Here is a 72,089-nt window from a genome sequence, read left to right as displayed (position 1 = left end):
ATTACAATTACGGGCACAACATAACACTAAATGGAACTAAACAATAATAAAGTCATATATTAATATATGTACAACAATAAAATCTAAATAATATTAATTATTCATAAAATAATAATTTATCTATTTTTGTAATCTTTTAGCACATAAATAATCTAATCCGGATAAAAAATATCAAGTTAATTTAATCACAAAACAATCACGAAACTACATATACCACAGTAAAAATAACTAATAAATATTTTTCATAACAACTAATAACATTAATTATTCATAAAATAATAATTTATCTATTTTACTAATTTTTTACCACAACAATAATCTAATCCGGATAAAAAATAATAAATTAATTAAATCACAAAACAATCACGAAAAAACATAGATCACAGTAAAAAATAACTAATACGCATTTTTTATACATGAGTTTTAACAAAAAGTAAGTCGGAATACCTCGATTTAAAAGTTTTTGAAAGGTGAAGATTTGATGATTTGGGGGCCGAAACGAGCAATCCACTACACGATAACGCCTTAGATCCGGTGTTAGCTTGCTACAATACCGAGAAGATACACTTTTTGTGGGACGGATAGGCTCTACTGAAGTTTTTGTTTCTTATAAATGGAGGGGGGACTGCTGGAATGGGGAAAGGGGGAGGGCACTGGTTTTCTGGTCAGGGAAGATAGAGACCCGTGTTTTTATGTATGTATAGCGCATGTATTCACTACGCTATACTATAGCGCATCCTATATATGCGTTATACAACCCGCCTTTTTTTTAGTTCAAATATAGCGCGGTGAATAATCGCACTATACCTTAACGGAAAAACGTGATGTTAAGGTATAGCGCGGTGAATAACCGCTCTATATATAAAAAGGCACCCAATTTTTTTTTTTTACCTATTTGTATCGTTTGAGTCCAAAAGAACCACATTTTGGTTCCGGACTCCATTTAATTAAGTATAAGATCCCACATAATTGGCTGTTGTCGCCTTTCATGTTCTAGCTAACGCATATGCAACCTCCTCAGAGCTCAATGTCTTTTAGATTCAAATTATAAACTAGCCACGTTGTAATTTAATAGCTAATATTGGCAGGGTTGCTGTTAAACATTTTTAGTGATTATGTTTCCTAACTTCTTTTTTTAACAATTACGAAAGCTTTCTGATACCTTTTAATTTATTTTATATGATGACATTTTGACGTACTTTATAGTTCTCTCGAAAATCATCCTAAAGATTAAACAGTTAAACTCTTACATTTCGTCGAATAGCATTTCTAGTTTATTTTCCATTAGCATCATTTTTGGAACCTCATATCCAATCCTTTTTTCATATTTTTATTGTAAATAACAGGTCATTCCATAGTGTATTGATTAGCACAACTTGAATATATTGTATTATCCAAAAACAAAAAGCAAGTTGTAGACACCTTGGTTCGATCAGAAGAATCTTTTTGGACATGGAGGAGACAGTACTGGCTTAATAATCGGCCCCCACGGTGCATATACATTAATTAACTCACTAATTAGTAAGTGAAAAAATATAAATAATCTGGCGTTCTAATTAAAGATTTTGATCTTGAAAATCCAATACTAGCTGAGTAGCTGTAGTAGTATATGATATATTCTCAACAGTGACTTGTATCAAATAACGAACTACGTGGTCCATGTCGGGCAAAAAAAATACTACTATGCGAGAGCAACGAGTGCATTTTTAATAATTCTCTACACCATAAGCTAATGAATTTAAATGAGTCACATTAAAATATTTTAGGAAATGACCCTACATTAAAATGGATAACATTTGGTGGACTACGTTTGACCTATGAATATCCTGCTCAGAGCTAAGCATAAGCCCATTTGAAACTCAAGACTAGCCCATTGAGGTCAAAACATGGAGGATTTGCATCGCGATTTTTACCTTCATATGTTATATATGAAACTTTATTATCTTCTCTAATCAAGTTTTAATTTAATTATATGGGCATATACAATTTACTAATTATATACAAAATAATTTTAAATGGGTATCCCTTTATATTAGAAATTGAATAGGGAATACCCATCCCTACTTTCTCTCTCTCCGTCTCTCTTTCTTTCTCTCCTTCTCATTTCTTTCCCCAATTTTCTTCCTTCGTTTTTCTCTGCTTTTCATGCTCTCTTTTTTCCAGAAAATTCATCAATGAATTTTAATTATTACAATATAGAGTTTTAACTTAACAATTTCCTTTTTATGTTGCACAATTGGTGTTCGAATTAAAATTGTCAATCAATAAATTTTCAAGGTATTTGATTCACCACCATTGACATCCATTAAAAAACTCAGAAGCTTTGAATTAGATTTTGGATTTTCAAAAACTATTATTTGTTTGGATTGGGTGTTGTTGCAAATAATTAAAAATATTCTTTGGAGTTTATATCTCAATTTTGAGGGTGTTTGGTGAAGATTAGACTTGATTTTGGCTGAATTTCAGATTGAAACTCGAACAAGAAGAAGAAGACATGACATACAATATACTTACGAAATTGTATTAAAGTTGTATTATAGTTGTATGTAAATTATATTTAAATTATATTTTATTGTAATTATCTATTTTTTATTTGAATATTGTATGAAAGTTGAAAAATAGTTGTATAATGTATGAATCATTGTATGAAATTTGTATTTAAGTTATAAATACTATCTTTTTATATAAAGTTGTTGATATGTATCAAAATTGTATTAAGAAAGGAATTTTTGATTGAAATTTTCGAGAGGAAGAAGAACACACCACATACAAAATATATATAAATCATATACAAAATACATACAAAGGACATATTGTATAAAATGTGTATGAAGATTGTATTTAACTTGTATGATGTTGTAGTTATATTTAATCAGGTAAAAATGATGTATGAAAGTTGTTGATAAGTTATAAAAAAGTAGTATACTATATAATTAGTCGTATGAAATCTGTTTTTAATTTATATATTGTTATAGATGTATCAAATTTGTATCAAAATTAAATATTCCGGCATTCAAAATTTCTTTTGATAATTAAACTAAAGAATTTAATTAGTCAAATAAATTAAATTATTAGTCCAAATAAAATATTATTATATTCTTTGTTAGCACAAATGATATAATTAATATTGTGAACAAATTGAAGTTTTTTATTTGGAATAGAAAATTAAATTATATCTCTTGGTTGAAGTATATATGTGAAATATATTTAGCACTCACAATTAATATTTATATATATATATATATAATAGTTGTATATAAAATATTAGTAAATACTTAATCCAATTTGAAATTGGATAGTTGTAAAGTAAAGGACGAGTAAGTCAATCCAATTTTGAATTGAATTGTCGTGAAAATCTGTCCATAAGGACGTTCGGCATTCGGCAGAATCTTTCTATTAAGAATGGGATTCAATGTTTCCGACTTTTCTTTAGAGAGGAATGATTCTTAAATAATATTTTCCTCATTTTCATTTTACATAAATACTAGTTAAGGCATTATGGGAAAGATGAGAGGAGAAAAAAAGAAAAGAAAAAGGGTGTAATTGAGAGTCCCAAATTGAAAATATTCGAGTATGAAGTTGCAAACTTAAGATGCACTTAAGACTGTTTTAGTCTAAAGTGCGGCTAATTTTATATGCACTTAAGACTTTTTTACTCTAATGTGATGACCCAATAGGTCATTTATAGTTTTACCCTTCATTTCTGTATTCTGAAACCTTGAATAGCTTCGTTTATCCTTCCTCGATTTGTGTGCGCAGTCCGTGTCCTTTTTCCGAAAGGTTTTATGAGAAAATTGATGAAAATGTGAAATCGTGCCTTAAAACTCATTTGAATTAACTACGGTCAACGTTTTGTGTAAACGAACCCGGATCAGTATTTTGACGGTCCTAGTTGGTCTGTATCGTGATTTGGGACTTGGGCGTAGGCCCGAAATCGAATTCGGAAGTCCCTAACTTGAATTAACGCAATTTGTTAAAAACTAGCTATTTAAAGGTTTAAAGGATTCATAAGTTTGATCGTAGGTTTACTTTGTTGCTACCAGGTTCGGATTTCAGTTCTGGAACTTGGTATAAATTCATTACAATATTTATGACCTGTCTCCAAATTTTGATTCAAAAAGGAGTTGATTTGACGTGATACGGACGTCCCGTTGAAAAATTGCATGTGCTTAAGTTTCTTTGAAAATTTTATTTGTTTTGGTGTTCGATTCGTGGTTCTATGTATTATTTTGATGCTTGGATCACACGAGCGAGTTCATATGATGTTATTACACTTGTGTGCGTGTTTGGTTTGAAGCCCGGGGGGCTCGAGTGAGTATCGGATAGGCTACAGATGAGTTTGAACTTAGGGAAAATGCTGGTTTTAGTTTCTGTTGGTTTCTATGAATGCTTCTTCGTGATCGCGAAGAGTAGTTTGGGACTGGGGTGGAGTTTCTCTTCGCGAACGCGAGGTACTAGACGCGAACGCAAAGTGGAGGGGGGCTTGCCCTTCGCGAACGGGTCTGTTCCTATGTGAACGCGACGTATTATGGGATTTGGGGGAGCTAGGCTTGTGTTCTACGCGAACGCGATCAGTGGGTCGCGAACGCAATGGTCAGGCGAGAAGAACCATTGCGAACGCGAAGGTTATTTGGGCCAGTGCTTCATTGTTACACCCCATGTTTTTGTACGTGAAAGTACGTCGTAAGCCAATTGATGTAAGCTTGAAAATGAGATCCTCTTTGAAAGTATATAAAGTGATTTAATGATGTTACGTCCCATTTTCGCAAGCCTTTAAGAGTTATCATTCGGTGGCAAATATTTCTAAGGGGACATGTTGTTACACCCCGTACTTCAGACGTTACTGTCATTATAGAATTATCTTATGTAAGCTCAAAAAGGACGAAATCTTTCTACAAGGATAAGAAAGGTTTACCGAAGTCTTAAGTAAGTTGAGATGAATATGAGACTTATTAATCATAATTTAAATGAGTTTAAAGTCATGATATGACTATATATGATATTTGGATATGATATATAAAGTTTGGGAAAAGTTGTATTTAAGTTACGGAAAAATTGAGCTAAGATTTGCTTTGTAACTAGTCGTTTTGAGAAATTAATTCATAAGATTTATGATGTCATTTTGAGACATATATTATACCAAAATGAAGGTATTTGATCCTAGTTTTCAACTCTCTAAACCATTTATTCATACGATATCGGGGTATATAAATATGAATTTTTAAAGTAGGGTCGCCAAGTCACATCGTCGCACTTCGGAGAAACCATCAGGTTTATAGGTCAGGTTGCGATGCAGTTTTCTCCCAATATATTGAGAGTTACAGGTAGATATTTATATTGAATTAAAGCTCCATGTGTCTAGTTTCTAATGCTGCAAACCGTTTATCAATACGACATCGGTGTAGATAGATATTTGCGTTTTCGCGAGACTGCATAGGAGGCCCCTATGGGACCCACTTGGTCGGGGCCAGGGGCGAATTTATGTGGAGGGGGTGGGGTACATGAACCCATGCTCCCCTCCCTAGGCTAGGTATAAACAGTACCAATTTTAAGATTATCTATATAAATATGTTTGTGATCACCCATGCTCAAATGACTACCTTGGTACACTGGTAAGTTGGTGCCCCTATATACCCCAGGTCAAGGGATCCATTCCTTGTCACTTTATGTTTTTTTAATTTAGTTATTTTTTTTAATATTTAAAAGTCCATTTTGGAAACAACCGAGGGTCTTGGAGGGGGAGCCCCAAGAGTAAGGTGGGGAGCTCTTGGAGGAAGAGAACCGAGGATCTATCGGAAACAGCCTCTCTACCCTATGGTAGGGGTAAGGTCTGCATACACACTACCCTCCCCAGACCCCACTAGTGGGATTATACTGGGTTGTTGTTGTTGTTTGATAAGTCCATTTTGGCTAAAAACAAATTCCATGTTTTTAGGGGAAATTTGGGTATAATCAATCAATATCAAATCCCTAAAAATAAAATATGTTGTCTCCCTCTCAACTCTCTCTCTCTCTCTCTCTCTCTCTCTCTCTCTCTCTCTCTCTCTCTCTCTCTCTCTCTCTCTCTCTCTCTCTATTGGCTCTATGCGACTGTGGAATGTGGATTCTTCAAGAAAGCAATAATTTCTCCTTCACATTCCTTTAAAATTTTCATGTATGTAACTACACTCTCTTTCTCTCCTGCTATGTATTTCAATTCACTCGCTGCTATTTCTGGCTCTCTCTTTTATCGTTTTGCTCAATGTTTGAATCTCTTGCCGAGATTTTATCTTGTTGATAATGTATGATTGTTTATTTGTGCATATATTGTGTTTGAGAAAATATTTAGAATAATGAGTTATTGAGAAAGTGAGGCATTGGTAGGCTTTTGGCTTCTGTTACTTGGGACCTTTGTTTAAGTTTCAGTTTTATTTTTTAGTTGTACATATCAAACAATATAGTTATTAGTTATTGAAAAACTTGCTCCAGCAAACACAATTAAAGTATGCAAGTTCAAACATACAAGTACAGATGCCTAATTTTTGTGCCATAACTTCTTCATCTGTTGACTGATATGCTTTAAATAGAAGTGTGAATATTTAATTTTGTAGGAATGATCCATAAGATTAAAATGGATAGATTTCTCACCAAGTCGAAAAATGGTGAACCAAGTTCTAGTGCTAGTTGACCATTCATGAGTTCATACATGAGTTTATAACTTGCTCCGGAAGTTCAAAGGAAGAAAAATCTTTCTCTACTTTCAAATGTGGATAAAGTGCTTGATTTGAAATCTTTTGAACTGAATCCCAAAGAAAGAATGCCAATCTCGGATTATGGTCCTAATATTCGAGATGAAGTGAGGAGATATTATATAAACAAAGGGTCTTGTCAACCTATTGGTCATGCCTTTCCTAAAACTAAGATTGGGAGTAAAATACGTCAATTTAGTCCCACTTGGTTTAGGGGATCATATTCTCAATGGTTGGAGTATAGCATAAAAGGAGATGCGGCATATTATTTTGTGTTGTTATTTGTTCAAGAATGAACTTGAAAGCCGTGGAAATGCAGGGGATGCATTTACAAAAGATGGTTTTAGGGGATGGAACAAGGGTGTGGAAAGATTCAAATCACATGTTGGTGAAGTGAATAGTATCCATCACAAATGCTTCAATAGGATGCGAGATTTGAAAAATCAACGTCAATCGATTCAATCTTCTTTTCATAAGCAAAGTAAAAAAGTGAAAAGTGATTACCGGATGCGTTTAAATGCCTCAATTGATATGGCAAGGTTTCTTTTAAGATCGGGATTTCCATTTCGTGGACATGATGAAAGTGAAGAATATGAATATAAAGGTGGCTTTCTTGAACTTTTGGAATGGCATGGAGATCGGCATTCGGATGTGGGAAGAGTAATATTACGTCATGCTCCACAAAATGATATGATGATTTGTCCAACAATTCAAAAAGAGATTGTGGATGCTTGTGCTAAAGAAACAACTAAAGCTATCATTGAAGATTTGGATGGTTATTATTTTACAATATTGGTTGATGAATCAAAGAATATCTCACATAAGGAGCAAATGGCCTTAATTTTGTGATATGTTAACAAAAGTGGAATGGTAATAGAGCGATTCTTGGGTATTGTCCACGTGAGTGATACTTCTTCCTCATCATTACAAAAAGCAATTTATTCTTTGCTTTTGGATCATTCTTTAAGTAAATCCAAGATACGTGGACAGGGTTATGATGGAGCTAGTAAAGATTGCAAATGATGAGAGAAACTGAATTGAACTCTTTGTTGGATGAGGTGTGCTCATTTTGTAGTAAATATAATATTCTAATTCTCAAAATGGATGAAGACTATACTCTAGTAAAATCGAAGTGTAAGAGGTCCGAAGTTTGATATTTACATCACTTTCGTGTGGAAGTGTTTACTACGGTTATTGATTTGGAATTTCAAGAGTTTAATGATCATTTTGATGTTGTGACTACTGACTTACTACTTGTTATGGCTAGTTTGAATCTGGTTGATTCATTTGCTAATTTTGATAAGGACAGGATAATAAAGTTGACAGAGTATTATCCAAGTGAGTTTGGTGATAACAAGCTTCGAGTTGTAAGATAAGGGAAGCTTTGGTTCGAGTTTTTCCAGATTGTTTAAGGTGTGTATAACACTCTATTTCTTGGGATTAATATTAATTATGTGTTGGTTAAGTTATTGGATGAATATTACAAGATAACACTTGAAAGGGGAAGAGTTGTTGTTATCTTTTGTTGGGTTGTTTTAAGGCTATATATATATATGTTGCTATGGCTAAAATTTTAAGTCGTATCTACTGCCTAACGTGTGTAAATCATGTTCTTGGTTGTGCTTAAGGTTAATCATGTGTTGTTTGAGTTGTTTGAGTTAAAATCTTCAAGATAATAATTGACATGGCATAAGGAATCGTTATCCTTTTTTTTGTGGGTTGTGTTGAGGCTATATATATGGTTGGTTGTGGCTGAAAATTATTATAAATAGTTTGATTATATTGTGGCTGTTGTTTTTAAGATTATCTATGTGCTAATTCAGTGGATTGAAGATGATAATGAAAAATAAGAGGTTAACGATAAAGGTTAAAGTGCTAGGTATGTGGACTATTTTTGAAGATTATTCTTATGATGTTTTGGTATGAAAATAATATGGTAAGCATAAGTATGATGTTATACAAGTTGTAGACAGATTCATGGAAAATGAATTAAATTATATTATATTTTTTGTTAATTGTAAATCGAGCTTGCCGCTAAAAATGATTGTTGAAGTAATCATAGAGCTTATTGTGAATTATATTGTTGTTGTTTGGGCTGTTTGGTAACTTTTAGTAACTTATGGGATGTAGTAAAAATAGGGGAGGCACTGTCCGTTTTCTTGTAGAATATTGCTTTTGAAATATGAGAGTTGCAATGCTTATATGATGACGACGAAGTCGGGTTACTCATTGTAGAGGTAAGAAGATCATATTGAGCTTGGTTGACGATTGGAGAGAAGATTGCAAAGGTATGTTAAGGCTATCCCTTCTTTCCTTTTGGCATGATCCATATGATGCAATGAAACGAGAAAACACGCAACTTTCACAAATAATTCTATTCTTAGAAGTACTAGGGGTGTTTATGTTCTTGATTCCCCATGTGTCCTATTATTCTATTGTATGGGTCTCATAAAATACGTGAGTTGATAAAGTTTATTTCATGATATTAACCGAAGGCATATTGATCTTATGACATTCCGAGCAATCTTACTGATTTACTTCATTATGCATTTTATTCATTTATACATGTACATTGACCCATGACCAGATGGCGTTATATATGCGTATATTATATGTATATGGGATATGAAAAAAGGTTATGGCATTATATACGCACCACCACCTGATCAGCTGGTATACATTGATGATTTCGCCCACAGTGGCTGAGATGATATAATAGGATTCCCTCAAAGGCTTGATGATATTATGTACGCATATACCTATGCATGGTATGATATTTATACGCACATGCATGACATTATAAATTTTTATGATTCATAGAGCTATTCAGAATTACAGGTTGAGTTCTTTACTCCATGTTTCTTTCGTGTCTTTTATATATTACTATTATGCCTTACATACTCGGTACTTTATTTGTACTGACGTCTCTTTTGCCTGGGAACGATGTGTTTCATGCCCGCAGGTCCCGATAGACAGGTTGAGAGTTCTCCTAATAGGCTATTAGCTCAATGGAAGGTGTTTGTGCACTCCACTTGCTCCGGAGTTGCCCATTTGGTCAGTATGATTTAGACATGTATTGATTAGTATGGTGGGGCTAGGCCTGGCAAGTGGGCCGGTCCAGGCCCGGGACCGGCCCAGGACCGCGGGCCAGACGGGCCAAACGGCTAAACGGGTCAGGACCGTTTGGTCCGGTTTTAGCGGGCCTGGTCCAGTCTCGTGGGCCGGTCCTATGATTGAGCCCATCAGGCCCGAGACCGTTTGGCCCGCCAGGGCCCGGGACCGGCCCGGTCCCCTTAGCAGGCCCAACGGCTATTTTTTTTTATTTTTTATTTTTATTTTTTTTAAAAAAAAATGTTGGACTGTCAAAAATAGGCGTTGGGCTGTCAAATACATCTTAAGATATACTATATATACATAGTATACTAGATATATATAGTAGATATACATGTATATATAGTATATCTTAAGATGTATATATAGTATACAAATCGAATATAGCTTATATATAGTAAGATGTATATATATTATAGTATAGTATAGTATACATATAAGCTTATATTTATACTATACTATAGTCTATACTATATATACATCTCAGTCCAAGGGCTTTTATAATTCTTTTTTAACCTATCATATAAGGGGGCTAAATCACGTGACAGATCTTTATAAAAAGGTGAAATATAATTTAAACTTCCTTGTTTAACATTTAACAGGATCAAGTGGCGGGCGGTAATCCGCCATGCCTTCTCAATTAAATTAAAACAGAAATCACCGTTTGACCGGGAACTGGACTTGTTTCACACCTCACATCTGGCTTTTATATGCCTGGAAGGTTTCCACCAGTTAAAGATTTCTATTTTAACATATTTGAGAATTCTTAATCTAGCTAATTCAGTACCCTTATATTTAAAGACTGGCGGTAATCCGCACAATCAGTAAGGATAAGAATTGAAATATACTTGAATTTTATATATAGTTTAATGACTGTATGGAAGGTTAAAAACCTTTACTCAAGCAAAGGGTCTGTCATAATATAATACATACTTTTATTGAGCCCATGTGTCTAGCAGTTCTAACCGTGAAAGAAGATGCCCTTTTAACTCCTTTATCGGGCTGAGGTTCACGGCTGGCTAGACGGAGCCACTAAGGCAAAGCCAATAAGAGTAGTGTTATATCAGACTGTACCAACCATCTTGACACCAAGTCAAAACTCTATATATAAAACTCATTTATATTTTAATAGATGCCGTCGCTTTCATAGTGTATATAGGAGAGAAGTTAGATACTCAACATAGATATGAAGTCTCTTAGCCGGACATCGTCACGGCCAGAGAGGAGAGACTAGAAGAAAATCTAAACTAAGAAAGACAGAAGTATGTACCTTGTGGCCAAGAAGCAAGGCCCTGAAGATGAAGAACTGAAAACTTTTATTTATTTGTTCTTCTATTACAATCTACAAACTTCAAACTAACTCTTTACTTACACTTAGAGAGAGAGAGAGAGAGTTCTAGAGAGAGGGAGTCTTGACGTCTGCCTCTTAAGAATGAACGAATGACTTCTATAAATAGAAAAAGAAAAGGAATCTATGAACAGTAAAAGTGGGTCCCCGTGGGTCCCTGTAACAGTGTTTCTACTGTAGAAACAGTGTATTTACTGTTGATGAACAGTGTATCTACTGTTCGAGTGGGTCCGGCGGCTTCACTATGCTGTAGGTCCGGCGGCTTCACTGTTTGAGTGGGGTCCAGCTGTTTCACTGTGCTGGTTTCTTTTCCGCTTTTTTCAATTTGCGGATGAATTCTTCTGTATCATGTAAGTCTTCTTCAGATAATATCCTTTCTGCTTCAATGGGCTGAGAATCTTCAGCAATATCATCGTTGCTTGTTTCACTTTGCATTGACGTATCTGACTTTTCATATTGATTAATGGAAGACAGTAAATTTCTTTTAACCTCTTCCAAGTAACTGTTAATCATCTCTGTTTTATCTCCTTCTTGAAAGGAGATCCTTCTGGCAATATGCCTCACTGAACTGTCATCAATTACCTCTTTCTGAGGTTTACTGGAATATTCTTGGATCTTCATCTCGATTGAATCCAAGAGCTCTTGACCATATAAGGTCTTTGTTTTGGGATCCTTCTTCATTAACTTGTCCCAAAAATTGTTGTAAAAAGTCCTATATAAGCAGGGGACTTGTTCTTCAGTGAATCCGACTTCTGGATTCCATTTGTGTATCCAAGGGATAGAAAATTCCAGAAAGAAATATATTTGGTTAATTTTTTCTGGGTAGCAGATATGATCTGCGTGGTATAAATCGTTAATAAAAGGAGAAATTTTTATCCATTCTTTGTATAACATGAGAAATGGATCTGGTAAAATCTTTATTGTTGGACCGTGGTATGACCACCAGTTTAGAAACCAATTAGGAACAGTTGTTGCAAATATCTTTGCACATACTTTTATAAACCAAGTATGTTTGTGTCTATCATTATTGTAGTATAATACTTTATCAAAAGCTTGGATATAATCCCAATAAGTAAAATTCATTTTATTTTTGTTAAGGCTTATCTGCCTTTCCTTCATTGTGGATATACCCCAGTCTTCAACAGATATAATCTGTTTAATTATAATCTTCGAGAAGTTATAAACGTTCTCGTCTGTGCTATACCCAGAAAAGTGCTGAAAATCTGCACTTCCAGTACTGGTCAGTATCATTTCATAGTAGGAACGGGTTTTGTATGACTCACCCGGATAATATAACCCATTTATCAAATACCTTTGGAATATCTTCCATGGTTCTTCTTTTCTCTGAATGTCAGAATTTTCTAAGAGAAATATCATTTCTCTTTTTGGCACTTTCTCGTATGACTTGATATCATCATTGTCATCTTTAGTAATGGAAGCAAAAGTATTACTTTGCTTAACAGAAGTATCTTTCTGTTTTTGAGCAGTCAAATATGCCTGCAAATGTGCGTATAACGGACTATCTTCTGGAATATCTTCTAGATGGACGGATGGTCCAATCGATGATTCTTCTCTGAGAGATATCCTCTCATTGACTAAACTCCTTCTTCCCATTTGTATAACTGGGGAGTTTGATGAGGATCCGTATGACGATCCCGAAGGTGATGACCTTCCTTTGGACTGTGGGGATGATCTTCCCCAACCTCTACCTCTTCCCCTACCCCAGGGGGTTCCATCCTGTAAATATTCACGAGATAAGAAATCTGGCAGAGAATTATCAATTCCCTTTTTATATTGTATTTCAAAATCAAAAGGGGCTAATTGAGCTTGCCATCTTGCAAATATCATTTTTGAGGCATCATGTTTAAAATCTTTATTAAACATATATTTAACAGATTGTGCGTCAGTTTTTATCAAAAACTTTTGATTGTATAAGTCGTCCTGAAATTTTAAAACACATTTTACTATGGTTAACATTTCATGTGCCACAGTAGCGTATTTTTTCTGGGCTTCAGACCATTTACCAGAATAAAATCTAATCAGATATTCATGTTTATCATTGGGATTTATCTGTTTTAATATCCCTCCATAACCAATATTAGACGCATCAGTCTCTATAATTTTTTGCCATGTAGGATTAGCAAGGGTTAAGCAAGGTAAAGATTTAACACGTTGTTTAATATTTTTTACCAAAGTAGTGTGACTATCAGTCCAAGGGCTTTTATAATTCTTTTTTAACCTATCATATAAGGGGGCTAAATCACGTGACAGATCTTTATAAAAAGGTGAAATATAATTTAAACTTCCCAAAAATCTTTGTAACTGAGTTCTATCAGTAATAACATCGGGAAATTTTGAGGCAAAATCAATCGATCGTTGAATAGGAGTAATCTTCCCCTGACAAATATAATATCCTAGGAATCTAATGTTAGTTTGAAATAAGCTCATTTTTTGTTTTGAGATTACCAAACCATTTTGTATAACAATTCTTTTGAAAATATCTAAATGCTTAATATGCATTTCAAGTGTTTTGGAAAATACCAAAATGTCATCGATATATACAATGACGAAGTCTAGATAAGGGTTGAAAATATCATTCATAATTTTTTGGAATTCTGAAGGGGCATTTTTTAAACCAAAAGGCATAACATTCCATTCATATTGCCCAAATGGAACATTAAAAGCAGTTCTATAAGTATGCTCTTTAAATATTTGAATCTGCCAATAACCAGATTTTAAATCAAATTTTGAAAATATATTGGCGTCATATAATCTAGACAATAAATCTCTTTTATTAGGAATAGGATACCTAACCCATTTCAAATATTTATTCAAGGGCTTATAATTAATGACTAATCTAGGAACACCACGTTCCTTTTCAGCTGCGTTATTAACATAAAAAGGTGTACAAGACCAAGGAGATTTTGAGGGTTTTATCAAACCCTTTGATAGCAGACTATCAATCTCTTTTTTGTAAAATTCCACCAATTCTGCACTCATCTGACAAGGTCGAGATTTAGTAGGAATATCATCCTCAGTGAAATTATCTTCATATGGAAGAGTAACAATATGCTTTTTTCGATTCCAAAAAGCACTAGGATGCTCAGCACAAATATCAATAGCAATCTGCTCGGAAATCAATTTGATTTTTTCCTGTACTTTAGTAGAATTCAGAGTATCAAATATATTCATACTAAACATTTCTAATTGTAAAGAATCAACATGTTTTTGCTTCATATCAATTAAAGCATTAATATCTCTAGTTACTGGATCTGTAACAAAAGTATAACTTATCTCTTTATCCTTATAAGTAGCAGTAAAACCTTTCGAGTCTATGCTAGTAAAAGGATAAACGGCGTTAATAAACGGTGTTCCAAGTATAATTGGAGGGTATAACTGGTTTTTTACCAAGAAAAAGAAGTGAGGAATACAGACTTTATTCTGACAAATACCCGTATTAGGAAGTTTATACTTTATATCTAAAGCATGTCCGGATGCAGATCTAACCATATGAGTAGTTTTTTGAAAATATTTCGTAGGTACTAAACCTTCTTGAATGCAGCTAACATCTGCTCCACTATCAATCATGGCAATGTTTGTAATTGAGAAACTATTATCAATGAGAATAGTACATTTGATGTACCATTTATGAGCAGTAATAATTTGCATCATTCCTAGAAACATATCATGTTTAGGATTAAAATTAATAGGTTTTTCTTCAATATCATTTTCAAAAATACCTTTGTTTTTATCATTAGATTTCTCAGCTGGAGAATTGATTTTCTCAATCTGAGTAATCCTATGATCACAAATCATTTGATTTTGTTTAAGAGATTTGATCTCTCGTTTTAAGTTTTCAACTTCAATTTTTAAATCATCGAAAGAAGAATCTCTTGCTGGAGATGCATTTTTGTTTAACAAGCGGTTATTAACCTCTAGTAAGGAATAAGGCGGGGAATATTCAAATTCTTTTTCAAAAGGTTTTGCAAAACCAGAACTTGAATTAGAACTTGAACTAGCAGCCAAATTAATAATTTTTTCACGAAGTTTTTCATCATTAACTTCTTTTAAAAGTTCTATTACATTATCAGAAGTAATAGTTTTCATGTTTAGGTCTTGAAACTGTGATTGTAATTTATAAAATTCATCATCACAAGTACATGTATCACCTTTGCAAGTTGTACAAGTATTATCAATATTTTTATCACTATCAGATAAATCAAGCAAATCAATTTCAGCTTCGGATTCTGATTCAGAATAATAATCAGATTCCGATCCAGAAGTATATAACAAACTATAAACCTTATCACGTAGTTCATCTTCTAGTCCTAAGGTTTTCAGCTTTTGAAGCTTACAATTTGGAGCTATATGGCCAAATTTACCACACTTATAACACTTAATGTCAGCAAGATCTCGCTTAGACCTATTTTTGGTAAATCTAGTAGACTTGCGATGTGCTTTCTTGGCTTCTCGTTCTTCTTTGGATCTATATCTAGATCTCTTTTTCCTATAAGGACTGTCTTGGTTGGGGTATCTATGATACTTATGTTTCTTTTTCTTATGAGTAGAAGTTTCGGGTAAACCGAACTGGGCGCAAAAGTCCCCTAACTGGTTTCTTTCTTTAAGCTTATCCATCTTAAGTTGTCTGGACAATCTTAATTCATTGCACAGGTTTAATCCTTCCTGTGTGCAAATTCCTATTAATTTACCATAGGTATAGTCTGCATAAGGAATTTCTCCATAACTACCTCTTAAAACCTTTCTAACTCTTTCGGCAAATAAAGAGGGAAGGCCATCTATGAACTTAGCTTTCCAATGTTCAAACTTATTTTCTGGTAGTTCCATCACTCTACTCATAAAGGTGTCTTTATACCACCTAAACTCACTTAAAGTCTTACATCTAAGGCTATTAAGGAGAGTACGAACAGTTTCATTTTGGTTGGTAAATCTACCATTGAAGTGTTCTAATATAGTAAGAATAAGGGTATAAACGGCATCTTCTCTATTTGCCACTAGGGCCATGCCTAAGTTATCAAGTCCTTCGTCAACGGCTTTAGCGTTAATAACCATTGCCCTTTCATCGACAGACAAATAATTGTCCCACCAGCCACGAAGTTGGCCAGTAAAACCTGCAACAATCATTCTGCAAATATTCCTATCTGTATTTTTTACACTTTTACAGATAGTTGCATACATAAGCATTCTATGTACTAGAATAGTTAACTGCCTATCAGTCAAACCATCAAGATTCCATTCGTAAATTTCGGAACCACTGTAAGACGTATTAGTCTGATTCCAATCACGTTCCTCTATTAAAACATCTTGAGGAGTAGGACGATTGTAATAATAAGTCTGCATTCTAGGTTTATCAGCATATCTGCTATCTGCAAACTTACTATTCTTTTTGGGGTAACTTCTGAGTTTATTAAATTCTGACAAAACATCCTTTTTATAGTCAAAAGTAGAATCTAATTTATCAGCAAAATCATTTGATAAATCAATGGGTTTGATATTCAAACCGGATAACTTTTTATCAAGAAGTTCTTCTAAGTCTCCAAAAGATTTAAATTTAAAATCCTGAATATCAGGAGGTCTTTGAATATGAGTAACAACAATCTGAGGTTCTGATTTGCTTCCTGAAGAAGAGGCAATATCAGTCAAAGTCTTTTTCGTATTCATCTCCTTAATCAAGACTGTTAAATCATCAAGTTTTTTATTAAGAAAACTAACGTTTTCACCCAAAACTTTAACATATAAACTCAAATAATTATTTTGAGAAATTAATTTATTAATTTCTGTGATGCTGACTGCAGCAACATCTTCATCAATAAATTTTTGAAATGCAGTAAAAGTAATACCTGTATTATTAGGTAAAACAAAAGATGATTGAGGAGGGTAAATGGCTTTAGTAATATTGCCACTCCCGTCTTTATAAGATCTTTCCAAAACTTTTATAAAAAGTGGTAAATATGTGGTTATAAACCAAGGAACAAAATACATAATTTGATTATGTAAAGCACAAGTTTCATAAAACTCTTGTGAAATATTGTTTAAATCTTCCTTACTATAAGTATCAAAAAACCAAGTTTTAAACTGGTTCCATTTATCAGTAAAAAATTCTTTTTGAATATAACCTCTAGCTTGTGACCCTGGACTAAAATCAATTTGGTGTGGAATCATTAAGAATCATTGGGGTCAAAATCCATTTCGGACGCAGAAGGAATATCCTTATCAGAAATATTATCACTATCCTGAACAATATTTGTTTTGGGGTTAATCTTAACCCTTTCAACAGGTTTATCACCTACTTTAGTAGAAATTGTGTGTAAAGATGCAGCACGATTTCTAGCTGGTCCATAGACTGGTTCAACAGGAGAAATGTGTTGAATATCAGGCAACAGTCTACGACTAGTAAAGGAATGTCTGTTATAACTAGAATTAATAGTAGGCAACATTCTATTATTAGAAAATGACTGTCTACTATAAGTGGAACTATTATCGTCAAACTGAATGCAAATCCTACCATCCGGATTTTGAGTAATATGAGAATACTCAGTATTACTAACAGTATCAGTTATCTGACTGGGGGATATAACCGAATCCAAAGTCCATGTGGTTGGAAAATTAATTTCTTCCCACTTAATAGGTCTTCTCGTGGTGACCTTAGACTTTGCAAAATTCGTTTCTACTAGAATAGTCTGATCAGATGTATCATATAATTTACATCTGGGGTTTAACATAGATAGTAATTTAAAATATATTCTATACGATAAACATATCAGTTCAGAACCAGGCGCATAATTATAACCATGCGTTTTCACATTTAATGTTAATGCATCAAGTATATTAACATCAGATAAAGATAATTGCAAATTGGGTTGAGTATTAAAATATACTGGGCCATAGGCGACAGTAGATTCAATAGAACCCATCAGAGACTGTCTAAAATTCAAATTTCTGGCATCTCTGAGAGCAGCCAAAAATGTCTCTGGTAACCCTTTAAGGGTTAAAGGCTTAAAAGCAATTTGAACCATACCAATATGCAAATAATTATACTGGTGTTTATGAATATCTACATCATGTTTGTTTAACAAACGAATAGTCTGTTCAGACGAACTTAAAGCTAAAGATTGCTCAGTTGTTTTAATAAGTTGTTTAGAAGAGAGTTTATCAAACCATCCATAATCATAGATTGTTCTAATAGGGACTTTAGGAATAGTCCATTTGTTTAACAAATCAAGGTTTTGAGGTATATCTACCTCTTCCATGGTATATATAAGATACGCTATATATATAATATACTATGTATATATAGTATAGTGTGTATATAACTATATAACTATATATATAACTATATATATATATCTTAAAATATATATATACACTATAATATATATACATAGTTTATAAGTCATATTCGATAGTATACATCTTAAGATATACTATATATACATCTTACTATATATATATATATAGCTTATATATCTTAAGATGTATATATATATTAAGATCTACTATACTATACTATATATAAATATAGTATATCTTAAGATGTATATATAGTATATTTTAAGATGTATAATATGTATATATAATATAGTATATATATATTTTAAGATGTATATATAGTATATAAATCGAATATAGCTTATATATCTTTATTACTATTTTTTTCTCTAACTTCTATAAAAAAAAATTTAAAATAGGAAGTTTCTGTTGGGCCCGTTTAGGCCCGTTTGGGCCCGGAACCGGATCGGGACCGGCCCACTAAACCTGGGCCCGTTAGTTCGTGGTCCCGGTCCCGAGCCGGTTCCAGCAATAAGCCCGCGAGGCCCAGGACCGTTTAGGACCGGGCCCGCGAAGCCCACTTAGGACCGGGCCCGGCCCACTTGCCACCCCTAGGTGGGGCTCTATCCCAGCCTTTATGATATTTTTGTACTCTTAGAGGCTTGTAGTCAGATGTCATGTATATGGATACTTGTATCGCCTTGTCGGCCTATGTTTTGAGTATACAAACAATTATGTCTGCCGTATAGGCCCGTATGTCACGGGTATAAGTTTGTATTACATGTTGGGTCGTTCTATGTCGAGTATTTTCTTTTGTTTTATTCTCGTTATCTCATGATGTCCCTTCTCGCCCATTTACCCATAATTGTATGATAAGAAAGATATGTTACATTGGTACTCGGTTGAGTAAGGCATCGGGTGCCTGTCGCGGCCCTGCGGTCGCGTCAGGTCCTTCGTGAACGCGAAGAAGACTTGACGTTAGCGATTTAAAATGTCCCAAAGACAGGATTTCACCCATTTTTTATCATCTTTTCATTAGAGCTCGGCCTAGGGGCAATTTGGAGGAGCAATTTCATCATCGATTTATAGGTTAGTATACTTTAACTTGTTTTCTTCCATTTCAATTATCATCCATTAATTTCTAGCCTTAATCTATGTTCTTTCATGGTAGAAAATTAGGGATTTGGGAATAATTGGGAAATTTTGTAAATTTGGGATTTAGACCTTATATTGAGGCCGGAATTCGAAAGTAATTACATAATTGAGCTCGGGGGTTAAAGGGTAAATGGGTTTTGGTCCGAACCTCGGATTTTGACCAAGCCAGTCCGGGGTTGACTTTTGTTGTCTTTTTGGAAAAAGTGTAAAGATCTTAACTTTATGTATTGTAATTTATTTACATAGCATTATTTGATGTTATTGAGTCGATTTTGGTTATATTCGATTGGTTTGGAGGCGGATGTTAGAGGAAAGGCCCCGATTGAGATTTGATTTGCTTGCGGAGCGAGGTAAGTATTGGGTCTAACCTTGATTTGAAGGAATAGAAATCCTTGAGCTATGTGTTATGTGAATTACATGTGTGCCGGCGTATATGCGAGGTGAAGAGTGTATATACGCCGTCAAATTAATTGTTTCTATGCTTTCCCGTATTTCATTAATTATTTTATTCCATTTCCAAATTGTTGCATGCTTTAGTTGCTTCTTATGCCTTAACTTGCAATTTTTTATTTATTATTCTCGTATTTAAAATATTAGTTTCTTTCGTGCTTCCATGATTAATTGCTACTTGCTTTAATTATCTTACTTGTACACTTTAAATGTCATATATTTGGCTTGTCTTGTTGCTTAGTATTAATTGTAGCATTTCTTGATTTGGTACGAGATTCCTTTATGGTTTTGCTTTCATATTCGTTAATCGTAGAGATTCTTGTGATTGAGTTGCTGAGTTGATTACATTTATTGTTTTTGTTTATAGATCGGGTTGCACATCGCAACAAATGGAATAAGGGGGAGTGATATTGATATGGTGGGATCGGGTTGCACGCCGCAATAAATTTTATATGTGATTTTGATATTGTGAAATAAGGGAGAAACATGATATTGTTTCTAATTATATGGTGGGATATGGTTGAGCGCCGCAACGGATTTTACATGTTATTATTGATATTGACATGGTTAAATAAAGGAGGATTGTGTTTGTACGGTGGGATCGGGTTGCGCGCCGCAACAGATTGTGCGTTTTGTATTCATTGTTGTATTGTGCTAGCTTCCGATGCTTTCATACGAGATTTTGAGTACTGGTGTTTCTGGTTTTACCTATTCCAAGGATTGAGTTTAATTTCATAAGTTAATTGCCTTACTTTCCTTTCCTTCATGTCATTATTATTATATTGCGTACAGGTTATTGTAAGGGGCCCGCTTTATCCTCGTCACTACTTCGTCGACATTAGGCTCGGCACTTACAGAGTACATGGGGTCGGCTATTCATCCAGTTGATGCGGCACATGCCGGTGATAGGCTCGATATATCTTTTGAGGCTATGTTGAGGTTGGATAAGTTTACCAAGCTCTTTCTTGTTCATTTCAGTAGTGCATCTTTTGAGGACCCACAGGATTTCCTGGACCGCTGCCACGAGGTGTTGCGTAACATGAGTATAGTTGAGACCAATATGGTCGATTTTGCAGCATTTTAGATGACTGGTTCCGCCAGGAGATAGTGGAGAGATTATATATTGACTAGACCAGCTGGTTCGCCTGCATTTACCTAGGATCAGTTCTCACAATTATTTTTAGAGAAGTTCATTCTTGTCACTTTAAGAGGAGTACCGAAGGCAGTTTGAGCGTCTTCAGTAGGGTGGTATGACTGTTACCCAGTACGAGACTCGATTTGTGGACCTAACTCGCCATGCCACTATCTTGCTTCCTACTGAGAGGGAGAGAGTGAGGAGATTTATTGTTGGGATCACTTTCACTCTCAGGCTATATATGGCCAAGGAGACCGAGAGTGATATTTCTTTCCAGACGGCCGGTAGATATTGCTAGGCGAATCGAGATGGTTCAAGCTCAGGAGAGGGGGTCGATGTCTTATAAGAGGCCTTGTCATTCCGATAGTTTCAGTGGCGCCTCAACTGGAGGCAGGGGTACTTTTGGTAGAGGCCATCCTCCCAGGCCGTTTCATTCAGCGCTTCAGGCATCTCACAGTGCTTAAGGGAATCGTGGTCCTTATGTGCCTTACTCTAGGAAGACAGCCTACAGTGCACCATCAACTCCCATCAGTGCACCTCCGATTCAAAACTATCACCGTGGTTATTCAGCCCGTTCGGGTTAGCTTTAGCTTCAGCAGCCATAGAAGCAGGATGAGTGTTTTCAGTGTGGTGGCATTGGTCACAGCAGGAGGTTTTGTCCGAGATTATTGGGCGACATGCCACTTCAGAGTTCCTGTGCCATGGTTCCGGCATCGGTTGCTCCACTACTCACTCAGCCAGCTAGAGGCAGGGGTTAAGCAGCCAGAGGTGGAGGTCAAGCTATTAGAGGTGGAGGCCAGCCAGCTAGAGGCCGTCCCAGAGATGTAGTTCAGAGTAGTGGGGCCCAGCCCCGATGTTATGCTTTCCTAGCATGGCATGAGGCCGAGTCATCTAACGTCGTTATCACAAGTATTGTTCCAGTTTGCCATAGAGATGTGTCAGTTCTATTTGATCCGGGTCTACTTATTTCTATGTGTCATCCTATTTTGCTTCATGTCTGGTTGTACCTCGTGATTCTTTGAGTACCCTTATGTATGTGTCCACGCCTATGGGAGATTCTATTATTGTAGATCGTGTCTATCACTCGTGTGTGATTACTATTGGGAGTCTTGAGACTAGCGTAGATCTTCTACTTCTTGATATGGTAGATTTTGATGTTATCTTGGGTATGGATTAGTTGTTACCTTATCATGTTATATTGAACTGTCACACCAAGATAATGACCTTAGCCATGTTGAGGTTGCCTCGATTAGAGTGAAGGGGGACTCCTGGCCACTCTACCAAAAAGTTATTTCTTATATGAAGGTTCGAGTATGGTCGAGAATGAATGTCTAGCTTATTTGGCATATGCTCGTGATTCTAGTATGGGCCATGGATTTAGTACCTGTTGTGCGTGAGTTTTCAGAGCAGTTTCCTGCATATCTGCCGGGGATGCCACTCGACAGAGATATTGACTTCTATATTGATTTGGCTCCGAGCACTCATCCCATTTCTATTCCGCCATACCATATGGCCCCACCAGAGTTGAAGGAATTGAAGGAGCAGTTGCAAAATTTGCTAGATATGGGATTCTTTAGACCTAGTGTCTCGCCTGGGGTGCGCCCGTATTGTTCGTGAAGAAGAAAGATGGGTCGATGAGGATGTGTATAAACTATCGGCAGTTGAACAAAGTCACTATCAAGAACAAGAATCTATTATTGAGGATTGGTGACTTATTTTATCAGCTTCAGGATGCCAAGGTGTTTTTGAAGATTGATTTGAGGTCTGGCTACCATCAGTTGAAGACTAGGGCATCTGATATCCCTAAGACGACTTTTCGGACTCGGTATGGGCATTATGAGTTCCTAGTGATGTCATTTGGGTTGGCAAATGCTCCAACAACATTCATGGATTTGATGAACGGGGTGTTCAAGCCCTACTTGGATTTTTTTATAATTGCATCATTGATGATATCTTGATCTACTCCCACAGTCGAGAGGAGCATGGGAAGCATCTTCTGATTATACTTCAGACTCTGAGAGATAGCTAGTTATATGTCAAGTTTTCCAAGTGTGAGTTTTGGTTAGACTCAGTTGCCTTTTGGGAAATGTTGTATCGGCAGAGGGCATAAAGGTGGATCCTAAGAAGATTGAGGTGGTTCAAAACTAGCCTAGATATACTTCATCTACGGAGATCCGGAGTTTCTTGGGTTTGGCATGATATTATCGCTGATTCGTGGAAGGATTTTCATCCAAAGCAGCCCCATAGACTATATTGACCAAGAAGGGTGCCCCATTCAGATGGTCGGATGAGTGTGAGTTGAGCTTTCAGAAGCTCCAGACTGCTTTGACTACGGCTCCCGTGTTGGTGTATCCCACAGGTTCAGGATCCTATACGGTGTATTGTGATGCATCTCGTATTGGGCTCGGTGCAGTATTGATACAGGATAGAAGGGTGATTGCATACGCTTCACGACAGTTAAAGTTCATGAGAAGAATTACCCTGTTTATGACTTAGAGTTGGCAACCATTGTTCATGCGCTGAAGATTTGGAGGCGCTACCTTTACGGCGTGTCATGTGAGGTGTTCATGGATCATCGGAGTCTACAATATTTGTTCAAGCAAAATGATCTCAACTTGAGGTAGAAGAGGTGGTTGGAGCTGTTGAAAGATTATGATATTACTATTTTGTATCATCCCGGGAAGGCCAATGTGGTGGCCAATACCTTGAGTAGAAAGGCCGTGAGTATGAGTAGCCTTGCGTATATTCTAGTTGGTGAGAGGTCGCTTACCGCAGATGTTCAGGCTTTGGCCAATCAATTCGTGAGGTTAGATGTTTCAGAGCCTAGTCGTGTTCTAGCTTGCACAGTCGCCCGGTCTTCCTTGTATGAGCGCATCAAAAAGCATCAGTATGATGATCCCCATTTGCTTGTCCTTAAGGACACGGTGCGACACAGTGGTGCCAAGCAAGTTACTGTTGTAGATGATGGGGTTTTGAAGATGCAAAGTCGTATTTGTATGCCCAATGTGGATGGGCTTCGTGAGTTGATTCTTGAAGAGGCCCACAGTTTTCGGTATTTTATTCATCCGGGTATCGCCAAGATGTATCAGGACTTGCAACAACATTATTGGTGTAGGAGAATGAAGAAGGATATAGTTGCATATGTAGCTCAGTGTCTAAATTGTCAGCAAGTAAAGTACGAGCATCAGAGGTATGATGGTTTGCTTTAGAGGCTAGAGATTCCTGAGTGGAAGTGATAGCGTATCACTATGGATTTTGTTGTTGGACTCCCACGAACTCATAAGAAGTTCGACGCGGTATCGGTCATTATGGACAGGTTGACTAAGTCGGCACATTTCATTCCAGTGGCAGTTACCTATTCTTCAGAGTGGTTAGCTGAGATATACATTCGCGAGATCGTCCGTCTTCACGGTGCGCCCGTGCATATCATTTTTGAACGAGGTACGTAGTTAACCTCGTACTTCTGAAGGGCCGTACAACGTGAGTTAGGCACGCGGGGGGAGTTGAGTACAGTATTTCATCCCCAGACGGACGGGCAGTCCGAGCGCACTATTCAGATATTGGAGGATATGCTTCGTGCTTGCGTCATGGATTTTAGGGGTTCTTGGGATCAGTTCTTGCCACTTGCAGAGTTTGCTTACAACAATAGCTATCAGTCGAGCATTCAGATGGCTCTCTATAAGGCATTATACGGGAGGCGGTACTATTCGCCAGTTGGATGGTTCGAGCCGGGGGAGGCTCGATTGTTGGGTATAGATTTGGTTCAGGATGCCTTGGCTAAGGTCAAGATTATTAGGGATCGAATTTGCACCGCTCAATCTAGGCAGAAGAGTTATGCCGATCGTAGAGTTCGTGATGTTGGATTCATGGTTGGAGAGAGGGTATTGCTCCGGGTTTCACCCATGAAGGGTTTGATGAGGTTTGGAAAGAAGGGCAAGTTGAGCCCTAGGTATATCAGACCCTTTGAGATTCTCGAAATAGTGGGTGAGGTGGCCTACAGGCTCACATTACCACCTAGTTTGTCAGCAGTCCATCCGATGTTCCATGTGTCCATGCTCCAGAAGTATCACGGTGATCCGTCCCATGTGTTAGATTTCAGGTCAGTCCAATTGGACAAGGATTTGACTTTTGAGGAGGAGCTGGTGGCTATTCTAGCCCGATAGTCCGACAGTTGAAGTCTAAGAGTTATCCTTCAGTTCAAGTGTAGTGGAGAGGTCAGCCGATCGAGGCAGCCACGTGGGAGTCCGAGTCAAACATGCGGAGTAGATATCCATACCTTTTCACCAGTCCAAGTACTTTTCTATGTCCGTTCGAGGACGAACATTTATTTTAGAGGTAGAGAATGTGATGACCCGATAGGTCATTTATAGTTTTACCCTTCATTTTTGTATTCCAATACCTCGAATAGCTTTATTTAACCTTTCTCGATTTACGTGTGCAGTCCATATCTCTTTTTCTGAAGGTTTTTATGAGAAAATTGATGCAAATATGAAATTATGTCTTAAAACTTATTTGAGTTGACTACGGTCAAAGTTTTGTATGAACGGACCCGCATCAGTATTTTGACAGTCCCGGTGGGTCCGTATTGTGATTTGGAACTTGGGTGTATGCCCGAAATTGAATTCGGAAATCCCTAACTTGAATTAACTCAATTTGTTGAAAACTAGCAATTTAAAGGTTTAAAGAATTCATAAGTTTGATTGTAGGTTGACTTTGTTGCTAACGAGTTCGGATTTCGTTTTGAAACTTGGCATAAGTTCATTACAGTATTTATGACTTGTGGGAAAAATTTGGTGCAAAACGGAGTTGATTTGACGTGATTCGGACGTCCGGTTGAAAAATTGCATGTCTTAAGGTTCTTTGAAAATTTCATTTGTTTTGGTGTCTGATTCGTGGTTCTAGGTGTTGTTTTGATGTTTTGATCATGCGAGCAAGTTCATATGGTGTTATAACACTTGTGTGCGTGTTTGGTTTGGAGTCCGAGGGGCTCGGATGAGTTTCAGATATGCTAGAGATGATTTTGAACTTAGGAAAAGTGTTGGTTTTATTTTCTGCTAGTTTCTAGTGAATGCTTCTTCGCGATCGCCAAGATACTCCCACGATCACAAAGAGTAGTTTAGGACTAGGGTGGAGTTGCTCTTCGCGAATGCTAGGTACTGGATGCGAACGTGAAATGGAGGGGGGCTTGCCCTTCGCGAACACGTTTGTTCCTCCGCGAACGCAAAGTATTGTGGGATTTGGGGGAGCTGGGCTTGTGTTCTACGTCAACGCGATCAGTGGGTCGCGAACACGATGGCCAGGGGGGGAAAACCATTGCGAATGCGAAGAAAACCTCGCGAATGCGAAGGTCATTTAGGCCAGTGCTTCGCGATCGTGTTAGGTCCTTTCGCGAACGCGAAGAAGACCTGATGCGAGTGATTTAAAATGTCCCAAAGGCGGGATTTCACCCATTTTCACCATCTTTTCATTAGAGCTCGGTCTAGAGGCGATTTGGAGGATAAATTTCATCACCCATTCATAGGTTAGTGTATTTTAACTTGTTTTCTTTATTTTCATCATCACCCATTAATTTCTAACCTTAATTTATGTTCTTTCATAATAGAAAATTAAGAATTTGGGAAGAATTGGGAGTATTTATAAATTTGGGATTTAGACCTCAAATTGAGATTGGATTTCGAAACTAATTACATAATCGGGCTCGAGGGTTAAAGGGTAAATGGGTTTTGGTCCGAACTTCGGATTTTGACCAAGCGGGCCCGGGGTTGACTTTTGTTGACTTTTCGGAAAAAGTGTAAAGATCTTAACTTTATGTATTGTAATTGATTTCCCTAGTATTATTTGATGTTATTGAGTCAATTTTGGTTAGATTCGATTGGTTTGGAGGCAAATTTTAGAGGAACGGCCCCGGTTGAGCTTTGATTTACTTGCGGAGCGAGGTAAGAATTGGGTCTAACTTTGATTTGAGGGAATAGGAATTCTTGAGCTATGTGTTATGTGAATTACATATGTAGCGGCGTATATGCGAGGTGACGAGTATATATACGCCGTCAAAGTAATTATTTCCATGATTTCCTGTATTCCATTAATTATTTTATTCCACGTCCTAATTGTTGCATGCTTTAATTGCTTCTTATGACTTAACTTGCTATTTGTCATTTATTATTCTCGTATTTAAAATGTTAGTTTCTTCCGTGCTTTCATGATTAATTGCTACTTGCCTTAATTGTCTTACTTGTTTACTTTAACTGCCATATATTTGGCTTGGCTTGTTGCTTAGTATTAATTGTAGTATTTCTTGATTTGGTACGAGATTGCTTTATGGTTTTGCTTTCATATTCGTTAATCGTAGAGATTCTTGTGATTGAGTTGCTGAGTTGATTATATTTATTATTTTTGTTTATGGATCGGGTTGCACGCCGCAGCGAGTGGAATAAGGGAGGAGTGATATTGATATGGTGGGATCGGGTTGCACGTCGCAATTGATTTTATATGTGATTTTGATATGGTGAAATAAGGGAGGAATATGATATTGATTCTGATTATATGGTGGGATAGGGTTGCGCACCGCAACGGTTTTACATGTTAGTATTGATATTGACATTGTGAAATAAGGGAGGATTGTGTTTGTATGGTGGGATCGGGTTGCGCGCCACAACGGATTGTGTGTTTTGTATTCATTGCCGTACTGTGCTAGCTTCTGATGCTTTCATAAGAGATTTAGAGTACTGGTGTTTCTGGTTTTACTGATTTCGAGGATTGAGTTTAATTTTATAAGTTAACTGCTTTATTTTCCTGCATTCCCTTCCTGTCATTATTATTATACTGCGTACAGGTTATTGTAAATGACCCGTCTTAGCCTCGTCACTACTTCGTCGAGGTTAGGCTCCGCACTTACAGAGTACATGGAGTCGGTTGTACTCATACTACACTTTGCTCTTCTTGTGTAAATTTTTGAGTCGGTCCTAGCGACGGTCAATAGATTGCTCGGATTGATTGTCGCTTGAGGTACAGCTGCTCGGCATTTGCAGCTCTGAAGTCCCCTTCTACCTTATCCTAGCTGTTTATTTCATTTCAGACAGTTTTACTTTCATTCAGACCATTATCTGTATTATTCTAGTCGCTCGTGCACTTGTGACATTAGTTCTAGGATTGTATCTAGATATTGCGATTATTTTGGCCTTTCTCACTTTATTTCATTCTATTTCAGTTATTATAGTTTAATTGGTATCAATTAATTTGTTTTGTTAAAAATAGCTAAAAACTATTCTATCGTTGGCTTGCCTAACAAGTGAAATGTTAGGCTCCATCACGGTCCCGAGGGTGGGAATTCCAGTCGTGACATCTAAAGTGAAAAAATTGCACTTAAGATGCACCTAAGACTTAATTAGTCTGAAGTGCAACTAATTTTTGCACGTACTTAAAGATTTTTTTAGTCTGAAGTGCAAATTACTCAGATACAGAAACTTGTTCTTCGAATTTTGACAATCCAACACACGATTCAACATCCAAAACTATTCCACATGAGCTTAAATTTGAAACATAATTTTCTAATATCATAAAATAACAAACCCCAAAAAATTAATTTATCAAAACAACAACGAATCTAAAAAACTCATTTTACAATTATGAGGAAGAAGAAGAAGAAGAAGAAGAAGAAGAAGAAGAAGAAGAAGAAGAAGAAGAAACCCTAAGCAACAGACGAGAGAGGAGCCACAACAGCTCAATGTTGTAAAATGTTATAAACCACCTTAAAAACATGCTTACAAACACTATGTAAATCCACTGTTACCTTTGTTTTCCCAGCAACTTTGAAGAAGAAGAAGAAGAAGTAGATAAGGAGGAGAAAAAGGTATGAAGATGTTTGTATTTTGGATACTAGTTAAACCTTTTTAAAAATGTGGGTACAAGTTAAATGGGAGCGACCAAATAGGACATCCGTGAAATTTTTACTTATACCACAACTCAAACAATTACAGGTGCATATAATAACCAACATTCATTTTTAATTAGATTTAGGGAATCTTACAATAATGTCCCAAATAAGTCCTAACTTACCAACCTCTAGCCATTAATCATAGATTTACTAAATTAGCCAAACACATATAAAAATTGAAAACCCAAATAAATAAGGATACTTCTCTCCAAGTGTAAATCCCCAGAAATTTTTCTAACAAGATTAAGCCAAATTCGAGCTTAAAAGAATAATTAGCGAGACCTCGAAGTATGTACGGACCCATGCAAGGGTAGCAGGGTCACTGGGATACTTGAACATAAGGTCATGAGGGTTAGGGGCCCATAGGTTGAGTTGCTAAATGCATGGCTTGGAGAGTTTAGAAAATAAAGGAGGAAAAGAATTTTTGTAGCCAGCGTAGCTAAAACTAGGAAGAAGAAAAGATGAGAAGGAGAAGCTTCAGCTGTGCGTAGCTAGGGAGCGTAGATAGGATGTGTAGCTACTCTGGCATGCATAGCCATAAACAGAGGAAAAACAAAAGGGATTTCAGATGCGTAGCTACGCAACCCATTTTCTATAAATAGAAGGAGACGGGGAGAGAGAATTTGAGCAAGGTTTTGAAGCTTTGATATTTTAGAGAGAGAAAGGGTTAACCCCCACTTCTAATACACTTCAAGGTATGATTTCTTGGTATATTTATGATGTTGTAACATCATTATATATATTAGAAATAACACATATATAGATCCAATCCATAGGAATTCACTTGAATCTTGAAGAATCACCAAGAACACAAAAAAGAGATTTTCTAGGGTTTCCTTCAAAAGATAAATTCTTCTACTCCAACCTCATTTATAAGATATAAATGAGTGTATATATGGTATTCATGATACTAGAAAGTAGTTGAATGTGAGTAATTATGAAACCCTAGTTGGATATTGATGGTTGGTGATTGGGGAAGACATGAATAGTAACTTGGGATATTAAATGGAGATTGTTTAGTTATTTATAACCATAATAGGCAATTAAATACAACAAATGAGGTTGTTAAGAATGGATGAACATATTTGGTAGGAAAGATGAACTCTAAGTACCTATAGTCAAGAGTAAAAGCCTAAATGGGTCTTGTTGGTTATTGTTAAACAACTCTTTACTCGTGTTGGATAATTGTGTAGATTGTGATTTGGTTGAAGACCTTGGATACTTGTGGTAAGGTTTTGAAAGCATATTGAGGTGTGTTGAAACCTACTACTTCATGGAGCTTTTTCTCCAAATCGCATATCGTAAAATGGTTTAGAACGTGACTTCTAATTATGGATCCTAACTTGTGGGGACGAGCGGGTTGGGATTACATCATTCCTTGCATTATAAATCGTAATATGCCATTAATGAGTTATTTTATTGAAAATATAAAGTGTAACAATTTTGAAAAATCTTTACATATTGGAGTGGCACTTGTTGAACTAAAAAATAGATTCTCATTTTGTTAATTCTTTTTTTTACATGAAATTGAAGAAAGTTTTAATTTGATTCTTATTCAAATGGTTCGATCGGTTATGAATATCGTAAATTGATTTGAGGTAGATTTATTTGAGGCTTATAAGTTATGAATGTATTTTAGAAAAGTCAAATATATTGGGAGTTACTAGTGGAAACCACCGAGATTGGTTCGAGTTTTGAATTCGTTACCATGTAACTACATGTACCATTGAAGGGACACATTCTAAGGTTAAGCCGAGGTTTGTAGGATAAAGTCCCCTAATTTGTGGGCAAATGATCATTACTAAATGTAATGAGGTTAAGTCGACTCGTACGGTACTACGGGAAGCTGCCCGGACAAGTAGGGTCAAATACTTATGACTAGGTTAATCACCTAGTGTTGTTTCTATTATGTTGGTGTCGGTATTGTGCTCCCGTTAAAAGTAAAACCTCACATGATTTTGATTGAACTTAAAGGCTAAAGGAAATGACTTCGAACTATGTTTTACATCATTATTTCATCTTCTTGTTTAACTTATGAATTGATATAAATGCTCCCTTTTCATATCAACGTTTTGTATATCTCTTAATCTTCTTTTCCTATCTTGTCCCACTCTTTGATAAAACGGTTCATGATTCATACTAGGCATGTGGAGCTTAGGCCCTTTGGCCAAATTTCTATTTCTGTTTTCAGGCACCGGTCCTAAGCAGTGTGAGCCCCGTGGATAGGACATCTCCACATATCCAGTTGATACTTTAGGTGAGGCTCCACTCTTGCTATTATGGAGTAACATTTATTTTATGCTTTTGGGTCAGCGGAGCTTCTCTCGGTCGACTATATTTATTTCGTGTCATAGAGATTCTAATTCAAGTCCTAGGAAGTCAATGCAATCGTGTCTAGTAGTATTATCCTTATTGTTGTGTTGTGCACCACACCCATATTAAAAAGGCTACATGGACATTGTAGGATTGTCTCATTCCCTTCTTTTCACTCTAGATCGTGCGTTAAAGTTTGAAGCAAGGAAAAAATTGTCGATTTGTATCAAAATTCCGACATGATTTACGAAGGAGAGCGGTGAGTAAGTAATGACGCTAAATACTAAAGGAGTAGTCGAGAAAGTGTTTGGTGACTCTTGATATGAATATAATAGGAAAGATTGGGAATGAAATAAAATGGGTTCAAATCGAATATTGCTATAATGGATAGTAGTTGTTATCCAAGAACTAATGACTGTTTGAAGGAAGATAAGACGAGAATCTCATTGAACGTTGTCGTGATGCATAGGAAAATCATAAGAAGTTTGTGCTACCGCAAAGAATAACTGCACCTTGAGAGGGCATGACCCTAGTATATAGTTGAAACTGCTTGAGGAAAAGGGCTATCCTATAATATCACGTCCACCATTGTGAAAGACAAGAAGAATACAAAAAAGTAAAGTCTAGTTGAGTAAATATAATAGTTTCAAGTCGACTAAAGAAGCTTATATCCAAAGATTTTTATAACTGGATATTGAAAGTTGATGTGGACTAGATGGACACTTGATATGACAGGTTGTAGTCATAATCACGTCACATGAGCTTGCAGACAACATATATAGAGTATCAAAGCGCATTTTCGAGTAACCAAAGAAACATGAATGACATTAATTGTTGATAACGAATGTAGATATACATGGTAATTATGTAAAGATGCTTGAATGAATAAGTGGAAGTTATGCTAAGGTACGAAGTGTACAAAAGACATAACCTCTATTTTCGGGCACCAGTCCTAAGAAGTGCGAGCCCCGTGGATAGGACAACTCCACATTTCCAGTTGATACTTTTAGTGAGGCTCTACTCTCACTATCGTGGGATAACATTTATTTTATGCTTTTGGGTCATTGGGACTTGTCTCGGTTGACTATATTCATTCTGTGTCATAGAGATTTCATAGACAATAATAGTTTATTCTTTTGGGTTGTAAGTTATGAGTACTCATATGACATGCATGAATGAACAATTACATTTATGCCTTTTGTTTAATGAAAAGAATCATTTCAAAGGTTAAGTTTCATACATAGATTTTATTGTTTAAAAATATTTATGTTTCAAAAGGCTTCCGCATGCATGTAAGAGAGGAGTTGTATATGGGTTTGGTTCGCTCAGGTCGAGTAGTGTGCCGAGTGCCGGTCACGTCAATCTTGGGTCATGACACGAAGAATCGCACGCAAAGATCTCCTTGCATATCTTTTAGCGTGATCAACAACATTAGATGCAAGACGAAAAGAAAATTTCATGGATGGGGAAGCAAACAAGGTGATGATATATAAGGGAGCGTTTTCAATGGATATGGTTGAAACTCATTAAAAATATATAGACGAGTAAATATACAAAATTTGAGGAAGATTGGAGGTGATTTGGATTGATTTAGTATCAAAATTCGTAGTTAAAATTGAGTTCAAAAAATTCTTCTGTGACACATGTGCCAAATATGTATCACGCATGTATCTCACACATGGATATACATGTGATACACATTTGATACAAATATGATACATATGTGATACACAAATGATACACATATCATCTTTTTCCATGTTCATTTTCTACTTCGAATTTTCAATTCAAACTACCTCAAAATTCTACCAAAATCATTCCAAATTTGAGATTTACTCTACCAAAATCATTCCAAAATTGAAATTTAAATTCCTTAAGATGTATCCAATCTATTCCAACAATATTCATTCAAAAGAAAGCAAAAATTTGATATTTGTTAGCTACAAATAGCTAATTGACTAATATTGATAATATTTTATGAATTGGCTAATTGTTATACTAATATACTTATGGACTGACATAACTGATAATTTCCCTTTTTTATTCTTTCTGTTTTTTGGAAGAATATGCTAATATGATCTTTTAATGAAATGCGGCACTATGGATATGATATTCGCTGAGCTTCTTCTTACATGGGCCTGTTTCCCAGCACCAGGCTCTGCACTTGTGCCCAAATGGATGAAATCTGCTCTCCTTCTCAAAGAATTTTATTCAGAAGTAAAACTCGTTTGGTCATTGAATTTTATCCTGTGAAAAAATTTCAAGAAAAAACTATTAAGTAATCGCAAAAGGTAAATTAATGGTTAAATATGTTTGATCGTTTTTTCCTCTAAAAGGAGTAATTTTTTTTTTTGAAAAATTAACCCAAATAGCCGCCCACCCTATCTCTTCAACTAAAAATAGCTTACGGATGTATATTATATGTATAACATATTATTAACTGTGTATAATTAATACTATATAATCTATGTATACCGGCTAGAAAAAGTAAACATTGAATCTGGCCGGCTATTTGTGTAACAATCCCTTTTTTTTGTCCAATCTCTAAAAGGAGTAATAAATTAGTAGAAAATGGAAATTTTAGAAAGCGTAAGTCATAAGCAAAGTAACAATTTAATAAGCCCAAACAATTCTAACCATTTATGAAAGATGAAAAGAAAGCCCAAAAAACTACACAAAACAACAAAAGCCCACTCCCATTATATACATACATTGAACCTTCCCCTCATAGAATCTCTATTCGCTAGGGTTTTTAAGATTAGCTTCACTTCACTTCCCTCAATTATCTGCCGCATTTTTTAGCGTTTTCACAAGTTCCCAACTTTTCATCTCTCTACATTCTTCAACCTACAATATCTTTCTCATAATCCATTTCCATGGGTTCTAATTTTTAGGGATTTTCAATTTTCTAATACATATATTTGTATCTCTATATATACATTCAAGAAAAGAGTGAAAAAATGGCAACTTTAAATCCATTTGATCTTTTGGGTGATGATGCAGAGGATCCAAGTTTGTTCATTGCTCAGAAACAGGCTGCTCCGGTTGCTGCTGCTCCTAAGAAAGCTCCAGCTAAGGCTCAAGCTCAACCGGCTAAGCCTGTTGCCAAGTTTCCCTCTAAGCCCCTCCCTCCTTCTGAAGCTGGTAATTTTTGGTACACCCTTTTCAGTTTTGTGTATATATTTTAATGGATTTTGAATAGTTTCATGCTATTTATTGGTTCACATTACATGGGGTTAGTGAATTAATACAAATATTGCAATCTTATATTGTAAAGCAGCAGCCTTTATTTGATTGGATAAAGTAGTTAGTGAGATACCACTTTTTTTTGGACCAAATTCTTCTATCTTATCTGTTATTATTGTTGACTAGCTGCCAGGAAAAAATTATGTGGTACTTTCAAGTATTTGTTGTTTCTTTGCCCTTAGCAAGAGTAGGACTGTGCTCCTACATAGTATGTGATTGTGTCTCTCTTACATGGAGGCAATTCTAGGTTGTACAAATGGTTGTTATTAGGCATAGTTCTTCTTTCAAATTATTTCAGCATTTTATTTTATGTTCTATGTTATGGTAGGGAATAAGTAAATGAAAGTATACTGTTCTTTCTGATGACGTATTAAATCCTTTTTCAATTTATTTGGCATTATTTTGATTTTGGGTCTTTCACTAATGTTTGAAATTACTAAGAATTCAAAATTGTTAAACAATTTGAACTTTGATCTGATGCTTTCTCATTCTACTAACTTGTTAACCATTATGTTAATATTTTTCATCTACCATTAGCATAATATTAAGTAACATCTTAAATTCTGTTTCAACTGAAATCTATCTTATAAAACAGAAAGGAGGGAGTATAATGTTCCCATTGCTTATATCTGCAATGTTTTTTGAGCAGTGAGGGAGTCCAGGTATGAAGGCCAACGAGGAGGCCGTGGGGGTCCGCGTGGAGGAGGCCGTGGTCGCGGCGGACGGGGACGTGGGTTTAATCAGGATGTTGCTGATGGTGAGAATACTTTGGGTAACAATAATGGTTTCTCTGGAGTGTACAAAGCACCAGAGGATGGAGAGTCAGGAAGGACCTTTGAAAGGAGAGGTGGTGGATACGGTGGACCTCGTGGAGGATTCCGTGGGGGACGCCGGGGCGGTTTCAACAATGAGGAAGGTGGAGAAGGTGATCGCCCACGCAGAGTATATGATCGACGAAGTGGAACTGGACGTGGGTAAGTTGTTTTGCTGGGAATTCTCTTGAATGACGAAATCCATTTTCCATTTTTTTGGTTTGAGATGGTTCAAATGAACTTAATGTTGTTATATTGGCAACTGTTGGTTTCTCAAATGCATGATATGTATCTTTATTGTTCTGTATAGGAATGACTTTAAACGGGAGGGTGCTGGTCGTGGGAACTGGGGAACTCCCACAGATGAGATTGCACCGTGAGAATCTTCATCTCATTTGGTCTCCTAATCATGCTTTCCCTTCCCCTCCTTAGACGACAATAATTGTTTCTTATCTAATGGTTGCCTCTTCAATGGTCAGGGAGACAGAGGAGCCTGCTGCTGAAGGAGAGAAGATTGTTGATTCTGAGAAACCAGCTGGGGAGGAAGATGCTGGAGATGCCAAAAAGGATTCATCTGTTGCTGAGCCAGAAGAGAAGGAGCCTGAGGAGAAAGTAACTGTTAATTTTTTGTTTTTTTGCCTTTTTTATATTACCCAATGTCTTGTTGTGCAAATTTATATTTCATCATACTACGCAATCTTCTTATTGGGGGTAGAGGGGTGGTGTTGGTTTCAGCCTTCAGTCCCTTGACTGTGGTGTCACTTAAATCAGTTTGGGAAAGGAGTGTTTGCATAATCATTTCTAAAGGTTTATTTACTAGTCTACCCACGTGGAAGCCCCTAGGGATTTTATTATGGAATGAGAATTCAGAAAAGTATCTGAAGCTGTGGAGTTCTTTCGTCTTGTACGTTGATTAAAGCAATTTACTATTTCAAATGTTAAATTAACTGTTTATATCTTGTCTTTTTGCTGTGAATCCTATATTTGATAGATTGCTTTCCTATGTAGATAGGGAGCTTTTACTTCTGTAAGTAGTTTTTAAATCAGCACCCTTTAGTGGTCTGTTGTAAAGAAATGTCATACCTTTTTCAGCACCCTTTAATATTTTTGAGATCTGGACTGTAGCAAAGCAACCTCTAACTGAAATTTTGAGGTACTTGTCACATAGCATCAACTGTTCTTGAAATTTCTCCTCGGTCCTTTGTTACTACATGAAAGAGAGCTGGAGAACTTCAAGATGGTTTGTCCTTTAAATTTTCTACAGCTCCCACCTGCCAAGAAAAAGTTTCCGTGACATAGCAGTGAGCCAACTTTAGAGAATAGAAAATTTACTGAGATTGTTCTTTGTTTCAACTGGGTCCGTCCCTTTGACTAAGATTTTAACTGGTGGAGGCCTGATTGATCATTTGCCTTTATTTGTTATTTGGTGTTTTTTTTTGAAGAATGACATGGTACTGTAATGGACAGTACCTGCAGATCTGTAAAATAGGATTGAAATAGTATACTGTTCAACATTGATGTAGACTTGCTTTGCAGGAGATGACCCTTGAGGAGTATGAGAAATTACTGGAGGAGAAGAGGAAGGCTTTGCTGGCTCAGAAGCCTGAAGAAAGAAAGGTTAATTTGGATAAGGAATTTGAATCCATGCAACTTCTATCAAACAAGAAGAATGAAGATGATGTTTTCATCAAATTGGTGAGCAAATAGCTGTTGCTATTTTCTTGTTGCTTTGTTGTCGGTTATCAGGATCTTAATAGTGCTGTCTGTTAGTATATTAATCTAGCTTGCAAATTGTTGTTGTTTCAGGGCGCTGAGAAAGATAAGCGGAAAGAGGCAGTTGAAAAGGCCAAGAAGGTAATCTGGTATTTTTAATTTGCTGCGAATTTTAATGGATTGATATGGTACCACAGTATCTGGCCACATTATTTCTTGTATCTTGTTTGGTTGCCAAGAGTCCGTACCATTTCTGTATGGTCCTAATTCCGGGATTGGAACATTGTTGTATCCACCTTCGCTTCATCATACCAATCTTTCTCCTAAAGCACTTGTAGGGAATATTTTTGGCTGAGGTATTTATGCTTGGGGCTTGCCAAATCTCTATGCTTGTAGCCTCCTTTCCCTTCCCTTCCAAAGGTCATTTTAAGGTCAGGGTCCAATATTTTAAGAGAAGTTACAAGCATTTCATAAATTACATGGAAAAATTTCATATTTGAGGCTTACCAAATTGACGTGTGCAGCCTCCTTCCTTCCCCTTCCCCTCCAAAGGTCATTTTAATGTCAGTCCAATATTTAAGAAATGTTCCAAGCACTTAGTGTCAGAGTTCACCAATTGCATTTAAATTTCAGATACATTTAGTGCTAGCTAACAGTTTTCCTTACAACGACCCTAACTCTATGCCTGCTAGTAACAAATATATTAGTGACTTGGTACCAGAAGCTGACTATGCAATCTTTTGTGCTGGAGGGGCTAGTTGTTTTCTGATGACTTAAATTCCTTTAATATATGCATGCGAATAGCTATCCCTTTCTGTTTGTGAATCTTAATAGAGTAGTGTTGAGTCATAAGAGGAGTAAGTGAAAGTCTGCAGCATAAGATCTGCCGTATGTCCATTAATCTACAAGCATTTCAGTAGTGAGCAAGTTGCAGAAAGAAAATAGTAGTATACACTTTCTTGTTGCTGTATTGATTCGATTTCATTGATTTGCAGACTAAAAGCATAAATGAGTTTCTGAAACCTGCTGAGGGGGGAAATTACTATCGAGGTAGGGGACGTGGTGGCCGTGGAAGAGGTGGAAGAGGTGGATATGAGGGTAATGGTGGTAACAACTACAGTGTTGAAGCCCCCAAGATTGAGGATGTTGGCCAGTTCCCATCCTTGGGTGCCAAGTAAGGCTCCCCAGAACCAGCTGTCTAAGCTCGTTCTCTATTTCGTCCATACTTATATGCTCAATGATGGCAATCATCTCCCAAGACTCTTTTTCAAGGGCTTTCATGTATTAGAATCATCTGAAAACTTTATTGTTCTTTTTAAGAGTGTAAATTTAGATGTCTCTTCTGGTGTTTTACGCCCTTGGTCTTTCTTGACTTTGACATGCATGAATACCCTTTCCCTTCATAATTAGGCGTTAGGTCCATTTTTGATTTAGTTGTGGGATCAGTTTTGTTTTTGAATTTTATTAAAAACAATTTTGTTCCTTTGCAGTCATTGCTTTCTTGGTTATGAGTTTTTCTTGTTTACAGATTGTTTCTCTTTGGGTATAGCCGTATGGCTCGAATAGAAAAGCCTGGACTAGTAAAATGGAAATTATGTTTTTGTTTTAAACTTGAAAATTCATTGAAGGTTAGTTAATCCAAACCCATAGAATGAGATCGTAATTTATCTTGATTTGGTTAACCAGAAACGTTCCTCACTGTACATTAATCCATAGACCAATACAATCGAATATGACTATTTATATTATCATCCTTTTTATAGTACTGAAAAGTAATTATTTCTTCTGTACCATTTTTCATGAAATTTTAGGATCTTTGTGAAGGAAAATGGTTCCTTTTTTCGCTGCTTTAATCAAGTATATTTTTTTAAAAGTTATAATTGACACTAACTTTTAATGCAGTTTCCAAAAGAACGAATTAATGCCTAAAATTATCCGGTGTGCAGTTAGCTAAGAATAAAGCTTTATGAAAACAAATATCAACTAATTGGGGTTAACTTTATTTGTTTTTACAGATCCAATATTTGCAGAGGATCTTACTTGTGTAGTAGTGTGGTCAGAGCCAATATGTGCCTGTGACTAGACTCATCTCACTTAATCATGGTTATTTATTAAGTACTTGTTTTTACCTAATAAAATCCCTTAAACATGTTAAATAGGTACAGTTTGGTGTAAATATCTGGTGTGAGTAAATTTTTATCATATTTATGTGGCTATAAATGCTTTTTCTTAAGAGTAGAAGGAGAAAGTTAGCTATTTTCAAATTTAGAAAGCTACCATTATTTTTTAATTCGGCTAAAAAATGTTGGGACGTAAATTGGAATAAGGAATAGCATTCAGATGAAATTAACAAGAACATTGCAGAATGGATATAAATAACTCCTATACTAACTAATTTGGAATTGAAATGTAATTGATAGACTGATATAAAAAGATACTATTTGCCTAAAACCGAATTTCCCGCACAGTTCCAACTTCAAAGTCTAGCAAGCGACCTAAGTTGCATAAAGAGCTCAGGTCAGCACCAAACATGACAAATGTACTATCAACTTCACTTTAGAAGCAAAATTTGCTCCTTTCCCTCCTTATGCAAACGCCATTTTCGTATCTCTTTTAGCTCCTTTTCTCAAATCCCAGATGACAATTCAAACCCAGAGACATTACCTTCACCTCAATCCCAGTTGGTACCCCCCAGTAACGTAATTACACAACCAAAATTTTCAAGAAATGGCCACTTATCGCACAAAACTAGATACTCTGAGCAACCTGAAACCAACGATGTGGTATTATCAAACAAGAAAATTACCAGTTATATTAGACGTGGGGATTTAGATTCCGCGTTTAATGTTTTCAATAGCGTGAAGGTTAAGACAGTGGTCACGTGGAATTCAATCTTGGCTGGCTTTTCAAGGAAGCCCGGGTACGTTGAAGAAGCTCGCCAACTGTTTGAAAAAATTCCTGAACCGAATGTTGTGTCGTATAATACTATGTTAGCTTGCTATATGCGAAATTCTGATATCGAGGCTTCTAAGAATTTCTTTGATCAAATGCCGGTTAAAGATGTTGCTTCCTGGAACACCATGATTTCAGGTTTCTCTCAGAATGGGCTGATGGCTGAAGCGGAAGAGTTGTTTCGGGCAATGCCGGTGAGGAATGAGGTTACGTGGAATGCTATGGTAGCTGGGTATGTTGAGTCTGGGGAAGTGGAATCAGCATTGGAGTTGTTTAGTGAAGCTCCTGTGAAAGGTGTGATTGCTAGGACAGCGATTGTGACGGGGTATATGAGATCAGGAAATGTTGAAATGGCAGAGAAGATGTTTCGAGAGATGCCAGAGAAGAGTATGGTAACATGGAACACCATGATTTCAGGTTACATTGAGAATGGGAGAGCAGAGGATGGTATGAAGTTGTTCAAGAAAATGATGGGATCGGGTGTAAAGGCTAATGACTCGACATTGAGTAGTCTCTTACTAGGTTGTAGTAATTTATCTGCATTGAAATTGGGGAAGCAAGTTCATCAGCACGTTGTGAAGTCCCCTCTGAACTTGGATATGACGGTGGGGACTTCATTGAGTAGCATGTATAGCAAGTGTGGAGTTTTGGAGGATGCGTGGAAATTATTTCTTGAGATGCCAAGAAAGGATGTCGTCACTTGGAATGCAATGATTTCAGGGTATGCTCAACACGGGGAAAGCAAGAAGGCCCTTCACTTGTTCGATGAGATGAGGAGTAAAGGAATAAAACCAGATTGGATAACGTTTGTTGGAGTTCTATCAGCCTGTAACCATGCAGGTTTTGTCAATCTTGGTATTCAATGTTTTGAGCAAATGCAGAATGATTATGGAATTAAGCCAAAACCAGACCATTACACTTGTATGGTTGACCTCCTTGGACGAGCTGGCAAGCTAAATGAAGCTGTGGATTTGATAACAAAAATGCATTTCAAACCCCATATATCATTATTTGGAGCACTTTTGGGTGCTTGTAGGATCCACAGAAACTTAGAAGTGGCAGAATTTGCTGCCAAAAACTTACTTAGCCTCGAACCTACCAATGCAGCAGGCTATGTTCAACTTGCTAATGTTTATGCAGCCAAGAACCATTGGGAAGGTGTTTCTAAAGTTAGAAAGTCAATGAAAGAGAACAAAGTTATAAAAACACCGGGATATAGTTGGATGGAGGTTGGAAGAGTGATCCATGAGTTCAGATCAGGGGATAGACTTCATCCAGATTTGGAAAGCATACACATGAAACTAAAAGATCTTGAGAAGAAAATGAAGGTAGCGGGTTATGTTCCTGATCTGGACTCTGCATTACATGATGTAGCAGAGGAACAGAAAGAGCAGCTACTTCTCTGGCACAGTGAGAAACTAGCAATTGCCTTTGGTTTAATAAAATTACCACCAGGAATGCCAATTAGGATATTCAAGAATCTCAGAGTTTGTGGAGACTGCCACCAAGCCACTAAAGTTATATCAGCAATAGAAAATAGGGAAATCATTGTCAGAGATACAACTAGGTTTCACCATTTCAAAAATGGAGTTTGTTCTTGTGGCGATTACTGGTAAACTAGAGAGAGAACAATTTTTAATAGCAAAAAGTTTCATTCTTTATTCGATAAAAAGGAAAAGTGTGTTTTTTTAAATGCGAGAATGAAGTTACTAAACAACCTCTCTACCTTCGCAAGGTAGGGGTAAGACTGCTTACACACTATCCTTCCCAGACCCCACTTGTGAGATTGCACTGGGGGTTGTTGACAATGAAGTTAGTGCTAGTCTATTGACCATGTTTTCATGGTAAGGCGTTGAAGCCAAGCAAGCAGCTATTAGAAAGAAGTTGAAGCTAAAACAGCAGAAGGGGAGAAAAGAAATGACCTAGGAGGTATCCTATTTTGAACACAAATGGTATCAAACCTCAATTTCTTCTTTTGAATACTACTTATCAGAAGAAGGGTTGGTTGCATACCTGCTATAAGAGGGTTGCCCACTGAATCTGTCTCCAACTAATTTCATTTTAGTTTCGTTGCGGGCCAGAGCTAATTTTGATTAAGGATATTGTTAACCGCAGTTTCTAGCAACTATTTTCAGATGTTGTGCTGATGATGGGAGAAATTCTTAGTATATATGTAATAGATTATGCATCTTTGTAACATACTTGGAGTTTGTTTTTTGAGTTATGATCAATCTTTGCAATTATTCATCTGTGATTTTATTGTCGCCACAGACTCTCAACTTTTATAAGTCCATTCACTGTTCATATCCATGATTTCAAAGTCATCCTTTCACTATGGGTAAACTGGTATGATTAGAGAAAACTCGGAGAAATTCAAAAATAGCAGCTTTATAAGTGGTAATTGAAAAATAGTTACAGTTTCAAAAGTAATCGAAATTTAGCCACTTTTCATGTAAAGATAAATCTGAACGAAAATACTGTTAAAAATCCGGAAAATATTCCAGCATAATATACTGGAGTATACTGAAACTCCAGCATAATATGCTGGAGTTCTAGTATAATATATTGGTCCAGCATAATATGCTGGAAGTTCATACACATGTGCTTAAATCTCCAGTATATTATGCTGGAAGTTTATACATAGGTGTGTCAATCTTCAGTATATTATACTGGATCAGTCCGTGCTGCAGCAAAATAGTGGTTATTTTTCATTGACTTTGAAAACACTGGCTATTTTTCAATTACCAGTCCGAAAATTGACTAGCCCATGCTATTTTTACGAGAAAACCAATCTTTTATTTGATAAGTAGATTTTTGCGTTTTGAGTATCCCTTAATCTATCCACTTAGCATTATCATGACGTATATATGAGGTTCATTTTCGTGGCACCTATTAAACAGCCTTGCAAATTTATATGATATAAGTTATATCACACAAAAAATGAGAAACCAACGGCCAAAAGGATCGCATTATAGATTTCTAGTAAGACTCAAATAGTTAAACTTGCACATTGCAGATTAAATCATTTCGATGAAGGTCCAAAGAATAGAAAGCAATATTCCAAGATTTTCTACAAATCGTTTATCCAAAAATACATTGCAAAGAATTGAGTGTTTTGACAAAGTGCCAAAAGAAAGTAAAAAGTGATAACGGTGAACAGTCTTCCTATCAAGTATAAAGCCATTAAGAGAGACTAATTTTACATGCCACATCAGAATCTTCATCGAGGCGACAGAGCTTCGTCCTTGTGCTTTTAAGATGAGCAGCAACCGCTCTTCTGGTTGACAGGTTGTCCGCGGATCTGCACAGTTGGAGGCCGTGCATTGTTTGATGCCGGTTGGCTTGCCATTCTACAAATGCATAGGATAATAAGTTTCCATACAAGAAAAGAGCATAACAGTAACTGTTATGAGTGCAACTTCAACTGAATTTTCAAACCTGTTCTTGATTGAAGCAGCCATAGCCATGAAAGCCTCTTCCACATTGGTGGCATTTTTCGCACTAGTTTCCATGAAAGGAATGCCGATCTCATCAGCAAAAGCCTACAAAAATGTTGATCGTCAAATGGGATATGCAGCTCAACAATGAGGCATCCTCGAACGAGCTATACAGGTAACTAATGACAGGGGCATAATTACATAAAGGGAGTCTAAAAATGGAGTGTAGGGGATTGATTACCTGAGCTGTCTCTGTGGAAACTACCTTCTGTGCTGTGAGATCGCACTTGTTCCCGACAAGAAGTTTGTTCACATTATCACTTGCATATCGGTCAATTTCACTCAACCATTGCTTGACATTATTGAAGCTCTCTTGATCGGTTACATCATAGACAACCTGACAAAGATGCCATCAGAGTAAGACCTCCTAACAAATGGGATAATATTATCGGAGAACAATAAGTGAGGAAATGCAAAACTTACAATTATGCCGTGAGCACCGCGATAGTAGCTGCTGGTAATTGTCCTAAAACGCTCTTGACCAGCAGTATCCCACTGCACATACAAGAGGGGAAATTAGGGAGTGTGGTTCATTGGTTTTTTTTTATTATTTATTTTTGTTAAATTAAAAAAAAAACTTCAGCACATGAATGGCCTAGGAAGAATTAGATACTTACAATTTGAAGTTTAATGGTTTTCCCATCCTGCTCAACTGTGCGGATTTTCTAGAAGAAAAGAGAAGAAAATTGTTACTAATATATTGCACAACCATCTGTAGATATGACATAATACATAATGGAAAGATTCACTTACAAAGTCCACACCAATGGTACTAATGTAACTCTCAAGATATGAGTCATCCTGAAACCAGATAGAAAATATATAACAATAAGAAAAAGCCTAATTGCTTCCATAAAGATTGTTAAACTTTACAATTTATTTGAGGGGCAGTCTTAAAAGCAAACGAACTACGTAAATGCCAAACTCAAATCAGCAAATCAAAGCTTAATGAAACAAAAGCGTTAAACTTCCACCACCCATAAAGAGGACAATTTAAACACAGACATCTGTGTGTGGATGTTAATTTGAGGGGAGGGGGGAGGAGATAGGAAGAGGAATAACCAGCAGGGAAAGGTTACAGTTTTTGCAAAACTCACTAAATTGCGCAAGTAGCATCCACTCAACCCCTCATCTCACCCCGGGCCAAAAAGGAAGAGAAAAGGAAAGCAAATACAAAGGAAAAGTACTTTTCATGTCCGAGGAAAAAAGTTGCACCAGCAAGAATACAGAGGCACAAACGGAAAAGTCTTCAGATGTAAGAGAAGAACAATGGTTGTAAAATTCTACAATAAACTTACAGCAAATCTCAAGAGGAGACATGATTTGCCAACACCAGAATCTCCAATAAGCAAAAGCTTGAAAAGATAGTCGCTGCATGTAAAAACATATTGTCAGTTGAGCAAGAAGTGCAAAAAGAGTCCAGAAAAGCAATTCATTAGGTTAAATGTAGCACAGCATATTGACATGGGCATGAATTTGCACATATATCAGGCATAAGAATGCAGAACATTTTAAAGTTGATCCATTGAGTACGCATCTATTATGTCTCCTCCCCCCCCCCCCCCCCAAAAAAAAAAAAATAAAAAAATAAAAAATAAAAAAGGGTACTGTTTCTGAGGTGCAGAAGACTGGAGCTTCATTTTTGTTTTTGATAATGATATAGTTTACTCAAAGTTTTAGTGGTCCATGATAAATATTCATGAGAGTTCCAAATCCAACAATCATTAATATTAACAACCACAGCAGCAAATAAATAAATAAATAAAAACACTACCAGTTCCATGGGGAAGATCCTATCCTCTAGTCCTACTATATAGCATGGATAGATCCTGACTTTTGACAAACAATGAAGCTTTCTCTAATGGAGTGACCAATGACTGAATGATCTATATTCGGCAGCCTCCTTACTTCAAATTCAATTCCCAAATTTGAACAATAACTAATATTTGCAGATGCTGACTCAGCATATTGCCGTTGGGTTCATCTGAACCCAGTATTTTTGGTATGGAGCCACAATTCACTAAAATTGAAATAAATAGTCAATATAAACCCATAACTTTAAAAATACAATAGATTCAATGCTAGTAACCTTAAAAGTTGAACAAAGTTTAAATCCTGAATCCGCCTTTTAATACTTGACCACATAAACTAGCTGATCTCACTAAGATAGGGCCAACAAAGATTAAATCATCATATACAACTACAACTTAAGCTTAATTAGGAATAATAATCTGATCTTTAACTAAATTCTAATCTTTCCAACTATGGTTTCGGCAATTCCATTCCCTAGTCAAAATTTCTAAACACGTGATACTAAATTCAGCAGTTCACATAATAATAATTAATTATAATCCAAGAAACAGAAAAAGGGTCAACGCAAATAAGGCAAAATCGATCCATAAACATGATTCATGATCTAGAAAATTCGATCAACCCCACATGCAAACAACCACAGAGAAACAAAAGAAAAAAACCATATGCAGTAAAATATCACATGACAGAGAGCAAAGATTAAAAATTATAAAAATAGATCTAAAAAAACCATAAAAAAAAGAAGAATTTATAAAAAATAAAACAGCACAAAGGTATTTGAATTTTTGAATCCAAAGATGACTTTGATATAAAAAGGAACTTACTATTCGGGATTCATGATGATTACTGTAAAGTGCAAGATCGGTGAAGGGAGATGAAGGTACAAGAAAGGAAACTGTCAATAAAACACGAATTTAAGATTTTCCGGCGAGAATTTGACCGGAGTAAAAAGGGTCGCCGGAGATTAGGACGGCTATAGAAAGAGAGAAAATTGGAGAGACAAAGATGATGAAATTATGATATGGGAAAGAAGTCTCAATTCTTTAAAGAAGCCTAAACTGTTGGAAACTTTGAAGGTGGCTGACGTGACGTGGCAATTAAATGGGTTCGTGCCACGTGTTATATATAATTACTAAATTGGGCCTTGTAAGCTGTACCCTCTCGTTGACTGCTAATCTATGATTTTAAAGAGTTTATTACTAATTTTATACATTGAGATATTTTCTTTTGCCGTGTAACAAGTCAATTTAATAATTCATAAACTTTAAATCTCCGCTCCGTTTCTGTTTAAATGCCAGTAAACTCACGATATATTTTTCTTTTATGTTAACTTCCAAGTGCAATTAAAGGATATATTGGTAATTTAGTACAACCAAGTAAGGCTTCTGCCTTTTCTAGGAAATTGTTGGGTAGCAGACAGCTGGGAATTTCTTAGAAGCGTCATTGACGTGTACGCATCGCCCTCACGTGTAATTAAAAGCCGACAAATATGGTAAAATTCACATTGGCCCAGTCAAGTTTGATAAATGAACTATGAAACCTAAACTTTTCGTGAAAAAAGGCGTTTGGATAATTTTGAGTTGAAGTTAAAAAAACGAGTACGTAATTGACATAAACTTCATCTTAAAGAAAAAGTTTGTCAAAGTTGAAAAGTCATCAAAGGAAATCAGTATTTCACTCCAAATTCATTTTCAACTCAATATTTTAAAATTTCACTTAAAATTTAAATATTAAAACAATAATTATGTCCATCATCATGTATCAATTTCTTCCACTTTTTTGGTGTCAACAAAGCTTTCTTTTTCCAGTATAAAAAAGACTACTTTTAGTTGAAATTATTAGATTCTCCAGTATGAAAAGTTTCTCTCACGTTGAAGGAGAATAAGACAGCAATAAACAAAAATAGTACCATAAGAATAAAGGGATTCGCGGAATCTTTCGAATTGGAAGAAATTATTGGTGGGAAATTAAATTGTCACTCAAAAATCCACCTAGTCGTGATGACACCTAACCCAATTAACAACTATTCAATTCAATTAATATTTAACTGACTCTAATATACTTCCCAAGGACTAGTAGTATAAATCATGAGCTTCTAAGATTGGAATTTACAAATCTGGTATGAAATAAATACATCATCTGTTCGAAATATACATAAACAGTTTTTTTTTATAAATCTAAGACTACCATGAACAAGGCAGCTACGACCGGAACATAGATACATCTTCAAATCCAGCTCCCGTCGATCACATCAATATCAACATCCAATATCTGCACGCAAGGTGCAGAAGTGTAGTATGAGTACAACCGACCCCATGTACTCGATAAGTAACAAACCTAACCTTAGGTTGAAAGTAGTAACGAGCTCGAACAAAGGTCATGGTCCAACACCAATAGCCCACAACAGTTCATAATAACATAATAGAAATAATAAAAAAAGTAGCTCAGAGATAAAATACTCAGCTCGTTCACAGTTCCAGAAAAATAGTCATGCTTTTCAAATATATCAGTGAAAACCCAAATCCTTTACCGAAATTACCCATTTATGAGTAAGTTCGAAAACTGTGATTTTTCCCAAAACTTTCAACATGTAATTGTTTCATTTTTAAATAACATGAAAATACATCTTTATGCCTACATGTCAATATGTAGGAGAAGTCATGAATGACGCAATATCGTACAACATGAGGAAAAATGTATCTTTATGCGTGTATGCCAAGTGTGCATGTCAATGCGATGCAACTCAGTAATAAAACCATATGCATACTCTCAGAGTATCATTTCATTCAGTCATCTCAGTCACTCAATCCTCACAGTCACTCAATCCTCCCAATCGCTCGGCACCACTCGCACTCGACACTCGTTTAGTAGGTACCTGCGCTCACTGGGTGTGTGTACAGACTCCGTAGGGGCTCCTTCAACCCAAATGCTATAAACTGCACGGACAACTCACGTGCTATAGTATAAATATCTGAATCCGCACGGACAACTCACGTGTTGTTCGAACAAATCACGTGCCATAGTATAAATATCTGGATCCGCACGGACAACTCACGTGCCATAGTATAAATATCTGGATACGCACAGACAACTCACGTGATATACAGATAATTTACGTGCTATAGTATCAGTATCTCAAAATCAGACCCTCGACCTCACTCAATCATCAATCTCTCCAGTCTCTCGGGATCCGAAATGATGATATAATATATCAATAAATAACAACAGAGACTGAGATATGATATGTAATGAATGGACATGATTGAGTATGAAGTTGAAATGTAAGCAAATAACTCAACAGCAGTAATGACCTTAGTGGGTCCAAACAGGATAAGCATATAGTCTAGACATGGCTTCTAACATGAATCACAGCTTGAAAACTCTAGTAGGTAGAGAATTCATGATTACAGATAAGTTCAGGTAACTACACAGTACCACAGAAATAACGGAGTCACAGTTTACACGGTGCAAGCCCACACGCCCACACGCCCGTCACCTAGCATGTGCGTCACCTCAACACCAAACATATAACACGTATAGCAGGGTTCATACCCCCAGCTCCAAGATTAGAAGAGTTACTTAACTCGAACAAGACGAATCCAATGCCGAGCAAGCTAAACAATACTCCAGAAATTCCATTCCGCGCGTATCAACCTCCGAACGCCTTCATATCTCCTCAATTCAACGACAAATGATTCGAAACTAGTCAAACAACGTGCAAATTAATCAAAATATACTCCAATGCTTGCAATTTAATAATTTTTAAAAATTCCTAACTCCGCTCGAAAAATCGACAGTGGGGCCCACGTCTCGGAATCCGACGAAACTCGCAAAATTCGACAACCCATCCAATTACAAGTTCAACCATTCTAATTTCACTCAAATCCGACTCCGAATCGGTATTCAAAACTAGAAAATTTATTTTATGAAATTATAGAAATTTTCTTCGATTTCTCTTGAAGATTCGATAATCATACACTAAAAATGAAGATTAATTCATGAAATATAATCACAACGGAGTCAAGAACACTTACCCCAAGTTGTGTGGAAAAATTCCTCTTAAAGTCGCCCAAACCGAGCTCTAAAATCCGAAAAATGGCTAAAAATAGCGAAACCCCGAACTTAAAGTTTCTGCCTAGCGTCTTCCGCATTTGCGGCCGCATAGTCGCATCTGCGGCCTCCGCTTCTACGGAAGAAGCTCGCATCTGCGAGTCAGCCTTGGCCAGCAGTGGTCGCTTCTGCGACGTTCAAACCGCATCTGCGGTCGCGCTTCTACGCGAGTTGGGCTGCTTCTGCGATGCCTCCCAGCCAGCCTTCCCCAGGTCGCTTCTGCGACTAGTTTTCATGCTTCTGCGAGCCGCACCTGCGGTCACTCATGCGCAGGTGTGAAGACACCAGCAACAGAAAAATTCCAACATTTTCTTAAGTCCGAATTTGATCCGTTAATCATTTGAAACTCACCCGAGGCCCCCAGGACCTCAACCAAATATACCAACAAGTCCTAAAACATTATACGAACTTAGTCGAGACCTCAAATCACATCAAACAACACTAAAACCACGAATCATACCCCAATTCAAACTTAATAAATCTAAGAAATTTTAACTTCTACATTCGATGCCGAAACCTATCAAATCAAGTCCGATTGACCTCAAATTTTGCACGCAAGTCATAAATGGCATGACGAACCTATGAAATTTTTTAGAACTAGAATCCGATACCGATATCAAAAAGTCAACTCCCCGGTCAAACTTTCAAACTTAAATTTTTATTTTAGCCAAATCAAGCCTAATTTAACTACAGACTTCCAAATAATTTTTCGGATACGTTCCTAAGTCCAAAATCATCATATAGAGCTATTGGAATCATTAAAATTCTATTCCGGAGTCGTTTACACATAGTCAACATCCGATCAACTATTTCAACTTAAGCTTTAAATCTTAGAACTAAGTGTTCCAATTCATTCTGAACCCTCTCTGACGAGTCACGTAATTATAATTGAACACATGATAAATATTAAATGGGGGAACGAGGCTATAATACTCAAAATGACTGGCCGGGTCGTTACACAATTCTTATGACTTCTAATGAGAATAAATTTAGTGAAAGCTAGATATGTGATTGTAAGTTTTTCTGAATAAATTTTATTCTTATGAGCTGAATTTTAAATAAAAATAATTTAAAACTAGGTCACTACCGAGGCTATGGAAAGAAGCTGGTAAGCCTGTAAATGATGGCATTCCCTTTTAACTTGTAATTATGTTCAGTAATTATAGTTAGAAACTCTTTGTAATAAGTGTTGATAGAAAACGTGAAATAAAAATTTGACATAACTAATTAAACCATATTGACAACAAGAAAATATATTTAAACACTATTAATGTATATATATGACTTAAGTTTTTCTTTTATTTCTTTCGAGTAGCAAAATATTAAAAATATGTAGAGAGAAGAATCATAAAAATGGAGAATACGTGATGGAGATATTTTCAAACAATGTGGAATAATGATTCTAAAAGTTTAATCCAGAAAGAGTTAGGGCAAGGTTTGGAATAAGTAAACAAACGTATTGGCGTTAATTAAATTGTAAAATGGCGTGTTAATTTGGTTTTGCTTTACGTTTTAAAGAAGCTTTTAAATATTTGTAGAGAAAAATTCTAAACGAGTATGTTTTGAAGGGGAGAAAGTATGTGGCCAGGGAGTGGAATGAGCTGTTGGAGTCCCTAATGATAGAAGCAATAATTGCAGTTTAGAATATACAAATATTCTTTACCAATATTTTAGAGATTTATTCGTAAAGGCAAAATCATGTAATTAACCATATCATCGCATTTTTCACCAAATAAGGCTAATTGTCAAAGTCACATGTTGGAGTTACGATATTTCTAGCCTAAATAAATTATGAATATTCAATCCAACTTACAAGTTTTTTCTTATGAGTATGTGTAATGGTGCTTAAAAGCACCTCCACCCACGACCGTTAGGTCCTACGTTCGAGTCACGCTGGAGGGGAAGTATGAAAACACTATAGATCCTCCTAATTTAGGAGTTTTTTTTTTGTAATGGTGCTTTATTTACAATGATTAAACAAACACACACACACACACACACACACACACACATATATATATATATATATATATATATATATATATATATATATATATATATATATATATATATACATGTATACATATATATACATGTATACATGTATGTATCTTTACTTAATTTTTTAACAATATTTTTTATGATTAACTAATATGTTTATTTCACATCGACTATCAATTAAAAATAATAAATTAACATGATTTGGTACAAATAAATTATTTGCGTCCCCTACTAATTTTTTATGAAATATGAGTAACTTGAAGTGTATGTACAAGGGGGCTATAGTTGTAAATAGGAGTGTATACAATTAGTGGCTACTTAATTAATATACACATGTACAGTTGGTTAGGCGGTTAGAAGCTTCTTTATATAGTTGTACTCTCATTTACAATGTAACTAATTTTCATTTCCAATACAGGAAATCCTCTCTCTGCATTTCTGTTCTTCTCTTCTTGCATGAGCTACACGATAGGTTTAGGGATTGATATTGCCTATGATCTGTAGAAATTATCATGGTATCAGAGCTTTGACTGCAATAGCGAGTCCGATTCTTCGATAGAAGTCGATTTGTGTTGAATTCATTCCATTTTAGAGATTGATAATCTGTTGCCGTAAAGGATTCAACAATGGCGGCAAAAACTGACCTAGATCACAATCATGCCATGTTTCTTCATCCATTGGACACGACCGGAGCTCTGATCATATCAATTCAGTTGGTCGGCTTAGAGAATTACTCTACCTGGAGTCGAGCGATGCAAATCCAGCTTCTCGGGAAGAACAAGCTAGGGTTAATCGACCGAACTCTAAAAAGGGAGATTTTGACAAAGAGTTAGGTTATCAGTGGGATCGGTGCAATGCTATAGTCCTAGGATGGATAATGAGCTATGTATCAACAGAGTTAATCACATGGATTTTGTATGCAAAAGATACGAGAACAGACTAGGAAGATTTGAGAGAATGATTTGATAAAGTTAACACTTCGCGTGTGTATCAATTACACAAGGCAATTGCGACTATTACTCAAGGAACCTGACAGTGTATCAGTCTATTTTTTGAAACTTAAGAGTCTGTAGGATGAATTTAATAGTATGGTTCCTCCACTATGTGACTGTGCTATATCTAAGACATTTGTTGAATTCATGCAAAATCAAAAGGTTATGCAGTTTCTGATGGGACTTAATGAAATCTATGAACAAGCACGAGGCCAAATTCTCATGACTAGCCCAACACCAAATATCAACAAAGCTTACTCTATGCTTGTTGAGAGGGAGAGTCAGAGATCAGTGGCTAATGCTTCAATGATTACAGAAGGAACTGGCTTAACAACTTTGCTGGCTGGAAGAGCAGGCAGTTACCAGAAGCCTAAAAGAAATTGGAACCTGCATTGCGACTATTGTAAGATGAAAGGCCACACAAAGGAAGGTTGCTACAAACTAGTTAGTTATCTTGCAGATTTCAAACACAAGAAGAAAGGGAATGTGAATACAGCCTACAATGTTCATGTTGAGAACTATAATCCAAACATACTAGCTGGTGGTATGATAACTAGGGGTTTTAGCCTATTATTTACTCTCTTTTGCTTAAGTTTTGGGTCAAATATGCGTAAAGGTATTCCCGAAAACTAACTTAATGTGCTTGCTTGTAGGGTTTGGTCAAAATGAAGCAAAAAAGCCATAATCAACTCATGAAGGAGTCAAACTTGCACGAATCCAAGACTGAGACTGAAACGCTGAGAGCGACAGAAAAGCGCGGCCGTGCAAGGAACACCGTTGAGGCGGCCACTATCACGCGGTCCGTGAAAGTAGATTTAGAGAAGCTGCTTTGAGTACTAAAATCATCGTTGACCGTGTTGGAAAAGCGCGGCCGCGAAATCTTTGGCGCGAACGCGAAGGGAATATTGTTGAGAGCGCATCTTGAGGTTCAGAGACCCTGCAAGTCGGGCTTAACTGAAGAACGCGGTCCGCGTCCAAATTATGCTACCGCGATAGAAGCACATGTTGACGCGATTGAAATTATGCGGTCCGCGAAACTAAGACCAATCCAAGTATAATATTGAGGAAACGCGAACCGCGCTCATTATTACGTGGCCGCGAAAGCTCAAGCGCGGACGCAGTCAGAATTACGCGTCCGCGAATCCTTCGCAGGGGCATTTTTGTCCGGAAATTTTAGCCTAGTATAAATAGATCCTTTTATCAATTTTAGGTTAATTTTTGTTGAGGAGAGCACGTGAACGACTAGTATTTTCCTTTTTTGGGCAAGTTTAGAGTAGATTTACCTTCAAACTTTAGATTTTCATCTTGTACTTTAATATTATGGCTTATAATTCATCTTTATCTTCGATTTCTGCTACTATTATGAGTAGCTAGACCTTATTGCTAGGGTTGTAACCCAATCTTAGTGTGGGTATTTAACGGGTCTTGAATTTTAGGGCTTAATTGTTCATGGGTTAGTTATATTTAGCCTAATCCATGCTAAAATTGTTGAATTAGTGGTTGCAAACACTGACTCATGCCTTTATGACTTAGGCTCTCTTGAGAAAGATGGACTAAGTCTAGAAAAATTAGGCTAACAAGGAATTGGGGTGAACTCAAGATATTAATAACCCCAATTAAAGGGTTAAACCTAGAGATAGTAATACCCGACTTGAGCCAATTTCACTCGTATTGTATGAACACCCATTTGGGCTTGAGAAATACAAATCGGGCAAAGTCACTCAAATTACCGAGAGGTATAGAGTGAGCACTCATGTGTGATGGTTATATCATGACCCCAATCATAACAAGCTTGTCCTAGATTCTCTATACCCATTTGATATTCACTTAGGCGGAAGTCACTCCCCTAGTGCCTTTTAACACTTGAAAACTTTCACCAAAAATTGTATTTAGCTTACACTCAGCATACAATAGTATAAAATTAGAATAAAATCAATCATAACAATGCTTGGAAGTGCAACTGGGAACAACACGTACATCTAGATTAGTTAGATACCCAACTCCAAACCAAATTAACTCCCTGTGAAAATCGATCCCGACCTTGTTGGGTAAAACTGCATCGACTATCCTCGCTACTCTATAGTGGTGTAGGTTTGACCTCGATCACTTTTTGGCGCCGTTGCCGGGGAGTTAGATGGCATTTTCTATCTATCTAACTATTTGTGTGTCTTGTTTTTCTTTCCTTCTGTTTTTCTAACTTTTGTGTATCAATCGCTTTAGGTACCAAATGGCTCATAATGATGCTCTCGGACATGTTCTTCCGGGGGAGGAGGTAGATGACAATGGTGAGGATGAGGTTAATCTAGAACCTCAAGTCCAAAGAAGAGGCCGCCAGGCTAATAACAATATTCCAAACCCTCCCCTACCTCCTCCACGGGAAGCACACCGGGTGCTACCCAATGAAGGTTATGCAAGTGCAATTGTCCCGCCCCGGATTCGGGCGGGAAATTTTCAAATTTCAAATATCATGCTGACCCTATTGGAGCAAAGAGGCTTTTTCACTGGAGCTCCTCATCAGAATACATTTAGCATCTAAAGGGTTTTGTAGACACATGCTGGGGGAACAAGCAGACGAATGTGTCGGAGGACGCTCTGAGATTGAGACTTTTCCCATTTTCACTTAGATGGAAAGCTTTGTACTGGCTCGAGAGGCTACCCAACCACTCCATACACATGTGGGATGAGTTGGCAGACAAGTTTATAGCCAAGTTTTTCTCAGCGGGTCATATGGCAACATTGAGGGATGTGATCTTAGCCTTTAAACAAGAACCTAATGAACCCCTACATAAAATCTGGAAGCGATACCGGACAATGATCAAGGAATGCCCAAACAATGATATGACTGAAGCAATGATTCAGCAGATATTCTATAGGGGCATCAATACGACCAACCAGTGTGTGGTGAATCAGCTAGCTGGGGGAAATTATATGAAAATGCCTTATGCCGATGCTTGTGACATACTTGATGAGATGGCTGACACATCCTCAGCTTGGCAGAGTCGGGCAAATGTTCCTCAGGTTGACCCTAATGTCATCCATCTTCATAAGGAACTTCATGATCACGGACAAGCCATAGCCGAGTTGACAACTACTATGAATCAGTTAGCAAAGCCCCAACTTCAGCAAGTTCAAGGGACAAAGCAAGTAAATGCCATGGAAAGGGTAAATGTCATGGTCAACAAGAGGAGACAGCATGGTCAACAAGTGTAAAACAATCAAGATCAATATGAGCAAAGTGGTAGTGGTTACAATTAAGACGATTCTTATGATGATCAAAGTGAGGAAGTGTTATATGCCAATAACTACCAAGGTCAACGGAGCAATGCTCCAAATCAATAATGGAGATTGCAAGGGAATAATCAAAATTGGGGCAACCAAGGCCAAGGGAATTGGAACAATGGCAACAACAACAACTCGAACAATTGGGGGAATAACAATAACAATTGGGGCGGCAATGAAAACCAAGGGGGATGGAATAATAATAATCAAGGCAACCGGGGGCTGGGCTTTCAAAGGCCCCCGATGTATCAACAACCCAACACTCCACCTCCATATTTATCTCAAGGGCAAAGTTCTTCAAACAATGAGATGGGACGGATAGAGAGTATGTTCAAACAAATGATGGAAAGGAATGCTGACTCCGATGCCCAAATAGCCTCCCATACTACCTCTATTCGCAACTTGGAAGTACAAATGGGTCAAATTTCTCAAGCATTGAACACTTTCCCTAAGGGGGCACTACCAAGTGATACGGTAGTAAACCCGAAGGATGGGAACAATACATGCCATGCTATAGAGGTGACCACAAGAAGCGGTAGAGGTGGAGATGCAAGTACCTCTAGTCCAAAGAAGATTGTGAGTGATGATGTTGTGTTGCAAGAAGATGATGAGATTCAAGCCAATCCTGAGAATGTGAATAATGAAGTGAGGATAGATATTGATGACAACATGGAGGAAACTCAAAATGATGTGAACCCGTCTAGGGAACACGGGATAGACATACCGAAAATGGTAGTGCCTAAAGCCAAGGCCCCTTTGCCAAGGCCTCCTCCACCATATCCTCAAAGGTTTGCAAAGCAAAATAATGAAAACAAATTCAAGAAGTTTATTGAGATGATGAAAAGTTTGTCAATCAATGTGCCCTTGGTGGAAGCTCTCGAACAAATGCCGGGATATGCCAAGTTCATGAAGGACTTGGTAACTAAGAAGAGATCTATGAATTGTGAGACCATCAAAATGACTCATCAAGTGGGTGCCATTGTGCACTCGATGGCACCAAAACTTAAAGATCCCGGTGCTTTTACAATTCCATGCACCATTGGTAGCACCGATTTTGCAAAAGCCTTGTGTGATTTGGGAGCAAGTATTAATTTGATGCCATATTCCGTGTTCAATACACTAGGTATTGGGCAACCAAGAGCTACTTCCATGAGATTACAAAAGGCCGCTTGGTATTATTGATGATGCTCTAGTCCGGGTCGACAAGTTTATTTTGCCTGCTGATTTTGTGATTCTCTAATGCGAAGTTGACTATGAGGTGCCTATAATATTGGGGAGACCTTTCCTAGCAACATGGAAGGCATTGGTTGATGTGGAAGCAGGGGAGCTCACCTTCCGAGTGGGCGATGAAAAAGTTGTATTCCACGTGTGCAAATCAATGAGGCAACGAAATAGCAATGAAGTTTGCTCTTTTGTGAATCTTGTGACAGAGGTAATAGTTGATGACACGAGTGCCATGATCAATGCAGAAGACCCTTTAGAAGATGTGTTGTTAAACCACGAGGATGATGAAAGGGAAGGCTTGGTTGAATGTGCAAATGCATTGCAAGGAATGGGATCCTACTTATATGGGCCCTGTAAACTTTCCTTGGATTTGGAAAACCGGAATAATCCACCAACAAAGCCCTCAATCGAGGAGCCACCAACAGTGGAGTTGAAGCCTTTACCTTCACACCTCAGGTATGAATTCTTAGGCCCTTCCTCCACATTACCTGTTATTCTTTCTGCTTGCCTAACTAACATGCAGGTAGACTCCACCTTTGCGGTGCTTCAAAGAAGAAAAAAAGCAATTGGATGGACTTTGGCTGACATTTGGGGTATAAGCTCCGCCTTTTGCATGCACAAAATTATACTAGAGGATGATGCCAAACCCTCCGTGGAACATCAAAGGAGGTTGAACGAGGCTATGCAAGAGGTCGTCAAGAAGAAAATTATCAAGTGGCTTGATGCAGGGGTTGTGTACCCTATTTCGGACAGTTCATAGACTTCACCAGTACAATGTGTGCCGAAGAAGGGGGATATGACTGTGGTCACAAATGAGAAAAATGAGTTGATCCCCACTCGTACGGTCACCGGATGGAGGGTATGTATGGACTATAGAAAGCTGAACAAAGTGACCCGCAAAGACCACTTTCCATTGCCCTTTCTTGATCAAATGTTGGTCAAACTTGCCGAGCGTGCCTTCTATTGCCTTTTGGATGGGTACTCAGGGTACAACCAGATTCTCATTGCACCGGAAGACCAAGAGAAAATCACCTTCACATGTCCGTATGGCATATTTACATATTCACGAATGCTGTTTGGTTTGTGTAATGCATCGTCTACCTTTCAGCGGTGTATGATGGCAATATTTACGTACATGGTGGAGGACTTCCTCGAAGTGTTCATGGATGATTTTAGTGTTGTGGGGGACTCATTTGAAGAATGCTTGGATAATCTTGACAAAGTATTGGCCCGATGTGAAGAGACCAACCTAGTGCTTAATTGGGAAAAATGCCACTTTATGGTCGAGGAGGGCATTGTCCTCAGCCATAAGATCTCAAAGAACGGTATTGAAGTGGACAAAGCGAAGATTGAAGTTATTTCAAAACTCCATCCTCCTACTTCCGTCAAGGGAGTTAGGAGCTTTCTTGGGCACGCGGGGTTTTACCGAAGGTTCATCAAGGATTTCTCAAAAGTGGTGAACCCCTTGTGCAAGCTGCTAGAAAATGATGCAAAGTTTGTGTTCAATAAAGATTGCATGAAAGCTTTTAAGCTTCTCAAGTATAAATTGACAACCACTCCCATCATTACCGCACCCAATTGGAGCTCACCATTTGAGCTCATGTGCGATGCTCGTGACGTTGTGATAGGAGTGGTTTTGGGGCAAAGGGTCAACAAGATATTTCATCCGGTCTATTATGCAAGCAAGATGATGAATGACGTCCAAGTAAATTATACGGTGACTGAAAAAGAGTTATTACCCATTGTCTTTGCCATGGAAAAGTTCAGGCCATATCTCATGGGTGCCAAAGTGATTGTGCACACCGATCACGCGTCACTCTGTTACTTGATGACCAAAAAGGACTCGAAGGCTAGGTTGATGAGATGGGTTCTTCTACTTCAAGAGTTTGAACTTGAAATCATTGATAGAAAAGGAAGTGATAATCAAGTGGCGGACCACTTTTCCCGCTTAGAAGAGGAGGGGAGGCCCCACGATGGACTCGAAATTAATGATTCGTTCCCGGATGAACAACTCCTCTCTGTACCTTTGAATGGTATGCCTTAGTTCGCCGATGTGGCTAAATTTCTTGTGACCGGCATTGTCCCGAGTGAGCTCTCTTCTAACCAAAGAAAGAAACTCAAACGGGACAGCTTGGATTATTATTGGGACGAGCCCTATCTTTTCAAGATTTGCAATGATGGTGAGATCCGGAGATGTGTCCCGGAAGAGGAGCAAATGAATATTCTTGATGCTTGCCATTCCTCGCCCTACGGTGGTCATCATGGTGGGGCAAGAACTGCTTCAAAGGTTCTTAACTGTGGATTTTATTGGCCGACCCTGTTTAAAGATGAAAGTGAGCTTGTTAAGAGGTGTGATGAATGCCAAAGAGCTGGTGGAATTTCCAAGAAGGATGAAATGCCTCTCACCACTATTCTTGAGATCGATATTTTTGACGTGTGGGGCATAGACTTCATGGGGCCTTTTTGTGAGTTCGTGTGGTAACACTTACATTTTGGTTGCTGTTGATTATGTTTCCAAGTGGGTTGAAGCTGTAGCTTTGCCCAACAATGAGGCACGGAGTGTGGTGGCGTTCTTAAAGAAAAGTATCTTCACAAGGTTTGGCACTCCAAGGGCGATCATCAGTGATGGGGGTTCTCATTTCTGCAACAAGGCCTTCGACACTTTAATTTCCAAATATGGTGTCAATCATAAGGTGTCAACCCCTTATCATCCCCAGGCTAGTGGACAAGTTGAAGTGTCCAACAGGGAGATAAAGAGCATATTCTCAAAAACTGTCAATGCAAACCAGACGGATTGGTCAAGGAAACTTGACGATGCTTTGTGGGCTTATAGAACTGCATACAAGACTCCAATTGGTATGTCTCCATATCGGTTGGTATTTGGGAAGGCATGCCATCTTCCGGTTGAGTTAGAGCACAAGTCCATGTGGGCGCTCAAGAAGTTAAACCTTGAATGGGATGTAGCAGCCAATCTCCGGGTAGAGCAACTCAATGAACTTGATGAATTCCGGTTTCATGCCTATTCCAGCTCGTCCTTGTATAAGGACAAAATGAAGTACTTACATGACAAATATGCCCAGAACAAAGAATTCAAGAAGGGTGACTTGGTTCTTCTATTCAACTCTCGGTTACAACTGTTTACGGGAAAGCTCAAGTCAAAATGGAGTGGCCCTTTTGAGGTGGTGCACATGACTCCGTTTGGTGCTCTTGACTTGAAAAACAAAAATGGTGAAATCTTCAGAGTTAATGGGCACCGAGTGAAGCATTACCTTGGCAAGTTTGATGACAGCCATATGGTGTCCTTGATCAATTTCCAATGATGTTGGTAACATGCGTCGTGCCACGACATTAAATCAGGCGCTTCTTGGGAGGCAACCTATGTGTTTTTCTTTCTTTTTTGATTTTCTTCTTAGATTAGGCTTTATTTTGAACTAACTAGTTGTGAGCTTTGTGTACGAATTGTTTGTGCAGTACAGGACTGTTGCTGGAAAAGTTTGCCTAAGTCCAGGGAATTACGCGGACCGCGCTCAAAATTTCACGGTCAGCGAGAGCTTTTCGCGGAGGCGCAAATTGTCAGTGGGCGCAGACTTGAAAAGTCCAGAATATCAACTCTCTGAAGTTCTATTCACATCCGCGTGCGTAATTTCACGGTCCGCATTGATCTTACGTGGCCGCGCCCGTTAATCCGCTCTCAGCGGACCTGTTTCTGAAAAGGCTCTTCGAAAGGTAAAAAGCGCGAACCGCGGTGGAATTTCGCAGACTGCGCTCAGGTCAGTCGGTGGGACCTCTAGGGTTGGTATAAATAGGAAGTCCTTAGGACTTTTACACTTTTCGAACCCCACACTCTCACCGAAATAGACCACTGTTCATCCTCCCCTTCTTACACTTTCAATTTCATATCTCATTAATCAAGAAACAATTTCCTACTACAAATCCACATCTGGTATGCTCAAATCTTTACATTAATTTCATCTTTTGATTTTCTTTTCTTCTAGTTTTACTTTTTCTTTTTTAGGGTTTAACACATGTCATGATCTCAAAATGATGCTTGATTGATGCTAAAATTGCATGTGGGTAATGTTTAATGTCTAATGGGGGATAAGGTTGTTCACTATGCTTGTTAATTGCCTAAAATTTTGCACTAAGTGAAACCCTAAGTCTTAAATAATTCATCAGTGCCAGTATGATTTGAATTTCGCGGACTGCGGTTCAAATTACGTGGTCCGCGTTCATGCCTTTGTGCAAACTGGGTAGGCATATATGTACGTGGACGTAGTGATTTTTTCGCGATCATCGGTTGACTTACGCAACCGTGTCCATAATTTTACGGACCGCATTCATGAGCTTTAGAAAATTAGCAAATTGATTCCGCGGCCGCGTTTATTTTTACGCGGGCCGCGTCTGTTATTTCGCGGTCGTGCCTATTATTTCGCGGTCAACGGAAACCAATGTTCAAAGAGTTGGAAGTCTGGTCTCAACTCTTTCACGACCGCGCTCCTTTTCACGTGGACCGCGCTGCCTTCCGCGGCCGCGCTCCTTTTTACGCTGTCAGTGAACCCCTGCTTTGAGAAACACTGTGATCATTTCATCTGCTTTCTTTTGCTGATTCCTTGAACGACAATACTAATGAGCTTTACTGATTGTGTATGCAGATAATGGTGCGATCTCGTGGCGGTCCTGAAAAATCACAAGGAAGGGGAGAATCCTCCCGAGGCCGGGGCAGAGGGAAACAGACTGCACCCTTAGAACCTAAAAGGGTCATTGGCAAGAAGCAAACCCTCCGAAGACCCACTCCCGACTCTTCTGAGACTAGTGAATATGTCCCTTCCCTGGAGATTTCTGAAGGGGAAGCTGCACAACCCCAACAAGAGGCTCAATCACAACCCTACCTCCTCGTCAATGAATCTACCTCCTTGTCTGGGTCGTTTGATGGCTCAGGGGGAGGTAGTGAGACTTCGACACCACCTGCCCCACCTGTTGCAACTCCGGCCTCAACAGTGGCTCCAATTAATATTAATGATGAAGAGGATATCCCGGATGACGGGAGAGGTGGTGATACCCAGGTTAGAGGTTTGATTAGATCAAGGAAGCCGACAGTGTGGTCAGATAGGTTCGTGAGTGAGAAGGCCTACCACAAATTCCGGGAATGGTGGCCACAAAGGTCGCTCACCCTTGAGCGACATTTCATAGAAAGAGACCTTCTCCCCCACAACCCGAACGTGAAGAGACAGTTTGATGAAAGAGGGGGGTGGAAATTCTTCACTAGCAAGTTGCCAGAAGCAAATGAGTACCTAGTCAAGGAATTATACACCAATGTCGCCCACATCAAAAGGGCACCTGTGTGACTAAGGTACGGAACTGGAAGATCAGATTTGATGGCAAGACACTGAACATATATGCCGGGTTTGATGATGTGGACAAATACCTGTACTTGGAGAAAGTAGCATTAGATGAGGCAGCCCGTCCATGGCTTGCAGAGGTGATAGCCACCCCTGGGACAACACCGGCTTGGCTTACACCGGGAGTCTCAATTGCCAGAAACACCCTTAGCTTTGAAGCCAAAGGGTGGCGCACCTTTATCTGTAGCCGCCTTGATCCGTGCCAGCATGACAGTGACATTCCACTCTCTCGGGCGATCCTCATAGCATTCATCATGGCGGGGTACCCAATAAATGTGGGGAACCTTATGGCCCAGAACATATCTAAGGCAACCGAAAAGGAGGAAAGTTCCTACCCTTGCCCCAATTTCATCACTATGTACCTAGAGGACCAGGGGGTTGAGGGGAGACACTTTGACACGAAGGTGAAGCCGAAAAGTCCCTTCTCTTGGTATACCTTTAGGGAGCAGAAAACTCGAAGTACAAAGGCAAAGCCACTACCTCCACTGGCCAGTTTAAAGAGCCAAGGGTAGTGGCCACTGGTTCCGAGCCTTCCACAACTGAGGGTTCTTCGGCTGCTATGCCACCTCCCTCATCCGGGCCATCTATCACAGCCCCATTATCTGTGCCCTAATCTTTCGCATATCCTCAGACTTCACTGCGGGTCTCTCAAATGCTATCCAACATCAACAACTGGTTACAGACAGCTACATCAAAGCTATCCGTCTTATCCAGTGCAGTCGCAACTCAGGCAGTCCCAGCACAGCTTCAGGTACCTTCATCAGTGAAGGATTCATTGAAGGAGCTTCAGGACAACCAGAAGAAGCTCCTGGACAACCAAAAGAAAATCCTAGAGACATTAGATACTCATGGGAAGGTGATTAAGGAGCTGGGAAAGAAGGTCAAAAATATGAAGAAGACTCAAGCTTCAAAAGAGTCAGTGGAGCTGCTGAAGAAGGAGGTAGAGAAGTTCACTTCTATCGGAGATATTCCACTGGACCTGTTTATGGAGGAGACTGCCCCTGCATCACAGACAACACAGGCATCAAAGTAGGAGTCTAATAGAGAGCCGATGAGAAGATTTGTGGTACCCCAGACCGAGGACTTGGAGATTCAGTTAGAGGATCCTGATGGAGCTGATGAGCCTCTACAGTTTGAGGACCCTACCAGAGTACCTGATCCCATGCATACAGAGACCACATAGGGAGTTTTCTCTACTCTCTATCCCTCCCCTGATCTTATTGTTACTTTTAACATTGAGGACAATGCTAACTTCTATTTTTTTTTGGGGGGGGGGGGTCTTATTTTTATTTGATGACTTTGATGGCTGGCATGTAATAATTATGATACTATTTTTCTTTATTTTTACTTATCGTCATTTTCATTTTCGTTATTTTTCACTTTTGGTATGTATATAACTTTACCATTCCATGTATATATTCATCCCCATTTTGTGTATATTCGTTTCACTCCCCTATTGTACATATTCATTTTACTTTCCGTATTTTACTTTATAACTTTTTTTGTAATTTTCCTTAATAGCTTAGCTTCTTATTTCCCCTAGAACTTGCCCTGAATGTTTGTCTAGGCGAAATTCTAAGTGTAGCTCGACTCGAGAAGTGATTGTAGGCTCTCCTTGGTCCCATTTAAACTGTGAAAGCTTCCGTATCCTACCAATATGATATCCCTAGTCAACCCCTTTGATCCTGAGCCTTTTTCATTCAATAGACACATTACAAGCCTTCATCCATTTTATAATGACCCTCTCGTGGCACCCAATCTTTTTTTAGCATTCATGATGAGCAATTAGCTAAAACATAAATTTGGAGGAGAGACAAGGAATTTCAAAGTGATGAAAGGTACAAATAACAAAAGGAATTGATGATAAGGAAAGGCAAAGAAAATGTGAAGAGTTAGAAAGAAATCAAAAAGAAAGAAATATGTCAAAAAGAAAGAAAAGGTTGAAGGGATTCAAAGAAAACAATGTTGAAAGTCATGGAATGATGAGAAAAGGAAAAAAATGATTGTCATGAACAAGAAAGAGTGACAATGTGTCTCTCTAGTTCCCCTAAGGAAGAAGAAAATGACTCAAAGAGTCAAGAAAGTATGAGCCAAAATGAGAAAATGGAGTGCTTAAGGAAAGATGACACTATCATAGTTCATTATGTCCTACCTTGATCCAAAAAGCCTTCATTATATCCCGCTAAATCCCTATAGGATTTCAAGTTGAGCAAGCTTACATTAGTGGTGATTTACATGAGGGGCAAGCTTATGGTACTTAGAGCCGGACTTGTGACATTTTTTTGAGAGTGATGAGCGCACTTCTTTACAATCCCTGTTTTGAGTGTCGCATTCTATAAGGTGAGATTAGCTCATGGAGAGTAGAGGAGGAGGAGTCTGGGATCCACAATGAGCTGTGTGAGAGAGCGAGCTTCCTTGATGAATTGAGTCAACTCTTCATGCTTTTGTGTCACATTAGAACTAAGGAACTCAATAAGTCATAGCATGGGGTTGTTGATAATGCATTTGTGTTGAGGGTAATTGTTAGTCCCAATTGATGCTTGATGAAGTCACCTTAGGAAAGCTGAAATTTTCCTTTCTTTTTCTTGTGGAGGTGGGAATTTGCTTGTTTGCTTGAGGACAAGCAAAAGCTTAAGTTTGGGGGAGTTGATAACTAGGGATTTTAGCCGATTATTTGCTCTCTTTTGCTTAGGTTTTGAGTTAAAAATGCGTAAAGGTATTCCCGAAAACTAACTTAATGTGCTTGCTTGCAGGGTTTGGTCAAAATGAGGCAAAAAATCCATAATCAACTCATGAAGGAATCAAACTTGCACGAATCCAAGGCTGAGACTGGAGCGATGAGAGCGGCAGAAAAGCGCGTCCACGTAAGGAACACCGCTGAGGCGGCCACTATCACGCGGTCCACAAAAGTAGATTCAGAGAAGCTACTTTGAGTACTACAATCACCGTTGACCGCGTTGGAAAAGCGCGGCCGCGAAATCTTTTGCGCGGACGCAAATGGAATTCCGCTGAGAGTGCATCTTGAGGTTCAGAGACCCTGCAAGTCGAGCTTAACTGAAGAATGCGGTTCGCGTCCAAATTATGCGGTCGCGATGGAAGCACACGTGGACGCGGTTGAAGTAACGTGGTCCACGAAACTAAGCCCAATCGAAGTCCAATATTGAGGAAACGTGGACCACGCTAATTATTACGTGGTCGCGAAAGCTCAAGCGCGGACGCGGTCAGAATTACGTATCCGCGAATCCTCAGCAGGGGCATTTTTATTCAAAAATTTCAGCCTAGTATAAATAGATCCTTTTATCAATTTTATGTTAATTTTTGTTGAGGAGAGCACGTGAACGACTGGGTTTTTCCTTTTTTGGGCAAGTTTAGAGTAGATTTACCTTCAAACTTTAGATTTTCATCTTGTACTTTAATATTATGGCTTATAATTCATCTTTATCTTCGATTTCTGCTACTATTATGAGTAGCTAGACCTTATTGCTAGGGTTGTGACCCAATCTTAGTGTGGGTATTTAACGGGTCTTGAATTTTCGGGCTTAATTATTCATGGGTTAGTGATATTTAGCCTAATCCATGCTAAAATTGTTGAATTAGTGGTTGCAAACACTGACTCATGCCTTTATGACTTAGGCTCTCTTGAGAAAGAGGGACTAAGTCTAGAAAAATTAGGCTAACAAGGAATTGGGGTGAACTCAAGAGATTGATAATCCCAATTAAAGGGTTAAACCTAGAGATAGTAATACCCGACTTGAGCCAATTTCACTCGTATTATATGAACACCCATTTGGGTTTGAGAAATCCAAATCGGGCAAAGTCACTCAAATTACCGAGAGGTATAGAGTGAGCACTCATGTGTGATAGTTATATCACAACCCCAATCATAACAAGCTTGTCCTAGATTCTCTATACCCATTTGATATTCACCTAGGCGGAAGTCACTTCCTTAGTGCCTTTTAACACTTGAAAACTTTCACCAAAAATATTGTATTTAGCTTACACTCAGCATACAATAGTATAAAATTAGAATAGAATCAATCGCAACAATGCTTGAAAGTGCAACTAGGAACAACACGCACATCTAGATTAGTTACCTACCCAACTCCAAACCAAATTAACTCCCTGTGGAAATCGATCCCGACCTTATTGGGTAAAACTGCATCGACCATCCTCGCTACTCTATAGTGGTGTAGGTTTGGCCTCGATCATGGTACTGACATGACTGAGATTCCAAATAAAGTAGCTACATGGAACCTACCAAGGGCACCTCAACTTACTGTTGACCAATATAATCAGATCATGAAATGCGCAACAAAGATCTACCTAAGGAGACTATGGACAACATAGGAGGTATAACTTATTCCTTAATGACTAGAATAGAAAAGAAACAATGGATAATTGATACAGGGGCAACTAACCATATGGTATCTAGCTTAGACATGTTAAATGACATTAAGACAGTTAGTTCAATTAAAGGTAGAGAAGTTCTACCTAATGGAGATATCACAATGGTAACACATATTGGTAGTTGCAGACTCACAGAGGCAGGAAAAGTGCAAGATGTATTGTATGTCCATGATTTTGAGTATAATTTGTTATTTGTTTCTAAGGTAACCAGGGATATCCACTGTTTTTGTTTCTTTCTACCCTGAATTTTGCCTGTTCCAAGACCTCTCCACTGGGATTGTGAAGGGGATTGGTAGAGAAAAAGATGGACTCTACTTACTAGTTCATAAAGCTTCTACTAGAACTGGGGATAATGAGCATCTAGCAGTACAAGGTCACACTGCACAAGCAACAAATGAGGATCTACTACTATGGCATAAAAGATTAGCACATGCATCTGGAGGATCTATGAGAGAATTACTTGGATACAAGTTAGAGTATTGTAAATCCATTGTAGAAAATTGTGATGTTTGTCCATTTTTAGACATGTAAGGCAGTTTTTCCCTTTAAGTAGTAGCAAATATGTCAAAGCTTTCCAATTGTTACATCAAGATGTATGAGGACCCTATAGTACACCAACATTTGATGGAAATAAATTTTTTCTCACAATTGTGGATGACTTCTCTCGTGTGACCTGGATATTCCTTTTAAAACTAAAATGTGATGTGATAGTTGTTCTTAAATCCTTTTTGAAGCTGATACAAACTCATATTAATGGACTAGTACAGACTGTTAGATCTGATAATGGTGGTGAGTTTGTATACACAACGATGAAAGATTTGCTTAAGTCATTGAGTATAGCTTATCAAAGAACATGCACTTATACACCCTAACAGAATGGTGTAGCTGAGAGAAAGCACATACACCTTCTAGAGGTTGCAAGGGCAATCAGATTTCAAGGCCATATTCTACTATATTTTTTGGGGACATTGTGTTCTAGCTGCAACATATGTGATCAACAAGTTGCCATAAAAAATACTTGCTAGAAAGTCACATTATGAGTTGTTGTTTGGGAAGAAACCATATATAACTCATTTGAGGACAATGGGATGTCTTTACTATGCTAGTGCTATGCCAAGAATTGACAAGTTTGCAAGCAGAGCAGTAAAGGCAGTCTTCATGGGATATTCTGGTATCACCAAGGGTTATGTGTTGTATGACTTGGAAAGGCACACATATTTTGTCAATAGAGATGTGGTTTTCACAGAGAATGTATTTCCATTTCAACTTAACAAGGATCATTCAACACATCCATCCTTGGAATCCTTTCCAGATGAATTGCCTGATGCTAATAGCATGACATAAGATATGCCTACTGATGCAATCTTTAATCCTGTTACAACAGAAATTACTTATTCTGCAGAAGCCATTCATTCAACTGATACTAATGTCTCACCTTCCACTTCTACTAGTACTCCTACTCTTGCTGCTGAATATCCTGTTGAGACTGCTGAGGAGTCTGCTTTTCCACCTATAATTTCACATCCTATTGAAGCTGCTGAGGAATCTATGTTTTCTCTTGCACCTACCACTATAATCATTCCTCTAAGGAGGCCACATAGTGAGTCTAATGGGCCACTTTGGTTGACAGATTATGTTAGTAACAGACCTTCTAGGAACCATGTCTTATATCCTATTAGTGACTATGTTTCTTATACATGTTATCCCCTTGCCATTAAGCTCATCTGAGTGTGTTCTCTTTTGTAGTAGAACCTAAATCTTTTCAGGAAGCCTATAAGGATAGGAGATGGGTTGAAGCCATGCAAGTAGAAATTCAAGCCATGCAAAACATTAAGGCCTGGGAACTGGTTCCCTTACCTCAGAGGAAGAAACTAATTGGTTGTAAATGGGTATACAAGGTGAAACTCAAAGCTACTGGTGAAGTAAAAAGATTTAAGGCAAGGCTTGTCGCTAAGGGTTACAACCAAAGAGAGGGTCTTGATTGTCTCACTTTCAACAAAGCAACCTAGGCTATTTCTCTATTCACCAAATAGTATGGCACTAACATTGTTGTGATACTTGTATATGTGGATGACATGCTGGTCAGAGGAAATAATTTGCAACTCATTGAGGCCACTAAAGCAACCTTTTCAAGCATTTAAAATCAAAGACTTAGGAGAATTGAAATTCTTTCTTGGGATGGAGTTCAACATGTCCAACAAAGGCATACTAATCAACCAAAGGAAGTATGCACTGAAAATTATATCAGAGTTAGGACTTGGTGGTACCAAACCAGCTTGGACTCTTTTGGAAACCAATGTGAAGCTAACATCTCCAGAGTTGGACAAGCTGTTAGGCACATCAAAAGATCAGCTACTTGCAGATGCAGGAGAATACAAAGGCTTATTGAAAAATTGTTGTATCTAACCATAACCAGTCATGACATTGCCTTCTCAATTCAGACCCCCAGTCAATTCCTACAATAGCCTAAAAGATCTCATTGGGATGCATCAATGAGAGTGGTGAAATATGTTAAAAGGGAGCCAGGACTGGGGATACTATTGAGCAGCCAGAGCTCAAACCAACTGAAGGTCTTTTGTGATGCAAACTGGGCATCATGTCCTAACACTAGGAAATCAGTGTCAGGATACTTAATCAAGTATGGAGATTCCTTAATTTCTTGGAAATCCAAGAAACAAAATATAGTCTCAAAAAGTTCAGCTGAAGCTGAGTATAGGAGCATGGCCAGTGCAGTTTCTCAGGTTGTATGGTTAACAACTTTATTAAAGGAATTGGGGACAGAGGTTGAGCAACCAATTGTTGTGTATAGTGACAGCAAAGCTGCATTACATATTGCAGCCAACCCAGTGTTCCATGAGAGAGCAAAGCATATATAAATTGATTGTCACGTCATTAGACAAAAGATTCAAGAAGGATTGATTACGACTCAATATGTGGGATCAAGAGATCAATAAGCAGACACATTAACAAAAGGTCTGGGAAGGCCACAACATGAGTATTTGATTGCCAAGCTAGGTGTGTTGAATGTCTTTGCACCCAAAAACTTGAGGGGGAGTGATAAAATACTTAGGAGTAACTTGGAGTGTATGTACAAAGGGGCTATAGCTGTAAATAGGAGTGTATACAATTAGTGGCTACTTAATTAATATACACGTGTATAGTTGGTTAGCCGGTTAGAAGCTTCTTTATAGAGTTGTACTCTCATTTAAAGTGTAACTAATTTTCATTTCCAATACAGAAAATTCACTCTCTGCATTTCTGTTCTTCTCTTCTTGCATGAGCTACATGATAGGTTTAGGGATTGACATTGCCTCTGATCCGTAGAAATAATCAATTTTTTCCTGTATTGGCCGCAGAGGCGGATGCAATGTATTACCTACGGATTCAACTGAACGCATAACTTTCGACGCGGAGTAGAAATTTGTAAGTAAAAATTCATTAAAATTGCAAAAATAGTAGATTTGAATCCATAACTTTAAAAATATAATGGGTTCAATGTTAAATTTTTTAAAATTAAACCCATAAAATTTAAATCCTGAATCCGCCTCTGATTGGCCGGTGAGTCTTATCTTTCATTAGTCCCTTAACCAAGATTAAATAAAGTTATAAGACTAGTATATATAGATAGGTCAAACTTAAACAATATTGCCATGCTGCCTGATTCGGTCAATGAACATCCTAATGATCTAATTTCAATGGTACAAGTAAATCACTTGGTCCACTCCATCATAGTAGGGATAGATCAATAGCAATTTTCAGTTGGCTTTCAGGTAATAACTAACAAATATTGTTATCAACAATTTGAAAATACATGACGATTAATTAATTAATTAGTTATAGTTCTTGTAAGCTTTTCAACATATTTGTAAGTTAAAATTATGTTTAGAGTCTAAGTGCGATTCTTTCATGTGTTTGTTGATCTAAATTATATGCATTATACTAATCAATTTACCTTGATTTTTCACGTGAGAACTCGACATACTCTTTTCCAAATAACATGTTCTTACCTTACACTTTATTGAATAGCAGCTTAATATAGTAAAAGTTGCTGCATTCTAGAAAGTATATGATCTAATCCTTACCCAAAAGTAACTCCTCAACAGGAAAAAGGAGAAAAGGTTAACCTTTATATCCTAGGAATGATCCATTATTTTGATAATTTTATTCTTATTCACTAAGAAAGTAAATTTTCAAGAATCAAATAGTATTTTGATTTAGTAATTGTTTTGAAAATATTTAATTAAAGTTGAAAAACTAAAGCATTTGAACTTAAAAAAATAGTATTTGAAAATAGGAATCAAGTTATATGCATTCATAGAGTAAAGAATTTTACATCATCAACTCAATCTAATCAATTATAGAGATTATTACTCTATTTTTAAGTTTATCGCATCAAGCTTGCTCAGAAAATTTACTTGTTATTTTAAGTCAACTTAAACTGATGATTAAAATTTCTAGGGCAAAATATAAAATTGGCCAATTGATCAAAATAACTGTATTCGCTAGCCCAAAAATATAATAATATATATATATATATATATAGAGAGAGAGAGAGAGCTAATATTATTTTTAAGAGCTCCTAAAGATATATATTTTTAAAATTTATACTGTGGACAAAACTTGAACTCTTACAAAATAATGTAAGCACTAGCAGTAAGTTTTTGTCCCTTTCTTTTTTGAGATATTGAAAAATAGAATGTTCTGCGCAGTACGTTATGTAGGACCGTCGGTGATAATTTCACATATATAGGTCCCCTCGAATTTTCTTATTATTTCCTTTTTCTATTAGAGATGTCCATTTCCACGCTGCCGCTACAAGTTGTCAACTTCCAAGAACCCGCGTAAATAACAGTCAAAACAACTCTTTTTTTCTCTCTTCCAAATCCAAAGACTCAATTTTTTTGCCATTCCTTTCAATTCTGTAATCTTTACAAGAAAAACCATGTACCGTTCATCTAGTACCACACGAGTATCTGACGAGTTCTTTTCTCCAAATCTCAAATCAACAATTACATCTGCTGAAACTGAAGAACTGCCAATTTTCAATCCTCAATCACACGTTGCTAAAAAAGAAAGAAGTCGACTCAGATCTGCTGAAAATTCCATTCATCTCATCCCTTTAATACTGTTGCTTTCTGCTTTCATTTTGTGGGTTTTCTCTAGCCCTGGTAATCTTTACTAAACC

At 37.5% G+C, this 72,089-nt stretch overlaps 5 protein-coding genes across 6 annotated transcripts in view; 4 read left to right on the top strand and 1 right to left on the bottom strand.

The window, feature by feature from the left end:
- Window positions 1-6,983: 6,983 nt before the first annotated feature.
- On the top strand, window positions 6,984-7,751 carry LOC138898043 (uncharacterized). Its single transcript, XM_070184074.1, has 2 exons — window positions 6,984-7,503; window positions 7,606-7,751. The coding sequence occupies exons 1-2, from the start codon at window positions 6,984-6,986 to the stop codon at window positions 7,749-7,751; spliced, it is 666 nt and encodes a 221-aa protein (XP_070040175.1).
- Window positions 7,752-34,189: 26,438 nt separating this feature from the next.
- On the top strand, window positions 34,190-38,720 carry LOC104091013 (RGG repeats nuclear RNA binding protein A). The gene is made up of 7 exons (XM_009596258.4): window positions 34,190-34,604; window positions 35,356-35,680; window positions 35,829-35,894; window positions 35,998-36,130; window positions 37,055-37,213; window positions 37,325-37,372; window positions 38,227-38,720. Exons 1-7 carry the CDS (start codon window positions 34,421-34,423, stop codon window positions 38,407-38,409), a joined length of 1,098 nt encoding a protein of 365 aa, XP_009594553.1. The 5' UTR covers window positions 34,190-34,420; the 3' UTR covers window positions 38,410-38,720.
- Window positions 38,721-39,633: 913 nt separating this feature from the next.
- LOC104091012 (pentatricopeptide repeat-containing protein At4g16835, mitochondrial) lies at window positions 39,634-41,995 on the top strand. The gene has a single exon (XM_009596257.4). It carries the CDS (start codon window positions 39,769-39,771, stop codon window positions 41,797-41,799), a length of 2,031 nt encoding a protein of 676 aa, XP_009594552.1. The 5' UTR covers window positions 39,634-39,768; the 3' UTR covers window positions 41,800-41,995.
- A 1,182-nt stretch (window positions 41,996-43,177) lies between these two features.
- On the bottom strand, window positions 43,178-46,537 carry LOC104091011 (GTP-binding protein YPTM2). The gene is made up of 8 exons (XM_009596256.4): window positions 46,317-46,537; window positions 44,979-45,051; window positions 44,434-44,481; window positions 44,298-44,345; window positions 44,104-44,175; window positions 43,862-44,017; window positions 43,622-43,725; window positions 43,178-43,533 (listed from the first exon to the last, which is right to left on the bottom strand). Exons 1-8 carry the CDS (start codon window positions 46,328-46,330, stop codon window positions 43,437-43,439), a joined length of 612 nt encoding a protein of 203 aa, XP_009594551.1. The 5' UTR covers window positions 46,331-46,537; the 3' UTR covers window positions 43,178-43,436.
- Window positions 46,538-71,701: 25,164 nt separating this feature from the next.
- LOC104103820 (uncharacterized) overlaps window positions 71,702-72,089 on the top strand; it is a 2,006-nt gene continuing 1,618 nt past the window's right edge. Inside the window, exon 1 of one of the 2 annotated variants that reach the window (XM_009611753.4) lies at window positions 71,702-72,072. In XM_009611753.4, the coding sequence (XP_009610048.1) occupies window positions 71,847-72,072 (226 nt within the window). In that variant the 5' untranslated portion in view covers window positions 71,702-71,846. The remainder of the gene's footprint in view (window positions 72,073-72,089) is intronic. The other variant, XM_009611760.4, reaches the window with a different exon arrangement.

The sequence above is a fragment of the Nicotiana tomentosiformis genome, chromosome 8, assembly GCF_000390325.3.
Source record: "Nicotiana tomentosiformis chromosome 8, ASM39032v3, whole genome shotgun sequence".
Classification (NCBI taxonomy): domain Eukaryota; kingdom Viridiplantae; phylum Streptophyta; class Magnoliopsida; order Solanales; family Solanaceae; genus Nicotiana; species Nicotiana tomentosiformis.
This window is presented reverse-complemented; position numbering and strand designations above follow the sequence as displayed.

Excerpts from the sequence above, each read along its gene's own strand:
- LOC104091013 (XM_009596258.4), top strand. The coding sequence starts at position 34,421 with ATGGCAACTTTAAATCCATTTGATCTTTTGGGTGATGATGCAGAGGAT. Across the intron at positions 35,681-35,828 it reads CGAAGTGGAACTGGACGTGG|GAATGACTTTAAACGGGAGG; the intron begins GTAAGTTGTTTT and ends TGTTCTGTATAG. Across the intron at positions 37,214-37,324 it reads ATGATGTTTTCATCAAATTG|GGCGCTGAGAAAGATAAGCG; the intron begins GTGAGCAAATAG and ends TTGTTGTTTCAG.
- LOC104091012 (XM_009596257.4), top strand. The coding sequence starts at position 39,769 with ATGTACTATCAACTTCACTTTAGAAGCAAAATTTGCTCCTTTCCCTCC.
- LOC138898043 (XM_070184074.1), top strand. The coding sequence starts at position 6,984 with ATGCGGCATATTATTTTGTGTTGTTATTTGTTCAAGAATGAACTTGAA. Across the intron at positions 7,504-7,605 it reads TATCATTGAAGATTTGGATG|AGCGATTCTTGGGTATTGTC; the intron begins GTTATTATTTTA and ends GAATGGTAATAG.
- LOC104091011 (XM_009596256.4), bottom strand. Across the intron at positions 44,346-44,433 it reads GTACCATTGGTGTGGACTTT|AAAATCCGCACAGTTGAGCA; the intron begins GTAAGTGAATCT and ends CTTTTCTTCTAG. Across the intron at positions 43,726-43,861 it reads TTTCCACAGAGACAGCTCAG|GCTTTTGCTGATGAGATCGG; the intron begins GTAATCAATCCC and ends ACATTTTTGTAG.